Here is a 67,500-nt window from a genome sequence, read left to right on the forward strand (position 1 = left end):
ATGATATAATGTTAAAATAGACTGTTACAGCTTTTGATTTCTTAGCTCTTCAATAAGGATTGTCAATAAAGGGATGGTGATGAGTTCAAATATATGACGATACACATCCATGATTTTGATGAACAAGTTTTTCAAGCTGGGCAGTGGTGAGGACTGACATCACTACATTTGTACCATAATGTTTCCGTGGTTGGCATGGGATAACAATTGACTTGTCTTTGCATGTGTTTGTGACTGGTGCCATATCTGTGACGGCATGCGCTTTTGATGCGCAAAATACACAAAATATGTTTAATGATCGGCAATAGTGAGGACTGACATCACTATATTAGTACAATCATGTTTCCGTTGATTGACTTGTCCTTACATGTGTTTGTGACGGGTGCCATCGGTGACAATCCAGCGACTGATATCATCAACATCGATCCACGCAATTGGGATACGATGACATGCATCAACCAAGTCAGCGAGCCCGACCACCCGATCCCGTTAGTCGCAAAATTATGTGTAGTAATGTAATGTACAAGAAACCGTTTTCAATATCCAGTTAAATTGATTGGAATATACTAGCGCCGGTGTAAATTGTATTCACGCCCCAAAACCTTATTTTTAAACACGTATTATAGGTCATATACAAGCATGGTACCATGAACTAAATTACTACTATATCCCCCAGTGGGGGGAATTAGCTGGGATCACAGCAAATATTGTGACACTACCAGAGTACGTCCCATTTACAGGCCCTGTTCTGGCATTTATGCAAGACCATTGCAGATGGTGACAGCTGATGATTGATGTCCATCAGATGACAAGCAGGCGCCGCATCAATAATTCCCCAAAAATAGAGAAATACAAACATTAACACAAACAACTCTACCCATCTTTTAATTATAAGAGTTTCAAAACAACAAACTCCTGCGTTTAAGCTTATCACGCTTCTGAGATTGTATTGTATTAAAACATGTATCGTCCTTTTTTCGAGCTATAATTTTGGTGTTTATTTTCCATTATATCTACAATGCATTTAAAAGCAATCATCCGAATTATTCCAGCATTTTTTTGCAGCTTTGTGTGGTTAGGTATACTTTCGCCTACAGGGAAGTCTTATAATTACACCGTTTGGTTGGTATTGGATCAGTCCCAACAGCAGACAGGTATATTGGTCGCGGTGTATACAGTGCTAGCAATGGGTACTGTGATAGAAACTATAAAGAATGAAATAGTTTGTCACATATTGTTGAGTAGAGGATAGGTATTGATACAACTGATCTGAAACAATAAATAGATTTACATAACAAACTGCACTCCTGAGTAGATTCCGATTGTTGTTTAGTAACAGAGACCACTGATCATACCGAACAGAAAGATTAACAAACAGATCAATTATTTAACACTCAATTAATTCGAGATTACATTAAAGGGAAATAAGTGTTAAGTCAATGGTTAAACCCAGGTTGTACCACCATGTATCAACTGGATTTCGATTGATTTATCTGTAATGTGAAATTTATTGGAGCTTGATGGGATATGGGGCAATATTGTAGCAAGAAGTAAGACATTTCACATTTTATTTACTGATCGGACAGCAATAAATTGTTCTTTAATTGTTGTGTGATCTTTCTTTGTTATGGATGGATACTGCGTTATGGATCCACTCGTAGCAACTCTATTTTTACCGCCTGCCTGGGTGAGTCGACAATGTAACAAAAGGGGTGAACTTGAAATTACATAAATCACTGGCGCATAAAGGTGTTTTGATAAAACTGTCGGCGAAATGCACTGATGACGCCCTGTGTATGGTATATTTTATCTTGAAGATAGATAATTACAATTACATACAATAACAAGGACAATGTTGAGTGTAAGTAACTCAAGTAATAATAGTCCATTCTAATCGCCATAAGCAACATCTCTCAAGATTTACCTATTTCATTTAGTGTTGTAACCAAATAATTGGCAACCGAGTGTCCGATAGAGCTATTTGTGCATGGAGGGATATGTGATGTCAATAAACTTGGTAACATGGTTTAGTTTGACGTCTTGGCGCGTGTCTGAATTCCAACAGTTGAAAGTTTAAATATCTTAAACCTGGCTTATCAGCAAATCTCGCTGCACTGCGAGGGACAGATACCAAAGAAAACCATGCCACCGCAGCCAGAAATACAAAACCTACTAAAGGACGCCTTGGTCATCACGTGCGTCAGGGGACCGGCGCAATGTGATTGGTCGTTTACATTTGTACAAGGCGGGGCAATAGGCATCGTTAATCCGTCTTTTTTCCGCTTAAAAACCTAGACGTTTCTCCGTACACTTTCTGTACTTTCTGTTCACCAATTAATCAATTTTAATGAATGTTAAGTCGTTTTTCCGTCCATTGCCCATATCCGAAAAAACGACGTTTTCGTGTTTGCAGTGTTAATTCCTTATGTCGTCATCTTGGTTTTACTGTACGTAAATTATTCCATCCCATACGCATAAGCATTGTGAATGGACGCCATGGACGTTGCAGTGCGAGTCATACTGAAAGCGCAAACCGTGTAGGAATTGGTCCTATAAAATTCATCAAAACATAGACTGCAGGTTGCATAAATGGATTAACGTGTTTATTCGGGGGGGAAAGTCAATCATGTATTGTTCTGAATGTCAAGTTCCAATGTTTATATCTCCATTCAAACAAGAAATACCCTCAGTCAATAGTAAGCTTTAGGTTCCGAGAAAATGTAAACAATGGCATAATTGAAAACAAGTGAAGTGAGCCACATGTCGCAAGCCTGGGATGCCCAGTTATCATGCTTCGGCATACATATATTAGTATTGTCCAAAAGGGTGATGTTAACAAAAATGAAAAACCCATTAATGACCTTAGTTACAAACAAAAGTTGAAAACAAAATGGGACTAAAACTATATTTGTCTACTATTTAAGGAGGCAGGTCACATTTCTAGAAACACATGTTTAACCACATCCAGACAGAACCCGAGCTATTAATGTTAAACCATATCCACAACTGTCAAGATAAATAGACAAAACCCGAGCTATTAATGTTCGACCATATCCACAATCGCCCTGATACACACAGACAGAACCCGAGCTATAAATGTTTTACCACATCAACAATCGCCCTGCTACACACAGACAGAACTCGAGCTATAATTGTTTTACCATATCCACAATCGCCCTGCTACACACAGACAGAACTCGAACTATAATTGTTTTACCATATCCACAATCGCCCTGCTACACACAGACAGAACTCGAGCTATAATTGTTTTACCATATCCACAATCGCCCTGATACACACAGACAGAACCCGAGCTATAAATGTTTTACCACATCAACAATCGCCCTGCTACACACAGACATAATCCGAGTTATAATTGTTTAATCATATCCACAATCGCCCTGCTACACACAGACAGAACCCGAGCAATAATTGTTTTACCATATCCACAATCGCCCTGCTACACACAGACAGAACCCGAGCTATAATTGTTTGACCATATCCACAATCGCCCTGCTACACACAGACAGAACCCGAGCTATAATTGTTTTACCATATCCACAATCGCCCTGCTACACACAGACAGAGCCCGAGCTATAGATGTTTGACAATTTCCACAATCGCCCTGCTACACACAGACAGAACTCGAGCTATAATTGTTTTACCATATCCACAATCGCGGAGGCGCAGCGGAGGCGCAGAGGGGAAGCAGCGGAGGTGCAACGGGGAAGCAGCGGAGGCGCAGAGGGGAAGCAGCGGAGGTGCAACGGGGAAGCAGCAGGGGCAGAGGGGAAGCAGCGGAGGCGCAGAGGGGAAGCAGCGGAGGTGCAACGGGGAGGCGCAGAGAGGAACGCAGAGGGGCAACGGGGAAGCAGCAGAGGTACAGCGGGGAAGCAGCGGAGGTGCAACGGGGAAGCAGCGAAGGGACAACGGGGAAGCAGCGGAGGTGCAACGGGGAAGCAGCGGATGCGCAGAGAGACAGCAGCGGAGGCGCAGAGGGGAATCAGCGGAGGTGCAACGGGGAAGCAGCGGAGGCGCAGAGAGGAAGCAGCGGAGGCGCAGAGGGGAAGCAGCGGAGGTGCAACGGGGAAGCAGCGGAGGCGCAGAGAGGAAGCAGCGGAGGGGCAGAGGGGAAGCAGCGGAGGCGCAGAGGGGAAGCAGCGGAGGTGCAACGGGGAAGCAGCGGAGGCGCAGAGGGGAAGCAGCGGAGGTGCAACGGGGAAGCAGCAGGGGCAGAGGGGAAGCAGCGGAGGCGCAGAGGGGAAGCAGCGGAGGTGCAACGGGGAGGCGCAGAGAGGAAGCAGCGGAGGCGCAGAGGGGAAGCAGCGGAGGTGCAACGGGGAAGCAGCGGAGAATAAGAAACTGAAAGCAGAAACATTGGGACAGATGACACGCATTCAGCCATGGGATCCTCTTTCCGACAGTGAATGGATACCTGGATCCCAAGAATAATGCAGTGTATTCATTAGCAAATGTGACGATGAATATTTGTAATAATTTGACAAGTCACACCTACCTCTTTACCTGTTAGCCATGAAAAGAAAGTCGAATAATTCCTCTAAAACCTCTACACGAGGAACATGATAACCTCTCTTTACTTTAACACGCCATTGAAGAGAATGAGAGCGCAACTCTCCAAACAATGTTTGTGTTGGCAGGTAATAAATCCGTCTTTACCTTGAGCCTGTGTTTCCCATAGAATCGTTATCGCGTTTTCGCAATCTCGCGATCTGAACCTTGGAAAACAAGTTAAATCTAGCTGGTGGTGTAACAAAATGCATATTGCCAATTCATATCTAAAAGGAAACACACAATAAATTGAAACCTTGATCAACAAGCGGTGATCGTACTCGTGGCAAAGTGAATAGTAAAATCTCCCAACAATATGAGCCTTGATCCACATGAAGTGATCATACAATCTCAGAAGCTATATAACATGACATTAATAGAATAGCAGTTACACTATGCAGTCCCACCACAAGCCAATACGCCTACTGCGAGGGTGGGAGTGGTAACGTGGTGAGCTCGGCAAGCGAACCCGATGCCTATTCCCGCTCCCATTACAAAATACAACTTTAATCTAACTGGAGGTGTAACAAAAAGCATATTGCAAATTCATATCTATAAGGAAAAGACCACACAAGATGAAGTAAAATCTGGGAAATTTTAATGTGCGCCTGAGCACAAAGACAATAAATTGAAACGTTGATCAACATGCGGTGATCGTACAAGTGGCAAAGTGAATAGTTAAATCCCAAAGTCCCAATACCAAGTAAATAATAATATAAATGATTTACCACAGTGAGTAAACAATGAATAAGGAGGAACGTGGCATTGACAAGGAATGTGAATGAAAAGTCTAACTTCTTGGGAGTAATTTCCCCAAAGTTGTCAATGCGTCCAGTTTTGTAGTATGTCTAATGTTCAAATAGGCATTACTTTTACAGAAGCCTATTTCTTGAATGATCTCCCCAGGAAGTGCAATCTCAAAGGCCCAGCATGCTCCACCCCTGCAGAAAGAGTGGCCAGTCACAACTAGTTGGTTGCAAGAACGCCTGAGTGCAAGGTGTACTATGGACACAAATCTGTCATAATCAAGGGCTTGGTAGTTATTGTCTAATGGAAAAGGTTGAGCTCTCTCTCTACCCGCCTGATACTCTAGCACAGACTGGATAGCATGACCTTGATCCAGTGGCTGGCCAGGAATGTTAGGCAGAATTATATCCAAACCTTTCTCACGAAAATGTAGCGTTTCAGTGTGCCTCAGCTTGACATAATAACCAACCTCTACTGCACTTCCATCTTGAATACGAATAGGCTTCTCTGCCACAAACGCACCTTTTTACACCAAAAAGTGCCTGCCCTCAATATACCAAAGAAACCTAACACACAGGCAGCCCACACACAGGCACCAAAAGGACAACCTAAATCCAAGTTGTCATGTATTGCTAACAGCATTGTTGGCGTAACAGGGTTTGCAGCCGTCTGAGCATCGCCTATTTCCCGTTTTGCACCACGAAGAACATGTTGAACTTGCCAATTATCTTTGATGGGATCTGGATATCCTCCTTCTTTATGGATATTTGAAATGATACTCAAGTACTGACGTGTAGTGCCAAATTTTAATTTTTTCACATCACGCAAGTACGCAATATAGAGCAATACGTCCTGTTGTGTCACTGGTACTGTATCAATAGTGATCAGATCACAAAAGTCAGTGTAACACTTGAGTTGACTGCGATACATTGACTTGGTCGACTGCCCACCCTTGCATCTTGAGTCTCTGTACCGAGCTTCTTAGCCTCCTCTGTAACTCGCCATGCTCGTCCCCATCTGATGTTAATAAAATCACAACTCATGTGTGTAGACAGATTTTCAAATGAAAAAGGTAACAACTGGAGGCTAGGCAACAATGAAAACACATTTGACAGCTTTCCTTTCTCATGAATTCTTGAAATGGTGTCGGAAATGACGTTTTGATGTCCGTGAATATATTCAGCTCGTAGAACAAAGTAATATGACGCCTGTAACCAGAACTTTATCTCAAATACTTCATTAAAAAGGGGGACTTGGACGTCTGCTTATTGATAATTGATCTTGCAGTTTGGTATCAGTCTTAACAATAACCACTTTATCAACGAAGTGGTGACACCATCTCATAACTGCTAATATGATCATCATGGCTTCTTTACAGTTAATGTGCTGATCACAAACATATGGCAATATCTGTGGCCCAATTGGCATACATAAAGCACCTCCACCCTTTAGACATGCATCAGTATGTAAAGTCTAGAGTCCAGAAAATGTGTCGTGCCATTGAAAGTCTGTAGCCACAGAAAGATAGCCACCAATTCACATCTTCATGGAAGTCAGCGTTCAATTGCAATTTATCTTTCTGGGACTGCAGAGTATTCTTTAGATCAATAATTCTTCTAAAAAATGTTCTTCCTCCTTTTTTAACCATGCTTGCCCAATTGAGCTTTCCAATTAAACTTTCCAACTGCTTTATTGTTGATCGTTTCCAATGTTATTGAATTCCAACAGCTCTTGTTTAACAACTGTCACTTAGTCTGAAGGTAGAGAAAGCACACCATTTGTTGTATCAATCACAATTCCTAAGAAAACAATATTCTGGCTAGGACCATCCACCTTGTTCCAGATTATATTAAATCCCAGAAACTGAAGCACGTCCAGCAATTTCGCCTGTCCTTTTGCTGAGTCACAAATATTCAAGAACTCATCTAATTATGCAATGTCAGTTGGAATTATAGTGCTGTTTCATAATGCGACAAACAGCACTATTTAAAGTCTGAAAAATACGAGGACTCTTGAAAGAACCAAAGGGCACTTGGCGTCATACATATAAGTGTAGTCCGAGTCTCCTTCGAAGAGCCATGAAAGATCTGTATACTTGTGGCTACTAGGATGAATTCGCACAGATCTCTATGCATTTTTCAGGTCAACCTTTGCTTATTTCTTTTGACAACCAGTCAGAGAATACAGCAAGTGAAACCAATGAGTATGATCATGATGATATGCACAATGATGAACTCAATGACAACTCACAAGATGGCAGTGTTGAAATAATTGAGCTTGATGAAGCCAATGAGTATAATCAGGATGATGTGGTTGACATTGATGAACTTGACGAGAACTCACAAGATGGAAATGTTGAGATAATTACAACTGATGAAAGTGTGATCCTCTTTAGCCCTGTATCATCAAATGTATGTGAACTGCTGTGCAAGAAGCTTGATATTCAACATCTATGTGTATCAAAAGCCCAAGATCATGAGTTTGGTATGGAAATTGGTGAACCGTGCAGAACAATACCTAATGAAGGTGATGGCAATTGCTTCTTTTGAAGTTTGACCCATGCAATCTCTGGCAAAGAAAACAGGGAAAGCAGACAGGCTGTTGTGTAACACCTAAGAGAACATGCTGAAAGCTTCCATGCATTCTTAAGACCAGGTTATGACTCCACTGAACAATACATCTCTGAATCACGAATGTTGCATGTTGGAACATGGGCAACAGAACTAGAAATTCTTACTACTGAAAGTGGAACGCTTATTGACCAGATTTTTCCGACATACTTTGGTTACCAAGAAGCCATTGAAATCTGATTAGGAATTATTTTGTGAAAATATCCAAAATAATTCCTCACATGGCAAATAAACATCCGCAAAGCCTGGGTTGGGGGTGTGGTGTGTGCCATTGACCTGGATGGAACCCCTGTAGACACCGGCACGGTGAACATTGGTCAGATTGTATTTCATGTATATATACTACTCAAAAGATGTTGAAGAACATTGAATTCTTTCATATGACTACAGTTGATCTGTCAACGAGATTAACTAGTTTTTTTTCAAGAAGTTGGTGTTCGTTGACTTCTTTTGAGTCATTGGTTCATATTGTCCATTGTTCTGTGCATTGTACATTCTATTGTGATAGATAGAGAATACTTCACTCATTCTCGTTAGATACCATTTTTTACGAAACTCGTGAACTTTCTAAGGTATCTGACCGAGCAAACATAGAAAGTCCACTCGTTTCGTAAAAAATGGTGTCTAACGAGAATGAGTTAGGTATTTGATTTATTACCCACGTTAAATAAATATTTTTGTGTAAATACATAACAACTTTCGTTCGTTGACAGACCAACGAAGGGCTTAGAACGAAGGGCAAGGTCACCACCGGAATAAGAAAAGACAACCGTGATCTACTCAGTGTTTTACGCTAGAGATGGGGAATGTTATTGTTCACATTTGGGATTTTTTGGGCCACATAATAAGAAGACAGGCATACTTCTACGGAGTTTTCGTATGATTTGTATCGGAAATGTTCACTTTGAGTTATCTGGTAGTGCAGTCGTGAACAAACAACTCCCGAAACAGTGCTACAAAATACCCCTCGATTGCACAACCGGAAAATCGGGCGGGTGCGTCACGCTAATGGGGACCCTCGATGCGTGTGACTATCTTGTTTGTTTTAATTAAGTGTTTGTAAATATCTCTGGCTCTCATGAGAATGTTTCAGTTCTGCCTTGTAGTTGCAAAATGAATGACGTCTCGCGAATTTTTATGAACTAAAAAAGTAGTCCCGGTGTGACAGAGGTCACGGTTATCCAATCAAAACGAATAAAACAAGGTCAACCTTGTACGACACGCGTGTGACGTACGGATTTAGTATCTTACCACCTGTATCTTCTCCACGTGGGTAATAAACAACATGGACCCATTTGCTACTATAACTTTGTTTGAGTATGATTAAACAAAATCGTCAAATGACTTCACTCTCTAAACAATCCAATGGCAGCAAATGGGCCATGGTATTTGTCAATAAAGATAGAATACATTAAATAATCAAGGATGGACATGGCATGTATGTTCATTAATCATTTGATACTAACTTTGCAAACTATGAAAAAAACAATGAAGATCTGGGTTGGAATAGGTCTTCAGCAACCCATGCTTGGAGTAAAGGCAACTATGCTTGTCGTAAGAGGCGACTAACGAGATCGGGTGGTCAGGCTCACTGACTTGCTTGATGCATGTCATCGTATCTCAGTTGCGTGGATCGATGCTCATGTATCAATCACTGGATTGTCTTGTCCAGAATCGATTATTCACAGACCACCGTCATATAGCTTGAATACTGCTGGTTACGGTGTTAAACAAGAAGCAATAAAATGTATATGCATTTTTATCCTTGCCTCTACAAGAGTGCTTTATTAAAAGTAATTACAGAATTCCGCCATGTGTCCTCCTGCTAGAATGTTGCTATACGCGGCGTAAAACCATACTCATTCACTCACTCATACATATATTATTATTAATATTATGCTATATTTGTGCATTCCCTTTTTTGTAGTTGTAAATTACAATTATGAAACTGATTGTTCTGAATGATACAAGCAAATGTGCTGTGTCCACAACACTTATGTTGAAATATATATTTACCTCAGCTAATACCATACATGTTGGTTACTATATGAAGACTTACTCATATTCAAGAGATCTCAGATCTGGTTCGATGCAGAAAAGAACATGCTGGTATGTAATGTGAACTAATGCTCGTGAATGCACTCTTTATGACGTTATAGATCCGTGACTTAAGATGCACCATCTGTCTTGTGCAGGATTAACGTGTAAAGTTTGAAAATCATGCGCCGCATAACGTGATAAGAATAAAATCACTCGGTGGATACACTTGGCTAATTGTTAGTTTTTTCATCAATTGGTACACATTGGAAACATCTCTTCTTAACGTACATACTTCTCTATATGTTTCTATGGTCCGCGTTTCTTTTGGCAGTGAGTATAGCTGATAGTTGTCATATTTATTATTCACTGACTTTGAACATGCACAATAGCACACATACTTATTTCTTTTAGTATTTAGATGTTCATTCCAACTGTGACCATCATGTGGTTTTGGTATCACCCAAGTTTACACTCCAAATATGACTGCAATGAACTAATAAAAAAATCAATGGATACTGTAACATACATTGAGTACTGGTGTATCTGTTGTGCAGAAATCTATATTCCATTCTTTTGGTGAAGCGTTTTTAGAAAATAATTAGGAGTGGCCATAATGTTTATGACCATATGTGCAAATCAATTGAGTCATGAATTATCCAGTACACGTTATGTGAGCTAGTAACCCTGATTGCTGAATTGTTTGTGTTACATGAAAGATGTGTCTATTTCAATGTACAACTTATTGATTCTACCTGTGTAATGCTGCTCATAATAATGTGTCCATGATGTATGATGTTCAAAAGAAATTCAGAATACCTTTCATACTAAAATATAATGAAGTTAAGAAGAAGGGGTTGATCTTGGCACGAGTGCCTGTTGTATTATTGTACAAACATGTGGATGTGAAGAAAACATTACTGATTTCATCACTTGTATTGGTATCTGATTAATCATAATTTACTGAGATTGGTTCTGCTTTAACAAGTTCAGTGAACTGTGAACTTAATACCCTGTGATGACAACTTTTCTGTAATGAACAGTTAAGAAGTAATAAATATGGAATACCCACACATAATGGGTAACCATGTATTTGAAAACTCAAATACAGACACATGACAGTTGAAGAGGTCGCATTTGACTAGTCCCTTAGACTGTGAGAGTTTGATAGATCAAGAGTCACATATGGACTACAAGTACCTTGTCATCTGTTATCAAATATATGTTCTGTCAACCAGAAGTAATATCTTTCTGATACAGCAAGTTAACGTAGCAACTGAACAGTCACTATTGGCTTGAGAGTAGCAGAGTGGCGTGACCTTTTAAGATGTGGGAAATTACCTCAAAATATGGAAGGGTAGATTGTAGTATTGATCTACAGCCTCTAGGAAGGTTCCAAATTGGGGCACAACATGCAACGTATTATTATATAAGTGATATAAAGCATTGCAAAAAATCTAATATGTATTGTGTATATCACTGTATGTTAAGCGTACAGATGTGTTCACATAGTGTTGTTTTGGTAACACTAGTTTTAACCTGTCATCATGGTCATGGCTACATGATACATGTTCAATGCATTGATATTTTACTTCCTTCAAACTTCAGTTCTTAGGGCACAATACATTTGATATCTTATTCTTGTCATGACCTTCGAACCTCAGGGTATAATCTGTAAGATCACAACAAAATAGCCAAAGGTAGATTCCAGTATGGATCGACACCCTCTTGCTAGGTTCGAACTTGGGGAAACAATCTGGGAAATCCCCACCAAATATCTAGGGTTGATTCTAATATGTATGAACTTGCTCTAACTGGGTTCAAATCTGAGGTAAGCATATTGGAAATCACCACAAACCCAAGGGTACATCATCGTATGGATCTATATCCTCTACCTTGGTTCCAACCTGGGCTAACAATCTATGAAATTACCACAAAATACCCAAGGGCTGATTCTAATATGTATGTACACCCTCTTGCAGGGTTCGAACCTGGGCTAACAATCTACGAAATCACCACAAAATACCCATGGGTTGATTCTAATATATATGTACACCCTCTAGCAGGGTTCGAACCTGGGGTAACAATCTATGAGTGGTGAGTGAATTTGGTTTTACGCCGCTTTTAGCAATATTCCAGCAATATCACGGCGGGTGACACCAGAAATGGGCTTTACACATTGTACCCATGTTGGGAATCGAACCCGGGTCTTCGGTGTGACGAGCGAACGCTTTAACCACTAGGCTACCCGACCGCCCCAACAATCTATGAAATCACCACAAAATACCCATGGGTTGATTCTAGTATGTATGTACACCTTCAAGCTGGGTTCGAACCTGGGGCAACAATTTTGTGAAATCATCAAAAAATATCAAAGGGTTGATTGCAGTATGTATGTACACCCTCTAGCTAGGTTCAAACCTTGGGTAAAAATCTGTGAAATCACCAGAAAATATCCAAGAGTTGATTGTAACATGGATCCACTTACTGTAGCTAGCTTCAAACCTGGGGTAACACTTTAAGAAATCATTACAAAATACCCAAGGGAAGTTGCAAGAATGGATACATTTCTAGCTAGATTCGAACTATTTATATATGATTTAAACAATATTCATAAGTCCCTGATGGGATTTGTATATCTTCTGTATATCAGTTTATCGTATGTTAAGTGTACAAATGTGTTCATATAGTGTTGTTTTGGCAATTAACTTTTTCATCTTTCATATTTGACATGTTCAATGTTTTCGGGTTTTTTTACTTCGCACATTGTCTTCCTGAAGACAGTTCAATTGTTATTTCATGAATGGGGATATCTCACCTATATTTATTTATTTACATACCTTTATATACCTGGGCTATTGCTAAATGTGAAATTAGAGAATATTCAAAGTGTATGAGGTATATTGATGGATGTTCATGATGTTTTGAAAGCAAACCATTTCCTTCGCCAAATTTTCAACCTTTTGTTATCTTATTACTTTTGTTGTTCTTACATGTAAATATATATGCTCTCTGCCTCATAGCAATCATTCACCCGATGAAGGAGTAAGCATATACTCTGAAACGTTGTGTTCCTCGTTATAAAAAAGATGACATCCATAAATTCTGTTCTAGAAACTTTTGTAGCATGTTGATAAAGTAAGACATATTAGAAGTGCAATAAAACAAATTCACAACATGAACAGTGCTAATTTGTTTGAATTATGTAATGATTGCTTGAGCATGTATTGTAATCCTGTTGTCATAAAACAGCAATTCTTGACGATATAGGAAATCATCAACATTTAAAAAGGTCTGTTGGTCCGTGATGAATTTGAGCCAATCACTGATACCGTGACATTTTTAACATTGCTCCCTAAAAGACTTGGTTGACTTTAGACATGGTTCACAAATGCACATACATGCACACACTACATGCAGTAAGATAATCTGTATATTATTTTTGGAGGTACACTGGCTATCTTTTTCTGCAATGAGTCTTACTTCAGAATCTATTCAATAACAACATTCAACTTTCCACTTTCAATTATGTATCATTTTGCTAGAAATATGAAGACACATTTACCTCCCTGGGGTTATAGGTTTGAATATATAAAATGGATCCGCCTAGATGACTACATTTATTTCAAAACTTTCAGGTTATATTTAAATATTACACAGTCATATGAACTACCTTTGAATGCGTTAGTTTCACTAATATGAATTCCCCGTAGTCTGGAGAGCTGTGGGGCTGCCATTAGTAACTAGAATAGTCAACATACATGTGTAAAATGTGGTCAATATCGAACCAATGCTTCCCCAGTTTACCTAGAATCAGCGTTTCACACTAGAACAGATCGCGGAAACACACCCTTGATCAATGGCAATACCACGAAAATAGGTGACGAGACGGAAGGATACGCATCATATACATACATTGAGTGAGTGAGTGAGTTTGATTTTACGCCGCTTTTAGACATATTCCAGCAATATCACGGCGGGTGACACCAGAAATGGGCTTTACACGTTGTACCCATGTCGGGAATCGAACCCGGGTCTTCGGTGACGTGCGAACGCTTTAACCACTAGGCTACCCGACCGCCCCTAATATACAAACAACTACTTGACCAAGCAGTTACAAATTTCAACCAACAAAACTATGATGCCCCTCCTATTATTCTAATCCTGAAGACACTCGACTAATCGATATGTGATATCTTGGGCCGCGATTGACACGAAAGTCCGTTTCTACAGGAGACCTCTCTCTGGGCGGCTGTTCCTAACGTTCTTTCCTTGCCTCTATGGTCGACCTAGAGACGTAGGGTATCTGACGAGCAAGTGAACTTGGCTAAAACGTGCGTCAGGCGTTCGTGGAGGCGTCCAACAAATAATTGTTATTGCATTTTCTTCTGTACCGATTTGTTTACAGTACTGAAACCCTACAAGAATCATCCGATCGAGTGTGTCTATCAATGTCGTTACAATCAACTCCTCTATAACTTGTTTGATAGGCATTACTTAGAAGTTGGCGGATGACAAGATAGACACAATTTTATGGATAACAACTTCTTTAATACTGTAAAAAGCGACGTTTCGGTATAGATCCTTATACCGTTGTCAAGCAAGACTGAATGAGGGACATAGTGCAGAATATAGTTCAGTTTGGGTTCCATAGCAACCTAACGAAGATAAATTAAATAGCGGATACTTTTGACATGGGCCAAAGAACAAAATATATGCACCGATCAGTAATGATAAGTAATGCCTACTTTCAATGTTTTCTAAGCAGACGCAGGCCCCAGGAAGATATGAATTATTTAAACGAAATTTCTGAAAAAATCGATTAGAAGTAAAATCAGATTTGATAGCTACCAATAGGGATTGTTAAATCTTTAGTCAGATCTGTGTTTGGTGTAGGATGCATGAAACCATATGTACACAAAATTGGACGCATTTCAAGAGATGGGTTAAGGGGAGTGCCGAATTAGGTACAAAGCACAGTGATAACTTTTAATGCATTAAGTGCCTGCCAAACGACATGACCCATGTAATTGGATGATCTGGTGAGGAACAATAGCTTACAAAATGTTATACATGGATCATGTTTGATTTCTCTCTCCGTAGTTGAAGTTAGTCGAAGTGATGTGGCTACAATTAGGCATGGCTATCCACAAGCCTAGTCTACATACTTTCACGAAGTCTGGTCGAAATCGAAACAATGAAAGCGGAGTTACAGCTGTTTAGAGGTCTGGTTTATGAAAGTTTCTGGTTAAGTAGTGCGGGAAAAGAAAGTGTTACCTCTTCAAAAGAACATGTAAATAACATGAATATTCATTCCAATAAAAACATTTCATAAAACTCTGTTCTTGATGAACGATTCAGTTTGTTGCCCATCTGTTGAGCCACTTGGTCCTTCCACTGGGGCATCTGATGTGTCAGCAAACCTTCCTGAAGTCTGCAACAAAAACAGAGAAGCATATTTTGGGGCTTAGATTCAGAGCTACGAGCCAACATAAAGTCCCTGGTATTGGGACCGGATGCATCGGTCTAATGCTAGTCATTTATTTGTTAGTTTTTGCTGCAGTGAGCAATATTCCACCAAAAGTCTTAATCGAACAAGACCCATACAAACCAGTTACTGAACGAACTTGGAACGTCCCAAGCCTTGGATACGATGACACATAACAGAGCCTGAGTAAAGTATCCAATCCGTTACTTTTTGTGTTTGATTGAGGTCTTCCGTAGACTATATATGGAATGACATAGCCAGGCCCTTGATTGACAAATTTAGTCATAAGCAAAATGTGTCTTTCAATGATATTTGATAACAAGATACATGCTTTAAGGTGCCTAAACAATTAAGAAATGAAGACGTCATGACGAAGAAATTCACGGTTAGAAAATCGAAACCATCTTGTTATCCAGCTTGGTATTTTGAATTTCTTTGAACAGACTAGATAAGATGCTGAATATGGTTTTACAGTTGTTTCCTTGGCTATCATCTCTGAATGATCAGATTAGGTGAATTGTACATTTAAGTTAGAGTAGTTGGTACCCATTTCACAAAGTTATAATTCTGCAATAAGCTGCAACCTTGGGTTCTGGTTCATGGTACTGACCATCACATGTTCTTCTTCCTGTTCACTCCTCCAGCAGAAGAATTTTCTGATGTAGAGAGGGTTAACTCCATCCTTGTTTCCACCTGCAGTATTCAGACGAAAGTTTGTTTCATAGCAATGTTTTGATTCATTTTGTCCCTCTAATGTGTAGGGTGTTCAATTGAATATGTTCTACGAACGTACATAAAAAGAAACATATCAGTATAGGACAAGAATCATATTCAGCCTGAAAGGATGAGGATATTATATTATGTGATTATATTTACCTGTGGCCAGACTGAGAACAACGCCCACCACCTGCACGATGAGGAATCCAAACACGTGGTACAGCATGTAGGAGAGACTGTAGAAGGCGTCAAGACCTGACCTGGCAGGAAATCATATTTAGTTACAGGACTGGCAGAAAGAAAACATTGAATAAGTCATGATTAGGGGTGAATTTCATGAGGTGTTTCCTCGCAGGGTGGAGATGTATTTGACTTCATCCTTCTTATTACCATAACAAACCTAATTTCTCTTTTCAAATCGAATATCAACAATTCAAGATTCTCTTTTATGTAAGTCATAAGCAGCTGACGTATACAGTTTGAAAGGTATTAAACATCATATACGTTGTTCTTCAACAAAGCAAAGCGTCGCGAATGTTACCCAGTATATTGGCGTAGATCATCACTGGTTGAGTTCGTTGTCGTCATGGTGTATGGCAGAGAGAGGTTGACACTCGGGCAGAAATCAGTCGGGGCAGGCGGGAGAGGGGGCGTCTTCCTCACCCCTGGGGAAAGTCTAGCACCTACCACCAGCCACGTCAGGAAGCTGATCCCAACCAGCAGTGCAACAATAGCGCTCTAGGGAGAGAGGATGGGTGCTGTATATAGTAATACAAGCTAACCGATTCAAACAGCTTATCTCTACACTGTGGAACCAGAACATATCATACTTTGCCATGCCTACATATTTGTTACATTCAATTTCACAAAAGGGTAAAGAAACAACATTAATACGACGTTTGCACATCTGCTACAGACCTCGGATACCACCTTTTCGGTAAAAATGCACCTTGGTGGTCAAAACAAATATGAACTATCATTTTCATGTGTTAAACCCATGTACACTGGTTGCACGGTGCTAAATCAGTACATCGCACGTATCTCTTTCGAAGATTATCTCATGAGCCTTTACCCAAATACGATACCACTGTGTCAGAATCTGAGGACAACTTTCTTATTATCTTATCAGCGTCGATGCTTATACATTCTCGGTACAGTTGAGAAAACCCTTCAGACAAGCATATCTGATATTTGTATCTCAAAAAGAATATATTCGAGCACTTCAAATAGTTTCTGATCGTCATGACATCAACTCCCAAAAGGGTTTACTTGGAGGGCTGATTTTGCACTGGAGGTTGTCTTTTGCTGAGATCGAAATTTCCTAATCGAGGCAGTAGAAAATGAAATGTTTGGGTGGTCAAAGCTCACTGTTCACTTGACGCAACCTTCTATGAAGGTATTGCCACGCAGCGACGAATCGTATATCGGAGTAATTAGGATGGGATGGTTTTTTAGATGCTGAGTCATTAGCTGTCACCTCAAAACTCCACATACAACACAATAACGTTTTTCTCCCAAGCGTGTAACAATGGGACAGGCCCATTCTGAAAACTTAACTGGTTCAATGATGCCCCATGATACTTGATGAAGGACCAACCCTTTAACACATACTCATATAGACATGACAAGTCTCTACCCTGCGTGTTTCCGTGCGAAGCTCATCAGCTGTAACACGAATGCAGAAATGCAGAAGGTAAACACTGTCACGTTTCTCATCAGACAAGTGAAACTCTGTTGCTGCTACAGGCAGTTGACTCATTTGTGTGAGTAGCTGAAGACTTGTGAACAATCGAATAGTCATAAGCGCATAGCATGACGCATTAGCGCTGAACTGTGGGTGATGCCATATCAGGTTTAGTTTTCTCACACTGAAGAGGGAAATCAAGGGTTTATGATCCACAAATAACACTCAGTCAAGCTGAGAGTAATGCTTCTATCAAGCAGTCAAGGTTCTGGAAGCGTAGCTAATAGGTCTTTCTGATCCATCGAGCATTTTGTGCGCCAAAACAAAATCAAGTCCATGTGGTGAAGTGTCGCACTGCAGCAACAGTAGCATTATTTGGTCAAAGTGATATAGAAATTTAGCAGAATGCAACAAGTCTTTAGATGAGTCAAAAGCCTGTTTCTGAGTCTTAGTCCAAGTTCAAGGAATACCCTTCTGTAGTAAGGCATACAGTGGAGACAGTGTATTTGGCAATGATGGATGATAATAATTGTGTAACCCCAGGTAAGAAGGTCTGTAGTACAGTAGCGTCTTGTATTGATGACAGTGTCTTGTCCATAGGTCTGAGACCTTATTTGTCTAACTTATTTCCAAGCTATTGAGAAGAGTCTGTGATGAAGACACAATTTTCTTTTCGGAATTTAAATCCGGCTTCAGAAATGTTTTGGAGGACACTGTCAAGAACTCTCAAGTGATGCTGATCATCAGAACCTGTCATCCTGATAGGCAGCAGACCGATCAAGTCCTTGTGAAACATTCTCTATTATCCGTTGAAATATGGTTGTGGCTGAAGCAACACCAAATAGAAGACGAGTGTAGCAGAACAAGCCTTTGAGAGTGTTAATAACAACGTACTGCCTTGATTCTTAATCAAGAACAACTTGTTGATAAGCATGAGTCTTGTCAAGCTTTGTGTATTTCTGTCCTTCTGCCAACTTTGAACACAAATCTTGAAGTGTTTGAATTGGGTTATTCTCTACCTGAGAATAATGGTTACTGTACTGTTACTTTGTGAGCTCTGTAACCTTTCAAGTGTGTACTTACTTCATCCAGGTTGGTGAGTAGGGTTGATTAATGCTGCAGCAGAACCAGTGTCAGATTCCAATGCCGAAGCAAAGTAACAATATATTGGCTGTAGTAATGCACGAAATAACTGGTACGTGACAAGACCACAAGCGGTCAACAAAATACTTGTGTTAACTCCTTCATCGTCCATGTTGTTAGCATATATACGTAATGTTCTAACAACTCACACAACTCTTCCCAACTTACGTTGTTCTGGTCAAATTCCGGTAAAACACCAACTGTAGTTTTCTGTGAGCACCAACTAGCAAACAGTTCACTTGAGCTATAAACATCATTTAGATTCATCAGTCAATTTATCCGCATAACAATGCAAGACGGCAAGTTCTTATTTGAATACATGCGCGAATACTGAATCACAACAACTCTCAACCGCGTCAAAGTTCAATGCGAGTTACCTCAAGTTCCAACTACTTGTCAGCCTTTCACAACATCTTGAATCCCATCCTCGTCGCCAAAATGTTGTACTTCCAGCGTAATGCTGCATGCTTATGTTCAGTCTTTAGTTGCGTTTCAACACTCCACATACACCGCAACACACGTGTTTCTCCCAAGTGTGTATTACCCAGAATGCTAATACCAGAAACCACCGGTTTACAGCAGCTAATACAAAATGTAGTACCGCCCAGTCAAATGGAGCACTGCTTAAAGTGGATACGACAGTTTTTTTCCCTCTCTGCTAATAGCCCAGCAAGGAGACGTATTCTACTCGCGGCTGGACCCGTGAAGATTCTTGCCGTAAAAGGTGACTATGCAAGTCCTAAAAGGCGACAAACGGATCGGGTGGTCAGGCTCGCTGACTTGGTTGATGCTTGTCATCGATCCAAAATGGGTGGATCGATGCTCATGATATCAATCACTGGAATGTCTGGTCCAGACTCGATTATTTACAGACCGTCGTCATATAGCTGGAATATTGCTGAGTGTGGCGTTAAACAACAAACCAACCAACCAACCAAACCAACCAACTACTCGCGGCTGTTCATACAAGAGTTATCGGAATACCAGACCACCCAACAGTAGAGGACAACAAAGAGCATTGTGTCCAGACCTTGACCTTAATCAAGACAACTCCTCAATATCCAACATTGCCAATTCCCAGGATTGTAGAGTAAAAGTGAAACAGTAGTCTGTAATGAATGATACACCATGGTGAGAATGACCTGTGAGTAACAAGGCATCAACATTAGATGTGGTAGGATTTGCAAATGTACATGCAAATATATCGTGTCATCTGCGAAGATAACACCTCTTAAGAACCGGGTTAGAATTTGTCTTCAGCAACCCATGCTTCCCGCCAGAGGCAACTATGCTTGTCGTAAGAGGCAACAAATCGGTATTTCTCAACAGTGGCGCTGCAAAATATAACTATACTGATAATTCCAGTTCCGGTGAATCAGCAATGCATACATACTCTTGTATTGACAAACGGGAACATGGCACCGAGGTAGAATAGGCCGAACATTGGCCCAGCCGTGATTGAGTTGGCGCTGTAATAGATCTGAAACAAAGTTCCTTCTTGACTTTATTCAAAGTAAAAATAAAAAATGTAAATATGTAAATGATTAAATCAAATGTAACTCAACACGCTCAGACAGATAATGGCCCTGAAACCTTTTCATCTAGAGTAGGAAGATGAAACAAGTGACGGACTAATTATCAATACACTATTTAACGATATTACTTCAATACGTTCAGAGACAAATATTTCGCTTTATCCTGTTGTCACCTGAAGTAGGGGGATGGATTTCAAGGATGACACACATATCGCCACGCCAAAAATCACAACACCCCACGCCACCACTGAAAAGAAAACCAGAAAAAGGAACGAACATAACATTTTGGTATGGTGTCTGTTTTCCATCTTTGTGGACAACATTCAAGCACAAATACACAACATTTCTTAATGCAAAAAAGTATATCAAAACATACCACCAACAAATGAAAACAAAAGGGAACTAATCATTTAACTGTAGTTCCCGTTAAAGTTTACATTTACAATACCGTGACGTTGCATCTGAACGTAACATCAAATCAGAAATAAATCTCACATCATGCATGAACAGCACGTGGTGCACGTGCAAACAAGCCAAAGTATGTGCGCCGAAAAATGCAGTTGAGCTAAGCACAAGCTTAAAATGCCTTCGAGACAGTTTCTCAAATGAAAAGACAAAATGGCCAGTTGTGGGTCAATGGAGGTTGGGAACGTCAGTATCCCAAGTTTCCTAAACGTGTGGAACGTGTGTTTTGACGTGAACGGTTGACTTCTTTTTACTTAAGAAGCACGAAAAACTCACTTCTCGTTTATGACACTGATTCATAAATTCATGCTTATGTTCTAATGGAAAAGTAATTGTGCTTCATAGAAAGTGGTATGAACAATATATAATATAAATATATTTGGTCATTCGTCTTATCAATGCTTCATCTTAACAAATGCATTAACAAAACCCATACTAGGTTACATGAGACAGAGCGACACGCGCTAAAACAGGGGTGGTATAAATAAAGCGACAAACCCTTCCCACATCCAATAGTTATTTCAGTACAGCAATGCTGCCTCAGACCCGTGAAGATCCGGGGTAGAATAGATCTTCAGCATCCCATACTTGCCGTAAAAGGCCAATATGCTTGTCGTAAGAGGCGACTTACGGGATAAGGTGGTCAGGCTCCCTGACTTAGTTGATGCACGTCATCGATCCCAGTTGCGTGGATTGATGCTCATGATATTAATCACAAGATAGTCTGGTGGTCCAATTCGATTATTTACAGACCGTCATATTGCTGGAATATTGCTGAGTGCTGTGTTACACAACAAACAAACAACGCGGCCTCAAAAAGTCTGTTACAATACACGCAACTTGACGTCACGTCCTTTCATTCTCACAGAGGTTAGACTCTGATAACTAACGATGTCGTTCAGGATGCGTATGTCATTCAAGTTGCCATCACCGACGCTGAGCGGTGAGGCACCCCGTACCATTTCACTTGCGACCCCAAACTGGCGACGTTGAGTAACGCAAACGACGCTGAAACGTTATCCTGGACGCCGATAGATGCTTGCACAACCACGAGATCTGTCCAGATCAAACATAGACTCGTCTGTGAACAGTATACTGTCCCAGTCTTGTGTTCTGTACCCCCGATGCTGTCTACAACAAGCCAAGTGTGCCTGTCAGTGAATTGGAAACAACATTGTGCGTATCGCTGGTCGCCAGGACCGGATGCTGTGATCCCTCAACCGGTTGTGTGCGGTTCTGACACTAATTGGTCTCAACCCCGCAATTGTCGGAGTAGAATTGTATTGATTCCGTGGATGTACAAACCGAATATGGTTGTCTTGTTGACGTGGTGCCATCTATGGGAGACGGGACCTCGGCAAGTCATGAGTGTTGCCCTGCTGGAGGTAACGTCTCCAAAGTGATGATATTGTGTTTCGATGAACATTAAAATGTCTGGCAACTTCGTTTTGCGCCATTCTATTTTGACGCATAACTTCGCCGCCTATGACATTGATTTTCAGCAAGCTGTGGCATTGCGTAAATCTTATTTACCGTTAAACAAAACTGTTTTTGTGAGCACCTATAGCTATGAATCATTGTGTGCTGTTAACATTTAAACAACTCGTGTGTGAGTATCATGTTTCCAACAAACACACAAATATCCAAATTGTACGCCGTGCATGAATACATGTATGAACGCGCAAATTGTGTATCACGACCTTGGAATCGAGTAGATATCTTCATGCGAATGTGTCGAAAGATACGTTAATGAATTTCAGAATATATCTATTCTCACTGAATTTTGTATCAAACACAGTTTTTTTCGTAAACATCGTCGGAATCGTACAAAGGACTATTACGGTCATTATTTTGTCACTATTTTGTTGTGATTTGGAAAGGGATCTGTCGCTTTCATTGTTATAAACAAACTGTTCAAGGCAAAACATGTCTGGTAATTGCCATCCAAGAACCCGTACATGTATCTTAATCAATAGAACATAACTTTCATCACTGACAGTGTGTATTTCAATGCAAAATATAATTCAGAAACATTCACTCGTTTTACTCTGTTATACCTGATACTTTGGCAACAGCCATTTGTTTAAACTCCGACATTGTAGAAACACGGGGTTTTACGAAGTCCTCCCATGTTATGTGCGCGAGGGCGGATAGTCCTGATGATAATGAGCTGAAACAAATAACACTATTTAACTTAATTAATTCCAGGTCAAGTTAACGTGTATTTGGTTGTACAGTTAACGTTTGCACATTCCGACAGCCATAGATATCGCTGATAGACAGATACAGGTTACATGGATGTGGTTACTTATTTACAGGTTACAGGATAAGCTCACCTTTCTGCGAATAACTGGTACCATCACTCTGTCATCAACACATACCAATGATGTAATAGTGAGTGAGTGAGTGAGTGAGTTGGGTTTAACGCCGCTTTTAACAGTATTCCAGTTATATCGCGGCGTGTCAGCTTAATGTGGGAGGAAAGCCCGAAGTGATGCAGGTCTCAGACTTTTACCACTTCAGTGAAACCCACGAGCACGGGTATGGTGCTGACAAACCTAGAAACATAATTGGGATTCGAACCCACAATCATAGGCTTCTGTATGATGTAGTAGGAATCGTACAATGGACTCAACTGGAGACAATATAGTCGTACATTTTGGCTTCTCAATGTCCATTTGTTTTCAAATTGTGAAAAATGATAAGCATGGTGGTAAAATAAATTCGATTTAGATTATCCATTTGTGAATACGACTTCATATGATCCCACAAAGTATATAACCAAACTGACCTGAGAGACGCACTGTAGAGTGCTGCAAGAAACAGCCCTGGCATTCCTGGCACGTTTCGGAAAATGGCGATTGTCATGAAGGGTAATACCTGGGGAAAACAGAGTGAAAGGAGGAGCAAGAGGTTAGTGAAATGTGTTTTACTCAGCACTTACAGCAGTTTCAGATATATTATTACAGTTTCAGTGGAAATTACGTAAATAATATTGCCCGTATAAACATTGGCAACAATTGTCTAGTCTAAACAGTAACTTAGATCTTTAATAGTTGCGAGATGAACTACACGGACGCATTTTAAAATCTGTTCTTCTTTATTCAACATTTATAAACAGGTTTTTAGTATTTACAGTGCATGTATGAATGATCATGAATCAAACGCGGTTGTAATTGTACTTTCATGTTAACCCCTAAGGGTACTTAACCTTTTACCTGATCACTTTTGTAGATCTGATTTGATACCACAGGGTCGCATCTCTTGTAGTCATAATAACCATATGCCACAAGACCACCAATGACGCAAAGGATTCCAAATACAGGACTGCAGAGCACGCCAAATATCATCGCTCTTTAACAGAGACATCGAGTTGTTATGTCACGTTCATCAAAGTGAAAGAAGGTAGGTAAAAATCAGCCACCTCATAACACGAAGCTCTCAAAGTAATAAACATGCCTAATATAACTTGATGCATGTGTGTGTGTGTGTGTGTGTGTGTGTGTGTGTGTGTGTGTGTGTGTGTGTGTGTGTGTGTGTGTGTGTGTGTGTGTGTGTGTGTGTGTGTGTGTGTTCATGTGTGTGTGTTCAATTACAATACAACTATGCAAGCAAAAGAAATTGAAAAATTTAATGATGTGTTCATACCTTCTTGCGTCAGTGAGGGATTTCGTGGCGGCAATACGCTGTAGATAGGCAGGTCGGAAAAGAATACCAAGTGTATTAAATATTCTGGCAAAGCCCACGGTCCACACAGTATGACGGATTGTCGGGTCAAAGTCATATCTGAAAACAGAAGCAAAATGTGTGGGCATTTCATGATGGCCATGAACAGATGGCGCATCGTTCACCCGTAAGTGCTATAGCTATTGATCACAATCCCATCCGATATGTTGGCTAACTCAGTATTTCTCAGTATTGTCCCACTGTTCTTTGTGTTTACTGACATTGGGAGAGTACCCGGGTTTGAAACCAGGAATACAGCCCTTCCAACGATCTGGGTAATGCAGAAGGCTGCAGCGTTGGGGACTCTTCACATTCTCCGAAAAGTTGGGTGGGTTTGACTAGGCAGCGCTTCCTGGGAGAAGTCCAATTCGCTATCTGGGCTGCGGGTGGAGGGGGCAAGGGTCCTGAGCTGATGATGAGCCTGACCAGCCTGACTGTGCCAGGGTCACCCAAAACCCTCTTTGCTGCATTTTCTATTTTAATCTGTAAATACTACTACTACTACTGATAATAATAATAATAATAAGAAGAAGAAGAAGAAGAAGAAGAAGAAGAAGAAGAAGAAGAATACGGCGACAAAATCCGTGAAAATGCTAAGTAAAGTAGCCAGACAAATGGACCAATATATAATTGTTAAGATTAGTTACATGGTGACATGACTCAAACCGTTAAAATTCTATACCTCCTGCAGACCTTCCTTACATGTTCACGTCCTTTTATAGGTTAACAATTAACTTGCCTTGACCATGTGTTTGTGATGGGTGCCACCGATGGGGCAGGATGCACTCACCCTTCGTTTATGATCGAGATAGCGAAAACCTGGCGTCATCACTATTTGATAGTGATTCATAAATACACGTTCATGATATGGTCAGACTCGTATACTCTTATGAATATATGATAATTTATTATCCTCCAACCACTGCGGTACTATAAAGGGTAATCTCTATCTGTCCATAACCCTGCTGCCGATCCACCCTAACATCCAGCCCTGTCCTCGTAACCCATAAATCAGTACGTACAGAACACAATTGTAAAATCAGTAGATGACCACACAAGATCAATGATAAATCATAAAGTCATGTTCAAACTCACCACTTTAGGTTTACAATAAAAAAAATATCAAAAATGTGTCAGCAATAATAAATAACAGGCTCTAGAAACAATGAAAGTACACCCACGAATATTCAGACTTTCGAACATCTTTAAACTGGTCTGTCTTCGTTCTTGAATGTTGGATAGTGTTCGAAGCTGGCAGGAACACGGCCTGTTTAGAAAGGTATCGAATCAACACTTGGCTACGAGATAAAACGACAACTATGTCGGAAAAGGTCTCAAATCAACGTTCTTACTAAAGTACAGGCAGACTTAAAGAAACCGTATCATCCCGAAACCTCTCGAACGATCAAGCCTGTCATGTTCAGAATAAGCGAGGGGGAGGTAACTCTTAATTCCACTCGCCGCCAACAGTCGCCATTTTACTAGCACTTCAATGACTTGCTGAAACTGAATAAATTTACAGCGGTTGCTCTAATAGAAGGCTTATCTCCCTCTAACAACAACCCGGCAACACTCCAATAACCCTTTTTCGCTTATGACAAAACCAGTACTCACTTTAAAGTAAGTCTTCCTCCAGACTTTATCCTGCTCCATATCTCCTGCACTCCTCCTACGTCAATGGTGCCCTGTTTCATTTCATTTAAGATTTGAATACAATTCAAATCAATCTGTATCTTTATCATCCTGAATACAATTCAAATCAATCTGTATCTGTATCATCCTGAATACAATTCAAATCAATCTGTATCTTTATCATCCTGAATACAATTCAAATCAATCTGTATCTGTATCATCCTGAATACAATTCAAATCAATCTGTATCTGTATCATCCTGAATACAATTCAAATCAATCTGTATCTGTATCATCCTGAATACAATTCAAATCAATCTGTATCTGTATCATCCTGAATACAATTCAAATCAATCTGTATCTGTATCATCCTGAATACAATTCAAATCAATCTGTATCTGTATCATCCTGAATACAATTCAAATCAATCTGTATCTTCATCATCCTGAATACAATTCAAATCAATCTGTATCTGTATCATCCTGAATACAATTCAAATCAATCTGTATCTGTATCATCCTGAATACAATTCAAATCAATCTGTATCTTAATCATCCTGAATACAATTCAAATCAATCTGTATCTGTATCATCCTGAATACAATTCAAATCAATCTGTATCTTAATCATCCTGAATACAATTCAAATCAATCTGTATCTGTATCATCCTGAATATAATTCAAATCAATCTGTATCTTTATCATCCTGAATATAATTCAAATCAATCTGTATCTGTATCATCCTGAATACAATTCAAATCAATCTGTATCTGTATCATCCTGAATATAATTCAAATCAATCTGTATCTGTATAATCCTGAATACAATTCAAATCAATCTGTATCTGTATCATCCTGAATACAATTCAAATCAATCTGTATCTTTATCATCCTGAATACAATTCAAATCAATCTGTATCTTTATCATCCTGAATATAATTCAAATCAATCTGTATCTGTATCATCCTGAATACAATTCAAATCAATCTGTATCTGTATCATCCTGAATACAATTCAAATCAATCTGTATCTTAATCATCCTGAATACAATTCAAATCAATCTGTATCTGTATCATCCTGAATACAATTCAAATCAATCTGTATCTTAATCATCCTGAATACAATTCAAATCAATCTGTATCTGTATCATCCTGAATATAATTCAAATCAATCTGTATCTTTATCATCCTGAATATAATTCAAATCAATCTGTATCTGTATCATCCTGAATACAATTCAAATCAATCTGTATCATCCTGAATACAATTCAAATCAATCTGTATCTGTATCATCCTGAATACAATTCAAATCAATCTGTATCATCCTGAATACAATTCAAATCAATCTGTATCTGTATCATCCTGAATACAATTCAAATCAATCTGTATCATCCTGAATATAATTCAAATCAATCTGTATCTGTATCATCCTGAATACAATTCAAATCAATCTGTATCATCCTGAATACAATTCAAATCAATCTGTATCTTTATCATCCTGAATATAATTCAAATCAATCTTTATCTGTATCATCCTGAATACAATTCAAATCAATCTGTATCTGTATCATCCTGAATACAATTCAAATCAATCTATATCTGTATCATCCTGAATACAATTCAAATCAATCTGTATCTGTATCATCCTGAATACAATTCAAATCAATCTGTATCTTAATCATCCTGAATATAATTCAAATCAATCTGTATCTGTATCATCCTGAATATAATTCAAATCAATCTGTATCTTAATCATCCTGAATACAATTCAAATCAATCTGTATCTGTATCATCCTGAATATAATTCAAATAAATCTGTATCTTAATCATCCTGAATACAATTCAAATCAATCTGTATCTGTATCATCCTGAATACAATTCAAATCAATCTGTATCATCCTGAATATAATTCAAATCAATCTGTATCTGTATCATCCTGAATACAATTCAAATCAATCTGTATCATCCTGAATACAATTCAAATCAATCTGTATCTTTATCATCCTGAATATAATTCAAATCAATCTATATCTGTATCATCCTGAATACAATTCAAATCAATCTGTATCTGTATCATCCTGAATACAATTCAAATCAATCTATATCTGTATCATCCTGAATACAATTCAAATCAATCTGTATCTGTATCATCCTGAATACAATTCAAATCAATCTGTATCTTAATCATCCTGAATATAATTCAAATCAATCTGTATCTGTATCATCCTGAATATAATTCAAATCAATCTGTATCTTAATCATCCTGAATACAATTCAAATCAATCTGTATCTGTATCATCCTGAATATAATTCAAATAAATCTGTATCTTAATCATCCTGAATACAATTCAAATCAATCTGTATCTGTATCATCCTGAATACAATTCAAATCAATCTGTATCTGTATCATCCTGAATACAATTCAAATCAATCTGTATCTGTATCATCCTGAATACAATTCAAATCAATCTGTATCTGTATCATCCTGAATACAATTCAAATCAATCTGTATCTTTATCATCCTGAATACAATTCAAATCAATCTATATCTGTATCATCCTGAATATAATTCAAATCAATCTGTATCTGTATCATCCTGAATACAATTCAAATCAATCTGTATCTTTATCATCCTGAATACAATTCAAATCAATCTGTATCTTTATCATCCTGAATACAATTCAAATCAATCTGTATCTTTATCATCCTGAATACAATTCAAATCAATCTGTATCTTTATCATCCTGAATACAATTCAAATCAATCTATATCTGTATCATCCTGAATATAATTCAAATCAATCTGTATCTGTATCATCCTGAATACAATTCAAATCAATCTGTATCTTTATCATCCTGAATACAATTCAAATCAATCTGTATCATCCTGAATACAATTCAAATCAATCTGTATCTGTATCATCCTGAATATAATTCAAATCAATCTGTATCTGTATGATCCTAAATACAATTCAAATCAATCTGTATCTGTATCATCCTGAATACAATTCAAATCAATCTGTATCTGTATCATCCTGAATACAATTCAAATCAATCTGTATCTTTTATCATCCTGGATACAATTCAAATCAGTCTGTATCTGTATCATCCTGAATACAATTCAAATCAATCTGTATCTGTATCATCCTGAATACAATTCAAATCAATCTGTAACTGTATCATCCTGAATACAATTCAAATCAATCTGTATCTGTATCATCCTGAATACAATTCAAATCAATCTGTATCTGTATCATCCTGAATACAATTCAAATCAATTTATATCTGTATCACCCTGAATACAATTCAAATCAATCTATATCTGTATCATCCTGAATATAATTCAAATCAATCTGTATCAGTATCATCCTGAATACAATTCAAATCAGTGTATATCTGTATCACCCTGAATACAATTCAAATCAATCTATATCTTTATCATCCTGAATACAATTCAAATCAATCAATATCTGTATCATCCTGAATACAATTCAAATCAATCTATATCTGTATCAGCCTATTACAATTCAAATCAATCAATATCTGTATCATCCTGAATACAATTTAAATCAATCTGTATCTGTATCACCCTGAATACAATTCAAATCAATCTGTATCTGTATCATCCTGAATACAATTCAAATCAATCTGTATCTGTATCATCCTGAATACAATTTAAATCAATCTGTATCTGTATCAGCCTGAATACAATTCAAATCAATCTGTATCTGTATCATCCTGAATACAATTCAAATCAATCTGTATCTGTATCATCCTGAATACAATTCAAATCAATCTGTATCTTTATCATCCTGAATACAATTCAAATCAATCTGTATCTGTATCATCCCGAATACAATTCAAATCAATCTGTATCTTTATCATCCTGAATACAATTCAAATCAATCTGTATCTGTATCATCCTGAATACAATTCAAATCAATCTGTATCATCCTGAGTACAATTCAAATCAATCTGTATCATCCCGAATACAATTCAAATCAATCTGTATCTGTATCACCCTTAATATAATTCAAATCAATCTATATTTGTATCACCCTGAATACAATTCAAATCAATCTGTATCTGTATCATCCTGAATACAATTCAAATCAATCTGTATCTGTATCATCCTGAATACAATTCAAATCAATCTGTATCTGTATCATCCCGAATACAATTCAAATCAATCTGTATCATCCCGAATACAATTCAAATCAATCTCTATCATCCTGAATACAATTCAAATCAATCTGTATCTCTATCATCCTGAATTCAATTCAAATCAATCTGTATCTGTATCATCCTGAATACAATTCAAATCAATCTGTATCTGTATCATCCTGAATACAATTCAAATCAATCTATATCTGTATCACCCTGAATACAATTCAAATCAATCTATATCTGTATCATCCTGAATACAATTCAAATCAATCTGTATCTGTATCATCCTGAAGACAATTCAAATCAATCTGTATCTGTATCATCCTGAATACAATTCAAATCAATCTGTATCTTTATCATCCTGAATATAATTCAAATCAATCTGTATCTGTATCATCCCGAATACAATTCAAATCAATCTGTATCATCCTGAATACAATTCAAATCAATCTCTATCATCCTGAATACAATTCAAATCAATCTGTATCTGTATCATCCTGAATACAATTCAAATCAATCTGTATCTGTATCATCCTGAATACAATTCAAATCAATCTGTATCATCCTGAATACAATTCAAATCAATCTGTATCTTTATCATCCTGAATATAATTCAAATCAATCTATATCTGTATCATCCTGAATACAATTCAAATCAATCTGTATCTGTATCATCCTGAATACAATTCAAATCAATCTATATCTGTATCATCCTGAATACAATTCAAATCAATCTGTATCTGTATCATCCTGAATACAATTCAAATCAATCTGTATCTTAATCATCCTGAATATAATTCAAATCAATCTGTATCTGTATCATCCTGAATATAATTCAAATCAATCTGTATCTTAATCATCCTGAATACAATTCAAATCAATCTGTATCTGTATCATCCTGAATATAATTCAAATAAATCTGTATCTTAATCATCCTGAATACAATTCAAATCAATCTGTATCTTAATCATCCTGAATACAATTCAAATCAATCTGTATCTTAATCATCCTGAATACAATTCAAATCAATCTGTATCTGTATCATCCTGAATACAATTCAAATCAATCTGTATCTGTATCATCCTGAATACAATTCAAATCAATCTGTATCTTTATCATCCTGAATACAATTCAAATCAATCTATATCTGTATCATCCTGAATACAATTCAAATCAATCTGTATCTGTATCATCCTGAATACAATTCAAATCAATCTGTATCATCCTGAGTACAATTCAAATCAATCTGTATCATCCTGAATACAATTCAAATCAATCTGTATCTGTATCACCCTTAATATAATTCAAATCAATCTATATTTGTATCACCCTGAATACAATTCAAATCAATCTGTATCTGTATCATCCTGAATACAATTCAAATCAATCTATATCTTAATCATCCGAAATACAATTCAAATCAATCTGTATCTGTATCATCCTGAATACAATTCAAATCAATCTGTATCTTTATCATCCTGAATACAATTCAAATCAATCTGTATCTGTATCATCCTGAATACAATTCAAATCAATCTGTATCATCCCGAATACAATTCAAATCAATCTCTATCATCCTGAATACAATTCAAATCAATCTGTATCTCTATCATCCTGAATTCAATTCAAATCAATCTGTATCTGTATCATCCTGAATACAATTCAAATCAATCTGTATCTGTATCATCCTGAATACAATTCAAATCAATCTATATCTGTATCACCCTGAATACAATTCAAATCAATCTATATCTGTATCATCCTGAATACAATTCAAATCAATCTGTATCTGTATCATCCTGAAGACAATTCAAATCAATCTGTATCTGTATCATCCTGAATACAATTCAAATCAATCTGTATCTTTATCATCCTGAATATAATTCAAATCAATCTGTATCTGTATCATCCCGAATACAATTCAAATCAATCTGTATCATCCTGAATACAATTCAAATCAATCTGTATCATCCTGAATACAATTCAAATCAATCTGTATCTGTATCATCCTGAATACAATTCAAATCAATCTGTATCTGTATCATCCTGAATACAATTCAAATCAATCTGTATCATCCTGAATACAATTCAAATCAATCTGTATCTTTATCATCCTGAATATAATTCAAATCAATCTATATCTGTATCATCCTGAATACAATTCAAATCAATCTGTATCTGTATCATCCTGAATACAATTCAAATCAATCTATATCTGTATCATCCTGAATACAATTCAAATCAATCTGTATCTGTATCATCCTGAATACAATTCAAATCAATCTGTATCTTAATCATCCTGAATATAATTCAAATCAATCTGTATCTGTATCATCCTGAATACAATTCAAATCAATCTATATCTGTATCAGCCTATTACAATTCAAATCAATCAATATCTGTATCATCCTGAATACAATTTAAATCAATCTGTATCTGTATCACCCTGAATACAATTCAAATCAATCTGTATCTGTATCATCCTGAATACAATTCAAATCAATCTGTATCTGTATCATCCTGAATACAATTTAAATCAATCTGTATCTGTATCACCCTGAATACAATTCAAATCAATCTGTATCTGTATCATCCTGAATACAATTCAAATCAATCTGTATCTGTATCATCCTGAATACAATTCAAATCAATCTGTATCTTTATCATCCTGAATACAATTCAAATCAATCTGTATCTGTATCATCCCGAATACAATTCAAATCAATCTGTATCTTTATCATCCTGAATACAATTCAAATCAATCTGTATCTGTATCATCCTGAATACAATTCAAATCAATCTGTATCATCCTGAGTACAATTCAAATCAATCTGTATCATCCTGAATACAATTCAAATCAATCTGTATCTGTATCACCCTTAATATAATTCAAATCAATCTATATTTGTATCACCCTGAATACAATTCAAATCAATCTGTATCTGTATCATCCTGAATACAATTCAAATCAATCTGTATCTTTATCATCCTGAATACAATTCAAATCAATCTGTATCTGTATCATCCCGAATACAATTCAAATCAATCTGTATCATCCCGAATACAATTCAAATCAATCTCTATCATCCTGAATACAATTCAAATCAATCTGTATCTCTATCATCCTGAATTCAATTCAAATCAATCTGTATCTGTATCATCCTGAATACAATTCAAATCAATCTGTATCTGTATCATCCTGAATACAATTCAAATCAATCTATATCTGTATCACCCTGAATACAATTCAAATCAATCTATATCTGTATCATCCTGAATACAATTCAAATCAATCTGTATCTGTATCATCCTGAATACAATTCAAATCAATCTGTATCTGTATCATCCTGAATACAATTCAAATCAATCTGTATCTTTATCATCCTGAATATAATTCAAATCAATCTGTATCTGTATCATCCCGAATACAATTCAAATCAATCTGTATCATCCCGAATACAATTCAAATCAATCTGTATCATCCTGAATACAATTCAAATCAATCTGTATCTGTATCATCCTGAATACAATTCAAATCAATCTGTATCTGTATCATCCTGAAGACAATTCAAATCAATCTGTATCTGTATCATCCTGAATACAATTCAAATCAATCTATATCTGTATCACCCTGAATACAATTCAAATCAATCTGTATCTGTATCATCCTGAATACAATTCAAATCAATCTGTATCTGTATCATCCTGAATACAATTCAAATCAATCTATATCTGTATCACCCTGAATACAATTCAAATCAATCTATATCTGTATCATCCTGAATATAATTCAAATCAATCTGTATCAGTATCATCCTGAATACAATTCAAATCAGTGTATATCTGTATCACCCTGAATACAATTCAAATCAATCTATATCTTTATCATCCTGAATACAATTCAAATCAATCTGTATCTGTATCATCCTGAATACAATTCAAATCAATCTATATCTGTATCAGCCTATTACAATTCAAATCAATCAATATCTGTATCATCCTGAATACAATTTAAATCAATCTGTATCTGTATCACCCTGAATACAATTCAAATCAATCTGTATCTGTATCATCCTGAATACAATTCAAATCAATCTGTATCTGTATCATCCTGAATACAATTCAAATCAATCTGTATCTTTATCATCCTGAATACAATTCAAATCAATCTGTATCTGTATCATCCCGAATACAATTCAAATCAATCTGTATCTTTATCATCCTGAATACAATTCAAATCAATCTGTATCTGTATCATCCTGAATACAATTCAAATCAATCTGTATCATCCTGAGTACAATTCAAATCAATCTGTATCATCCTGAATACAATTCAAATCAATCTGTATCTGTATCATCCTGAATACAATTCAAATCAATCTGTATCTGTATCATCCTGAATACAATTCAAATCAATCTGTATCTGTATCATCCTGAATATAATTCAAATCAATCTGTATCTGTATCATCCCGAATACAATTCAAATCAATCTGTATCATCCCGAATACAATTCAAATCAATCTGTAACATCCGGAATACAATTCAAATCAATAAGGACATATTCCAGTTTGTTTGTTTGCTGTTTAACGCTGCACTCAGCAATATTCCAGCTATATGACGGCAGTCTGTAAATAATCGAGTCTGGACCAGACAATCTTAGTGATTGACATCATGAGCATCGATCCACACAATTGGAATACGATGACATGCATCAACCAAGTCAGCGAGCCTGACCACCCAATACCGTTAGTCGCCTCTCATGACAAGCATAGTCGCCTTTTTACGGCAAGCATGGGTTGCTGAAGACCTATTTTAACCCAGATCTTCATGGTCCAAATATTCCAGTAAAGCAATATCATAAGTGGGGGCTAATGGGTGGGTGGACCTTAGGTGTCACGTGCCCATGCAGTGAACACGAAGCTATCCTACCACCCTAAACAACACCACAGTCGAATGTTTGGTATTTTAGGGACTTATTTGTCATTTTCCTAACAAAAAAACTTCGGTGACGACTACGTCCGTATTTCGTGACGTCATGTGACGTTATCCGTTATAAGATTTAAGAAATACTTGATGTTACAATATGCTATTTGTGAAAGTTCTTCTTATATGTGAAGCAATATTTCTCACCTTTATTATGACTGCTAGTATCCCAGTAAGCATTAGGATGTACTGGAGAACATCTGTCCATATCACCGCTTTCAAGCCACCCTGGGAACGTAATAATTATATTATTATAGATAACCATGTAGGTGAAATGTGAAATTCGGTTTTTATACTGGACCTGACGTCTATCACATCAGAAATTATTAAAACGTTTCAGCAGATATTGCAGGCATCTTGTACATTTATTGAAATGATATCAATGTCATATTTAGATGTTTGCAAAAGATACTTTCATTTCGGGATATATGAAACTAGCGAATATATGATTCTAAGAAACTCCACTTATGCCATGTCACTGCAATTATCTTTTAGAATAAGAAAATATACGAGAAAAAGATACAACCAAAGTGTGACCCGATGGAAAGGATCGTTGCTCAAGATATCCAGTTCATGAATGCCCAGGCCTGACTTTATTGTTTAAAGGCTGATGTGACATTGCTTGAAAATTGAGTGTTAGATTTAAAACCTTTTAACAAATGAAAATACTATATTTCGAAGTAACATTTCATCAACTTAATCAAAATATATTTATCAACTAATAAACTATGATTGTCAGTCAAACCAAGTTGTTTTTCAGTCAGAGCTCCATGACATACAATGGCTACCTCCAAAAGAAGATGCCAAACAAAAACGCATTTTCGGAAACAAATACTTTCTGTTTCAAAACACTCACAGCTCCCAAAATTCAACCTATGAAATTACACTTCATGATTAGTGACCGTGGCCAAAGAATAACTCACAATAGAAGTGTAGAGAACAGCTGCCGCTGACGTCACTAAGATTGACCCCACCGTCGAGAACCCTGTCACTGAAAAATATATAAAAGATGTTAACTGTCGTGTGTCGTCACAATCGTCGGAATCCGGGTAAGAATATAGGTCCCCAACAACCCATGCCTGTCGTAAAAGGTGACTGATTAAAACGGCCCGGGTGGTCAGACTTGGTTGATTGGATGACATTGTCTATCAAAGGAATTGTTAGATGATCATGATGTCAATCACTGGATTGTCTAATACAGACCTCTGTCAGATATATGGAAAAACTAAAAAAACAACTTGAGTCTTCAGCCATCATTCGGCGGTTGTTGCCTTTTAGGTGAGAACTGGGGGTCGGGGTTGTGAAAATAGTTCGTATCGTCAGTAAACAATTTTAGCTGAAGCACGAAAGATATTTCCTTGAAAAAGGAAATATACTGCTTAATTTCCCATCGGGTTAGAATAGCCACATTTTGAAAGACGTCACACTAGAAACGGTGTCATAGCTGAAGATTAATGACGTCATCTTACACTATGCATTTCTCTTTCTTCTTTCGATCCTAGGTGGAAACAAAGGTTTCCAGCTTCTTTAAAAACTGTTCACCCGAACACACCCAGGATCACCACGGTCACCTCTCAGTAATTTGCGTCATGCATGCTTTTTTTGCCGTTGACCCACACGCGCTGAACACATGGCTACCCCAGAGAATCATTCTGTTTCTAATCGCCATCTTGTGGTGACGTGTTTATGTAACAAGGGGATTCATATAATTTTTTAATTTTTTGTTCATTTTGCATCTTTAACTGGGTAGTTTTCGTTTCTAGAAGTCCTACTCCTACAATACTGCCTACCCGGATTACCATCTTCAGAGGATTAATATCCCTCTCCTCGGCGGGGATTTTCCTCTCCTCATCGGCAGAGACAAGCCTCATCGTTTGGCGACTACCATTGTCTACAATACATCGTTCAGGTTTCCCGTCTCCACCTCCAGTTCGACGCACAGATGTCCTGGTAATATAACATCACAGGGGCCCTCTCAGATTCTTCCCACTTCGTGGAATTCTAATGATTTAACATCCATCTCGGTGCAGCAACTTCATACACTTTTACAAGCTATGACGTCAGCATGCCTCCCCTCAGTCACGTCCTCCTACGGATACAGCAACTTCCAAGCTGGCATCTATGCCACCTGTGACATCGACAGTCTACTTCTACTTCTCTCATGGATCCATTGCCAGAGGAAGAGTTATTTGACCGTCGTGCGTCTCCTGCTTTGTCCACAGGTAGTTTTCACACAGCAGATCCAGTTACCGTTCTCATTTGGATTGTGGATATACTTAAACTTTCCCAGAGTACTTTGGCCGAAGATACTTTATCATCTTTTGTTTACCCTTCAGCCACCTCGCAGCCCAATATTACAATTCCTCCATAGCCGGTGCTAGCTGATCGATTACAGTCTCCACACTTTGTCTCATCTGATGCAGGTATGCATGACCCATCAACTGTGCCTCCCGAACTGGACGGGGATATGGTGACATTGGCTCCAAGCGTCCGTTTTCATGCTCTTCTGTGGACGATAGAGATCTAGTTCACCTAGACACTATGGTGAAGAAACTTACTTGGAAAGAGAGCAAGCAGCCAGCTTTCATTTCAACTCCAGACCTGCAAGAAGATTTGAGTAATAGGTCTTAGCTCTTTTCATGGCTGGGAACGAGATCACCATGGACAATATGGTGGCAAACCAAGTGGACGGACCCTACCATATCTTCTCCAGACGTAAAAGTAGTGCCGAAACTCCCAGATCGGGAGATATGGCTTCCATATTACTTCCCTCCTCTTGCGAACGACTGGACCCTTCTGCTTTCTATCGTTCCAGTGATACCATCCCCCATCGGCGGATGATTGTGACGATTAGACGACCCATTTGTACAAAGCCTTCTACAAATCCTCGTCCCAAAGAAAGAACATGAAAATCTTCAAGAAATTATACCTTGAGGTACCTCCGGTACATCCTAACCTCATGCACTTTCTACTTCATCAACTCTGTTAGATTATCAACGCCAAAAAATCTCAAGGCCTTCAAGTTTATTGGGGCCCTCTTTGACACTGGCCAAGGAAAGATTTTCGTGCCCCAGCATCGTTGGATGAAGATACAACACCTTGTGTCATTGGCGCTCAAACAGTCTCTTTATCTTTAACAATGCCATCAAATCCTCGATCCCCTGAGGTCAGCACAGGCTCTCACGAGGAGGGGACAACTCCACATATGACCAATTCAGTGCTTTCTTAAGCCCTATCTCCACAACGATGATTGTCAGGTTTGAATGTCCCTGAACCACTTACACTTTTGAACTACTCACACCGACATATCCAATGGTAGCTGATTCTATCGACGTCTGCAAAGAAGTCTTTTCGTGGTCGTTTATCACAGTGCTACATCTTTTAATTGATGCCTCAACCATGGGTTTGGGGAGCTCATTGTCAGGAACTACAAGTGACAGGGCATCCATCTTCTCAACAACCTAGAGTTCAAAGTAGTGGCAATAGTCCTCTGCTCCTCCAATACGATGAACCAGTTGGACAACCTATCCGTTGGTTGGTACATAAAGAAGATGGGCTCCACCAAGTCAATGTCACTTTAAAAAATAACACGAGCGATTTTTTTTCAACTGATCGACTCACTCAACATTCAGGTTCGGGCGAGACACCTCCCCGGCATATCTGACCTGACAAACCACCTACCATGAAATGGCACCTGCATCCAACGATATCCAGTTGAGTTTCGAGATATTTATAACCTGCTTCAACTCTCACATATCCTGGTTCGTATTTCCCATCCCATATACTCTGGCCTGCGACCACGACGCATTAGCAATCTTATCCACATGCTAATGCGTTTCCCCCAACTGGTCTTCTCCCTAAGGTTCTGCAAAAGATTACGTCCACCAGACACCTCACACAGCTTTGGGTCACACCCTATTGGCCAAGACGGAGTTAGACATCATTCACCTCTAAGAGATTGCATCATCCACATCTAAGGGTCGATTTTCATCCTCAACCTCACTCTCAACTGCTTCACCCAAAGCCCTCAATATGTGCGTCTGGCGCATTTACAGAATTTACTTGTCGCCAAGGGTTACTCTTGAAGGTAGGCAAAACCATTTCTGAGGTTCATACATATTCAACGCCACAAAAGTGGACGGGTTATGAAGCTTACTGGGTTTTTTCCACACCTGCCACTGCATCTCCACAACAAATTGCTGAATATCTTCACCATCTTCACTTGACATAAATGAATGAGATGTTTTACGGTTCTGTGATTTGCGAATGTTTCTTCAGCGTCCGAAAACTCATAACACGGGAATATATCTATTAACACACTAGACAGTGTTATTTAATACGGCGTTGAATCATACCAGTTTCCTCGTGTATATCCTACGATAGTTGTCTTTATAGACAAGAGAGTTGCTTCCATCTTCGAATCGTGGAATAATTTTTTAAATGTTTACTATAAATTGAATATTTATAATACTTATCCTATCTGACACGCGCATCCGTCAATCCCTGAATCCATCCCTGAATCGGATGAAATATTTTAAAGAAGCTTGAAACCTTTGTTTCGGCACTCCAGGATTGAAAGAGGAAACAGAAAAACATAGTGCGAGGTGGGATAAGCATTATTGATATACAATTTATTGAAAATTTACAATTGCACTCACATGTTTGTCATACTGCTTTCACGAATTCATATAAGAATTCATGTATTACCACCGCTCTCGCTTGAGAGAAATAAAAATTCTGACTCTCGCTTCATAAGATCAGTATGGCACACATGCTCGTATAATAGTTTCTATTAAAACGCTGTTAGAGGTGCCTGCCTAAATACGTACAAAATGGACAAACTCACGACACCACTGAATGTATGCTTTCCATCATAGATGGAGGTTGGCTATTAACAGGCACGGTTATGAACCTTAAAGGGCAAGTTCACACGGAAATTAACCTATTTTTCTTGTACTTTTTCCACATTAAAAGTGTTAACCTAGAAGTGTCATAGACAAAAATATAAAAATATCACAATTAATTAACATATTTTTCGCATTAAAACGATTTATATTTTTCACATTTACCAAGTGTTCTATTTCCACAACAAAAACACCATGGCTTATGCCCCTTGCAATATGACGTCATTGGTGCCAATTGATAAACATTATGACGTCATCATGCTTTGTTAGAGCCGCTTCACGTGGTGTAGGTCTAGGTGTGTGATTCTAGCGTCTCAGATGCCAGCCAGCATAGTGTTATGCTGAGTCACCACTGCGCCGGAGTGTGTCGTAGGCCATGTTGTTTTACCGCAAACTGGTACTTGATATCTTTTGCGTTGAGAATAGACAGGGACCCAGTTGAATTGGCACCAATTACGTCATAATCTAAGGGGGATAACTCAGGCCTGTTTAGCTCGAAAAACGAAGGCCTCATAACGGCATATCATTTTCACACTATTGTGAGCTTCCTACTTTCACTGTGAAAAAAATGAGTGTATATTTTCAAACACAGATACTAATTAATTCTAAAATTGCGTTTTGTTTAGAAAAAGAAAGAAAGTGATTTTTGCGTGTACACTTCCCCTTTAAATGTACCAATGTGGTAGTTATGTGAAACATGAGTGGTACATGTTGAATGCAGGTGTGATACAAGGGGAGTACAAACAATATACAGTGTACGAACGTGGTATGAAGAGATGTATTTTGTGTTGGTGCCAGTACTATTATGGGATGTCGTTTAAATGTATTTTGAGTGCTGTGTAAGCGAGAAATACAAGTGTGGTGTTTAGGCTAGAATGTTTCAACTATGCACACCTTCGTTGTTTGGTAAATACACAACAAAAGATGTCTTAATCAATGTTGTCCGTTCGTCTTACCGGCCTGCAATGCCATTCCCTGGCCAAACAAGATTATGCTCATGTAGAACATCTGAAAATAAGCAATAAGGAATAAGATTAAATGTGTAAGGAGAAAACAAAACTCGGTTAGTAAACCCTGATCTAGGGGGACTAGGTAAGTAAAACCGAGAGTAGGGAGTGTTTCTATAACTTATAAACCTAACAATTTAAAACGACGGAATATGTTATTGCTTTAATAGCGCTAAACCTGTGTGTCCCTGGACGGCAGAATTGCACATGCCTGTATACGCATGGTCGACCGTCATCTGTCTTGCTTTTTGAGAGTAAATTCGAATGTTATGAAACAACTCGATGATGACACAAAAAGTTTGCTTAACTGAAAAGTAAAACATAACAAACAATAAGAAATGGTATTTTTTACCTCTCCACATTTAAAAACCAATATCATTTCTTCAATATGCTACATGTGTGAGGCAAACATATTGCGAAGCCTGCACTTCTCTTTATTGGGTGTTCATGAGTCTTGCCAGTTGAGAGCGTGGAAGAAGTGTCACTCATATTGACGGTGGCATTCTGAACAAGCAATATTCATAAAAATGTATTTATTTTGCTGAAGGTAAAAAACACCATCAATTAAAAAGGAAAGAAAGTATGATAGTCCTGTGGGAGCAAATACGTTATTGCTTTTCACACAAACTAAATGGCACAAAATAATCACACTAGTCAACAATCCCCAAACCAACACAAAATGGTATTGTTAAAATATTTAAGAAGGAACCGCGGAGGATTACAGTATTCACTAAGATGAAACCCGTTACTTTTCAAATTAGAGGTAAATGACTGGAGCCAAGGTAAGATTAGTATCACTATTTGGCAAATGAGAAAGCGAATTTCATCCAACAGAAGTCATTGATTAACTATACAGAATGACGTGTTGGTGAATGAACCTGCAGATAGATACACCTTTTAGAAAACCTTCAAATCGATTTCCTCACAGGAAACAATTAATCAGTATCACCTATGCTCTGGATCGTAAAGGATAAACATTCATGTACTGTCAACGATATACGTGACAGAGAATTCTTCGAGGTGGTATGATTTAGATTGTTCATAATCTACAAAGTTCCTGTTATTCACATAACGTAAATCTTAATTCCTAATTCCCTCTCTTATTGGTCAATATCTGTATGCAAACAAAGTAATTAATTGACCGGTAATCAGATGTTTGATGTGGGAAGTAACACACATTTACATCACATCTGTACACTTGAGGGTAATAAAAGTGACACAAAAGTTTTGATCTCCGTACAGAACAGAAAGGGCGCGTAATATCAGGGAAGGACATCATATCAAATGGCACTGTCTCTGCAGTTTTATCAGGAGGAAAGGTCTTCAAATGAACTTATATGAGTCGCCATGCATACTTCAAAGGTTTAAGAAACGTCTTGGCTGCTCGAATGGAAGCATTGATTTTGTTCGGCAGGACATTGAAATCGAGGTAAGACAGACGTCAAAATGCACACCTTGCAACACAAGACTGCATCTGAAGTTTACAGGACCGGAGGTTAGACCTCTTCACAGATAGGTCGACGTTTATCGACGTCGGACAGAACGATAGAGTCCAAGTTTTAATCTTGACAGCACTGACGGCTGTCAAGATGTTTATCGACGGAACATGCGTTGTCCAACGTTCTGCATTCGGTTTCGGGAGCGTAATTGTATCATCAGAGCACATTATAGGCCCTCTCTTGGTGTTATCGGCGGCAGTGTGACAGGTGTACGGTACCGTGACGAAGTTAACGTTCCTTCAGACCCATGGACATCATAGAAATTTACAGCAAGACAATGCACGCCGTCACGACTTCCCTGGGCAACAGAACATTCCTACACCTCATTGGTCTGATGCTTCGCCAGATCTGTCGCCCATCGAACATATGTGGGATGAAATGAAACGTTGTTTTCGCCGTTTTTCAAACCAACTGGTGTGACAGGCCTTGGTCCTGATCTTGAATAACATCCCACAGGCCTTCCTTAATCTTTGCCGTAACAATAATGGTGGTCATACACAATACAGACTTATGAACTGGCAATAGCCCACACGCCACTTTTACCCTGAGATGTGCTGACGACTGTTGAAACTGTGATGACGAAATCATGTTTAATGGACATGAGTCAATTGTTAAGATGCAAAATCGTCCATTGTTATTATTTAATATGCTCGTCATTGATACACAGGAAATTGTGCGTTTGTGTATATGCTCTGCAAGACTGACACTCAAGTATGACTGATATTAGACATTATTGGAGGACCATGAACGTAGTTGCAAACTATTTGAGTGTTTGTGAACAATATACAGACTATTGGTGGATTTCATAATGAATGTAAATAACTAACATTCATCTGATTTGGTTTTACAAGTAGGATATCTTATAGGTTTCTTACACAACATATGAATCACTTGTATTTGTACTTCAGATAAAACATGTTTGAATTCCAAGTATTACTTTGAAGTAAGTCGAATTATTTTCATCTGGCACTCTATTCATTTCTTTATGATATAAAGCAGGGTTTCCAGACTTTGCAAAGAAAATCGGCAATACGACTTACGACATCATGCAACCAAACTGTCCTTAAATGATACTATGTATGGACATATTATGTGTTAATTACTCTCCCTGACTACACGAAATTGATTATACTCAGGGGTCGAACTGTTGGTGGCAAGAGGGGTCTTACATTCTGTACACAAGACGCCACCGTCACCATGAGGGTGAGAAGTCTGGACTTGAAGCGACCCTCGATATACTGGAAATGAGAAGAACCAAGGAAATAATAATATAATTTTAATTTCCTTCGAAGCACTGAAAAGAATAAGACTTACAGTCTAAAATATTTCTAACTGATTTGAACTTCAATGTTTTAAAAACTAAGATTGAGTTCCAGTGACAATTGACCCCCCCCCCCCCCCCCCCCCACACACACACACACACCCACCCACACCCCCACCCCCCAAATCTCCCATGTTACCAGTGTTCACTACGAGGAAGTATATCACAATGAACACCTTTGAATAAAAATTTGATTGAGGAGTTATATAAGAAGAATTATCAAAAGGATTAAAAATTGTTGATATAAAAACACATAAAAAATGGAACGATATCATATAAATAAATCAATAAATTAATCATTTCCATCTAGCCTTAAGAGATATGGTAAAGAATTCATAAATTCAAACTTAACACAAAGCACATTTACAGATACTTATGATGTGTGGAAACAATTTTGGAAAATATATTAGCTATACAAAACCAGTCATCAAAATTTCTAAATTCCATCATGTTTCAATGAAAACAGCAAAAGAGAAAATATTAAATTTAATATTGTACAAGTGCTATCTAAAACAAATATATGAGAAATGATAATCCTTGATCCATGATCATATATATATATATATATATATATATATAACACATATATATATATATAACCATGCAATGTTTAGTAGGTTACCTGCGCTAGCGGGACAAAAACTAAAGTAGATGCAATATGACTTTTTTTTTGTAAATCTTTGTTTGTTTGTTTGTTGTTTAACGCCGCACTCAGCAATATTCCAGCTTTATGGCGGCGTTTATTTTAATGAGGGAGAGAATTTATGTACAGTTAACAAACTTATTGAAACGGGAATAAGTTCATTTTAGCAACATGTACTACTCATTTTACCATTACTCATTTATTTTTCGACACATGGTTTACTCATTGTTTACTCTATCTAGTTCATTGAATTTATAAAGACGTGTCATTTTAAAAAAAATCATATCTAGACAGAATATACCGTTTGTGCATTCAATAATATTCTCTGCAAAAGCAGTTTCAGTTGTGCAGTTCCGACAATAATAAGTCGTACTGGACGTTCCAGTGTTTGTTTGGGCTCACCTGTTCGTTAACACCTGGTATCATCACTGTGTTATAGTTATTCATACACATATGATCATAATGTGTTAGGAATCATAACATCGAATCTTGTTTTAGCAGAGATTTCGTGTGATAATGGAAAGGGTTTTGTTGCTTGTATTTATGAATTACTACAATCAGTCATGACAACAGGCTTTCACGAAAACATGAACGTATCCTGCCTCACCAGTGGCAGCCGTCACAAACACATGCAAAGTCAAGTAAACAAGAGAACATATAGTACAAGTCAAAAGGAGGAATAGCACGTGCACTGAACATCATGTGTGTCTCTGATGCGTCAAATTTGGAAGTGTGTGATACAGTCTGAATCGTACAATTGGATCAGCTTTTGGCAGAGATTCAAACAAAACACAAGTAATCTGGAACAAATAACGGTCAAATGCCAGTACAAATAGAAATGATGAATAAACAATTCTAATTTCAGACAAACTCTGAGACAGGCAACTAACACCAATAAGCTGTTGCTGTCACAATATGGGGGTGGGGGTGGGGGGTTGGGTGTATGAAATGGAAATATAACCTCCCCTTTGCCAGACAAATGAATGCACTACACACAAAGCTACTCCCTGTCGACTGACTGTTTATGGTCATTGAGAATGTGAAATACAACACTACCTGAAATGGGCTTGATAAGTTCAGTCTCTTCAGAAGGGTCAGCAGGAGGCACATGTCTATAAGTTTTCCCACTGATTGCGCTATTTCTTTGAGAGCCCACATGATGCCATTACTATACGCCTCTCCTGATGCTCCAAGCATGGTAATGATGGACGTGAACGAAGCCAGCATCGACAACGCTATGGGGAAGAAGGGCATAGCACGTCCAGCCAGGAAGTACTCCTCCAGTCTATCATGTCTGCCGACTATGGCGTGGTATATGCCAATAAACACTGAGACGGCTACCATGACACCAAACACTGTGTAATCCCATTTTCCAAACGTGTGAGACTCCATTGGCGCTGTGAACAAATCAATTGTATAAAACTGTTATATTCGGACTTTACATTTCAACATATCAATACTCATACCTGTTTCGCAGCTCAGTCATCAATGATGACACGTCAACAAATACATGGACGTACACGTGCTCTTACAAATACTTAACATCTCAAGCACCTGCTTTAACATCTATGCAAAATTGTGGGTGAGACATTTAGGCAAGAAGTAGGCATCCTCATGGGCACCAGTTATGTGCCCCTTCTTGCTGAGATGTTTCTTTATGCATAAGAAACGAATTTGCTGCACGGACTCTGCTTTCTGCTCAAAAGGCTATTTAGGCTAGGAGTTTCATATATAGCTTCAGATATATCGATGATCTGATATTACTCAATAACATATTCCCTTCTACTGATTTATAGAAACCGTATTAGAAGAGAACGTGTTTTCAGGGACCGAAGTCGGGCAATAGATGTTTTAGATGATATTGATTTGAATTCGCGATATCAGTTCCCGAGACATGCATTCATTGAACTGGTTAAACAGCCATCTCGACCGACTTAACGTTCGCGTTCTCTATCTACAGAGGTACAAGTGCTGTGTACCTTGAGATACTTTGCTAAAGAGGGTCTTTACATAGAGATCATCTATATTTACGGAGTTTCCAGACTACTTGCCGATACCACGTCCGCCATTCACCGTACCGTCCGACTGATACATTTTCCAACACTGGCCAATCACAGACAACTTATGGAAGATTTCCACCAAATATGTTGTTTCCCAAAGTTTTTGGATGTATTGATTGCACCCTCATCCCTATACAGAGACCTAAAGTGGACGAGGTCGCCTATCACGAAAAGGATACCACACTGTCAATGTTCAGGCAGTGTGCTACGCTAAACTTCGGTAACTATAAATAGTACGTCCTTGACCCCTTTACCGGAAATGTAATACATAGACTTGCCAATACTTTATGAAGTATAATTGGCAGCGGTCTATAATATAATTTAATTGCAAAATAAAGTCCATACCTCATGAACTTTGGTATTAAATGTATAACGTTCTTCCCTGTGTGCATGTCAATACAGAAAAGAGTAATGTATAAAATAATTTTACATTTGTTTTTTTAATAATAATAATAATTCATTAACATGAATAATATGTTCCTTTTAAAAATATAATAATGAAAGGGTAATTCTTGTCTCGATAAACCTTATTATGAGCAAACAGTATCTGGAGATAAATCTTATATTTTTGTTTTCCCGTTTCACCAATGTTGTTGTGAACAACAACTGTTCATTGATAGAGAGCTGTCGAGGAAGATAAACCAGATGGATGGCTGCTTAGTGATTCAGGGTAATGAAAAAACATGAAGATATTCAACCTGAGTTCTCTTGTCTATATATCGATAATGACTTGTCTATATGCAAAATGGCTATCCATAAATCATAGATTCCTTACATGTAATCTCGCTCTTAAATCTTTCCAAGCAATCATTTTGCTTTATTTATTTGATCAAATTGAATTATGTGTATACCATATGTGAGCGGTGACTGCAAGAGAAAATAGGAAAATATTACATTATGTATGAAAGAGTTACTAACATTCCTCTGTATATGTTAACAATGACATGTATGAAGTAAAATATTTCTTGTGCTTCTGAAAAGGTTTGTTATATGCAAATTAAACATGCTATGAACATTAATAATACATTATGCTGTTACAGATATCTATGTAAACCGCATCTGCTGACCCCAGTACTGAACCCAGCCAAAACCAGTGAGGAGAGGTATAAAAGGGCCCACACTGAAACCCGCAACATCAAAGAGAGTGCCTTTGGAGAATGTAAATCCAAATTTAGGTAAATATATGCATCCTAGTTTGGGGTTCCTGTATCAAAGTTTTCTCGAACGACTCATGTTAATTTAAAGTAATTACTAATGTAGCCAGTGATGTCAGATTCTGAGACAAAACTTATTTTCCAGGTGCTTGCACAAATCCTCTGGGTGCCTGTTATTTGAACCTGAAAAGTGCATAGCTGTCATCACTGCATGTATGCAGCTACACGATCTAGCAGTAAGCCTAAGACTTTCAATTCCGCTATAGCCTATACTATGGCCTGCGAGGATATTAGAAGGAAAAGGGGCAATACAAAAACCAGCTACAGCAGCTGAGGTATCTAGAAATATTGCTCAGGATTGGTTAATGAAACAAGCAATATGGCAAATATACCTGCGAGTTTATGGGATCAGTAGCTAAACTGTTAACAAAACATGCGGTTACAATCAGGCGTGATGAAAAAGAGGCTCGGCGTAGACAAGCTATTGTTGAAAGATTTAACGGAACATTAGCAGAATACTTGTTTGGATATCAATGTGCTCAGGAGATTGTGATGACTGATAAAAGATCAACAGAATGGGTGGCACGAGTTTCAGCTGTTGTAGAAGCGCTAAATAATGAAGTAACAAGATTAATTGGTTAGAAACCATCCGATGCCATTAAAATGAAATCTGTGACTCCTGAATCTTTAGCGCCACGGAGAGGTCAAGGACATTAACTTCCAGATAGACTAAGTGTAAGATATTATACCAGCCCTGTGAAGGAGGTCAACGTCGTGCGAGTGATCCAGTTTGGCCTCATAAGAAATATATCCTTAGTCGATTGGTTATGAAAGAGAGTGAACCTTTTTTGTATTATCTTAAAGATAGGCCAGGCAATTTGTACGAGAGCTGCTTATAGTTCCCAGTGATACAGTATTACCTCCGTAAGTAGCCATAGGTAAAGGTGGTATAGGTGGTTTTACCATCCTTATCAATTCAGCGTATTGTATCTAATGAGGATAATGATGTCTTACACATTCGAAACCAATATATCATGTGCTTATCAATTCTTATAGTATTCATCTCATGTTTGAATGTTCTACCGTTGAATAATGCCTCTTTATACTGTTTATGTTTTACATGCTTTTTACAACATACTTCTTGAAACTTTTAGCTTTTTTTATATCCTCATTCTTTCTAGTATACATTTTCGGTCTTAATCCAACTAACTAAGCAATAGGAGTTCCAGCACATTCATCCTTCATCTTACCTAATACCTTCTTATTTACTGTGCTGTGCAATTGATTATCTTTTGGGTAATCATTCCTGCCATATATTTTTTACCCATCATCAGTTTGTATTGCCATTAACAAAGAACCTGTATCAGTATATAACACCTCACATCTTGCTTCTTAAGTCCATTGTTATAAAAATCTCACAATAAGTGTTTTGACAAGAACAACAATACTCAGACCAACATATACTGATCTGTTGAATTTTAAGTCAACGAAGGACTTTCTTTATATTCACAGAAAGAATTTGATACAAGTGGAATTAATACCCTGTGGATTCTGAAGAAGGATTTGCTACGAAGTTCCATTCTGTCAAAACATTTGATTTTCCAACCTTGTACACCACTATCCCACATGACAAACGTAAGGAAAAACTGCATTCCTCGATCCATGGGGCTTTTGTTACAAAACTTGGTGAACACAGATACAGTTACAAGTCTATATTCAGAGGTTCATGACAATATGTGGAAAATGAAAGCAAATACCATCTGAAGTTTACTGAGAAAACAGTATGTGAAATGCTGAACTTCCTCATTGATAATATGTACGTAAACTTTTGGGGTAAGACATTAAGGCAAGAAGTAGGCATCCCCATGGGCACCAAATGTGCTCCCCTTCTTGCGGCTCTGTTTTTTTATGCATATGAATCGGAAATTCTGTTCGGATTGGCAAAGTAAAAACAAGGGAATTTGGCCAAGAAGTTTAACGTAAGCTTCAGGTATATGGACGATTTTATCGTCGTTCAACAATCAAATAACCAATTCCATTCCTGAACTAAAAATAAAGGAGACAAGTGAGACCGCCTGTCTGTTTCATATTTAGATCTGACCCGTAAGAAGCGACTAACGGGATTGGGTGGTCAGACTCACTGACTTGGTTGATGCATTTCATCGTATCTCAATTGCATGGATCGATGCTCATGATGACAACCTCTGGTATGTCCCCTTAATCAGAATCTGCGGGATTATTATTCACATCAACATTGTATTCCAACTCTAAACCGCCTGTGGGTAAAGGTTGGCCCACAGCGCATTAAAATATTTGTACATGTATATCCAAAATTGCCATGGCTCCGTGTCCAGTTCTAGAAAAGCAAATTACTACACTTTTGCAATACCAGAACATTATCTAAAGTGTAAATGTACATACGTTTAGAACAGCTCTTTCTCGAAAGCTTTGAAGCTCATATGATCTATATATATATATATATATAGATAGATAGATAGATAGATAGATAGATAGATAGATAGATAGATATATGCAAGAGAACATAAAACTGATTGTACTGAAGATGAATATCACTTTTTATGTGTATGTCCCGTGTATAATGGTTTAAGAGCAAAATATATGAATAACTATTTCTACCACAACCCAAATGGTAACACATTTTGTAAATAATGACATGTTATTGTACAGAAACTATGAGAAATGTATCAATGTTCATGTAACATGCTATGAAACAAAGAAAATGTGTGAATTTGTAAAACACCCCAGACAATGTCTAATAGGCCTTGGCCTCATCAGTACCATGAATAAAGATTGATTGATTGCTGATGATACTGATATGCCGCCTCACCTGTGTCATCGACTACTTTAGCTACAGATTGCCGTGTTCTCCTGGGATACGTAGCTCACTACAGGGTACAGAAACCATAGCAACGAGAGCGCCTAGCGATGATGCCAGACACTCACTGTGTCGGTCAACATTGGTCGTAATTTGGGCAAAATAGGTAAATATGAAATGAAATGATCAAACAATATATTTGCTATGCTAGCGGCAGCTCTTACTTACTCGAAATCGTTTACATATGGATACATATTTTCCATTTTCTCATGAGATCCACAACATACATCAACAAATGAGAACGAAAGTGCAAAGTTAGTATCAAATCCCACTATATGCAAGTCTGAATTGTTATGAATTATAATGCTAAACAACTGTATTTCAGGCTCCCAAAAGTATGTTGCAAGGGCGAATGTCCAAACCCTTTTCCAATCTAAATTTAACTTATACTGGTGTTGCGTCTTGACGCTCGCCAAGAGAAAGAGACACGTTTCAAGAACATTTTAACAAAGATGAATATGTTGTAAATACATGGAATACGTTGTTAACAACAATCTTTTGCCGATTTAATGCGTATGCATCAAGCCATTGTGGACCTACTTTATATAACTATTGAGCTAATAAGGTATCGCATGGATTCAAGATTAATTACCCTCGTCAGTTTAAGGTAATGACCAAGCCATCGACTGGCTCTTGGACCATAAGTAGCTGCGAGATACGGAATACACCATACCGTATACCCTTCTCGTCCAGAGCCCAGTATCATCTGTTCTCTATCTCACTACAGCACTACACATCCATTCGTTAGTGAGTGAGTGAGTTGGGTTTAAGGCCGCTTTTAACAGTATTCCAGTTATATCGCGGCGTGTCAGCTTAATGTGGGAGGAAAGCCCGAAGTGATGCAAGTCTCAGACGTTTACCACTTCGGTGAAACCCACGAGCACGGGTATGGTGCTGACAAACCTAGAAACATAATCGGGGCGAACCGGGATTCGAACCCACAATCATAGGTTTCTGGCGTGTCCAAGGGACGCAACTCTGCACAGCGAATCGCGGCGCCTTAGACGACTGGGCCACCTGTGCCCCCACCATTCGTTAGAAACCAGAGCCAACGTGAGCCATAACATTTGTAATACACATTAGTCCTCGCATTTGCTACAATAATATTTGACATCCGACTTGATAATTGTTTGATTGTGACATTTGAAGCCTGGTAAAACCTTATGATTTTTATGATATTGAAGTCAAACAAAATGGCCGGAATGTCTGATTCTTATTCAACAGTTTCTGATGCTTTAACACAGAGAGTGGTTTCCCATTCAAACGTTTAGTGGTACTTACTTACACAAGAGAACTTACATGTACCAAGAGTCCTGTTAGGTGGTATTTCTCTTAAAAAAGGAAGGACAAATGAGCCACGTCTACATTGCACACAAACCGGCTTTGTAAATGGAATGCATTATCATAACGCGACAGCTCGTATTTCCAACATTCTGCCATTGATATTAGATCAAATTAATATTAGATTTACAAATCATTGATGAAGACTGTACTCTCGATTAACGTATGATAATCTATTGCAAGTCTTTAACTATTTGATACGTTATATATAGTGTCAGAAATGAGTAACGTTTTGTGTTTTTTGTTCAATGACGTTACAATTTGCAATTTTATTTGCGTAGGCTGACAGATGGTCGATGATTAACCGCCGTTGTGAATTTGTCGTCTGGACATCACGATCAGGAAGATTTCCACAGCGACCGTTGAGTAAATGTTTATCGCTTGACTAACACCGTTAGATTTTCAAGCTACTTACATGTATGTGCCCTATGGTGGGGAATAGTGATAATGATGTGTTCTTGTTTATTTTGTATCCTTTATAACATTTGTAAAAAAATAATACGCTAGCAGCAAGATATCAATGGACTCTTGTGTTAATTCAACAAGTATAAATTATATATGCTCCCTCGATGACGTAGCGAGGCCAGGGGAAAAGGGGAAAGATATAATTATTGAAAACCATTTAACGTAACGATTTTGTCACTTTTATTTTTAATAATTTAATTTCATTTTCTGCTTTCCCCTTTATGACAAATAATTCCATTAGTTTCATTTCACCATGATCGTTATCTATTTCAAACGTTTCCTTTTGTAAAGGAAAATTTACTTGAAATAAACTAAAATATCACGCATGTCTTTAAATATACATGTATACCAAGGTGTAAATGCAATTCGAAAGTCGCATTTAAAATAATATGAAAGAAAATGGTTTATTTAACAATAATTTAGTTGAGGTAATTCACATTTTCGAAATTTTCTCTTTCACTTAATCTAGATATTATTTATAATTGTACAGTAAATACAATAATATATCCTTCTTTCACCTGCGAAGTTTAGCCTATCGTTTCCTTGTGTTAAATACAGACTTTTGCACACTTCTTGAGCTTTCAAATTTAAGTTTTAAAATTGTCCAATTATATCACGTTTACAATTTAAGTTTAAACCATTAACAACACATCATTAGACACGAAGTATAAATAAGCGGTCTGTGTGGTTGCCCAACGAACCGATGCTTGTATGATTTGGCGCCCGAGTTGCGAGTGATCGAAAAAAAAGGTCTATTGAATAGATGTGATGCCAATGCAAATGTGTCAACGATTTTGGTTAAATCTACGTGTGTTTACTCTTGGGTGAAAGTACGTAGTATATTCTTCTTAATTGATAAGAACTATACTGAGTCAAATTAAAAACTTCACATTTTTAATAGTAATCCCATATATGATATACAACGGACAAATGTATCAGAGAAGGTAATTTTTAATCATTAATGTCCAAAGAAGGATTTTAATTAACGGTGGTAACCATAATTTGTTCCAAGCACCTACAGTATTCGGTAATAACATCAACAGTTTAAATCAGTAGGCCCAAGCACGAGAATCTGATGGCACACAAGTTCAGTAGCGTGTATGGCCACCATGTGCGTTGACAACTGCCACACAACGCCTACGCATGGACCTTGTGATGCTTGTGAACACATGATTGGGAAGACGACGCCATTGTTGCTGCAAAATGGTGCCAAGATCTTGCAAATTCTGTGGTTGGTTCTGGAGAGTGCGCAGGCTTCTGCCAAGAGCATCCCAGACGTGTTCGATGGGATATGGGTCGGGAGACCTTGACGGCCAGTCCATGACGTTGACTCCCGCATTCTGAAGAAAATTCCTTTTGTCAAAATTGCTCTGTGGGGTCTGGCATTGTCGTGTTGGAAGATCAAACCTGGTCCATATGCTGCCATAAAAGGCAGAAGTTCTGGTGCCAGTAGCTGGTCGCGGTAATCAGCAGCGTTGAGGTTGCCACGGATGACAAGAAGCCTGGAACGTGCAGTGCCACAGAAAACACCCAACACCATGACACTTCCGCCTCGAAATCTTTCAACTTCATGTACACAACACTGGGCGTAACGTTCATGACGGCGCCTCCACAACCTCGCCCTCCCATCAGCAAATCGAAGATTAAATCGGGATTCATCACTGAAGACGACTTTATTCCAATTCCTCTGAGTCCATCGTAAGTGTCGCTGTGCCCACAATTGACGTTGACGTCTGTGTAATTGAGTCAGAATCGGCCCGCAGTATGGCCGTCGTGCTTGAAGGTGAGCAGTTCTCAGACGGTTTCGAACAGTTTGTGCACTCAGTCTACCCCTAAACAGTTCATTTCTGGTTGATGTAGCCGTCAAAAATCGGTTACGGAGGTGACGTAAGACAATCTGACGATCCTCTGCATGTGACGTCACACGTCGTCGACCTGGCCGAGGGCGATCAGCGTAGGTACCCGTTTGCTGTAAACGCGTCTGTAAACCATAAACAGTCCGTCGACTACAACCCATCGTCCTTGCGACTTCAGCTACGGACGTTCCCGTCTGCAACATGCCGATGGCACGTTCACGTTGCACATTTGAAAGGCGTGGCATGACAAATGGCCGTAAAGACTTTTGTTTTCTTGTGTTTATCTTTTTTGTGTTAATGACTGCTAACAAGTATGGCTGAAAACACGTGCGTTATTATGGCAACGTGACCAGTTGCACGTGAAAAAACACTTTTGCCACCATAGTGCTGTGCACATTATTTTGATCGATTCACCTGCACACTGAAGACAATACGTGGCCATTACTGTTTAAATACACAATAAGGGCCCACAATGATAACCGGTCAAAATGTTAAAATTTTAGGATTTGAAGGTTTTTAATTTGGTTCAGTATATTAATGATATCTTATATGGTGGAAATGTCAATTTGAGGTTTGTTTGAGCTGTTAAGCCATCTTATATATTTTGTCCTTTAAAATGTCCGATGTCAATCACCCCGAAGTTGATTTTATAAGCAATGACACTGACACTGAAACATATATGGACGTAACCGGGATTCCTTCAAGATATATAACACAAACTGTCGTTCGTACTGTAACATAATCTTTGAAACATCCCGCGCATGAACTAATGACGACCACTTTCGTCAATTTTGTTTTGAAGTAAAAAACACTGATGGTGTTTTAACGGGAATTTTTTACCGGTAAATTAAACTCTGAAATTTTCAATGAATGTATACTTTGACATATTTGTCATAAGCATATCATCGTTAGGAAATGTACTTTCAAATGATATGATATTATTGGAGCTCTAGATTTCAAAGAAGGGTGTTTCGAAACTACAATATCCATTTAAATATAGGTTACTTTGGAAAGATTCTACAACGAATCCCAAAGGGACTAACTGATAATGAAACAAAATTCACTTACATCTTGTATTTTTATTTCTTGTCAACATAAAGGTGCAATTTCCGTTTCCTTTCAATAATTTGTATATTTAGATTGAAATTGCGTTTTGTTTTCAATTTAAGTATACTTTGATGAGGTTTAAGCGAACGTACTTACAGTACAAATGTGTATTATTTTTGTTTTGTTTTGTCATCAGTTATTGAGCTATTGTTGACTTTTGAATTAATCGTGTATAGATCAGTCGAACCCGTGACTATCGGTGGGGCAGAACATGCTTACCCTTTTTGCAAATACCTAGAGTCATCACTGATTTTCCGTGATCCATTCATATAATTTTCACCGCCATTTTGCCTTAGTTACCCAATGGATTCTGTTTCGTCGGATAATCAACGCTGACGTGTCATTTAGTAAAGCTTTCCGACCCGTGAAGATCCGGGGTAGAATAGGTCTTCAGCAACCCATGCTTGCCGTAAAAGGCGACAATGCTTGTCGTAAGAGGCGACTAACGGGATCGGGTGGTCAGGCTCGCTGACTTGGTTGATGCATGTCATTGATCCCAATTGCGTGGATCGATGCTCATGATATTAATAACTGGATTATCTGTCCATACTCGATTATTTCCAGACCGCCGTCTTATAGCTGGAATATTTCAGGGTGCGGCGTTAAACAACAAACTTACCTAACCTAGTAAAGCTTTCCAAATCAGAGGCCTTAGTAAAGGCTTTCAAAAAGTTGACGGTATACCTGTCGAGGACTCTTCTAATTTTGACGCATCAGTGACCAAAATGACGTGGGATACAATTCATTGTTTTGAATTATGTTTGGGGATGTGGACATAAAACCAGACCATGGTTGTTTGGTGTAATGTCGGCCGTTAGGCATAACCTCATAGTCTGCTCAATGGTTGTCATCATTAACCCCCCGAATGTATTGTTATTAATCACTTTTTTTCTCTTTTTGATTTCAACAATTAATTTCAAACATATACTCTCAAAAAGGGCTCAAAATTTGCCATCTATGATGAACTGCGTTGACGGAGTTGGTTGCTGAAAGTATTGTATTTAATGCATGCACAAATTGTTGGGGGTTTTGACTCTACAATACACTACTGCCTAAAAGTTCATTCCCCTAACACGCGTTGAGAACGCGTGTAACACGCATGTGACACGGGTGCTCAACGGGTTGCACACGCGATTCACACCCGTTGCACACCCGTGTCCAACGGGTGTGAATCGCGTGGGCAACCCGTTGCACACGCGTGTGCCACGCGTGTAACACGGGACCGGGTTCCAGTTGAAGTTGACAAATTTATCAAATGAATAGTGAAATAAAACAAAACAGTGAGATGTGAAATTTGAGTTAATGAGCGGCCATTGAGCTGTGTTCACCAGACCGTAAATACAAGGTCGGCCCATGTTCGGTTGCTAGACTTTTATGGCATGAACCATTCCACTAGGGTCCAGTCTAGCCATTGTGGCTAGCCGACAGTAGAACAGTAGTGAATTTAGATGCGAGTTTATTGCTAAGAAACCCCCGTGTTGACACGATTGTCGCGGGTTGGTAAATGTTCGCCATTAATAAAATAATTGTTTGTGGATTGCGAACATTTTCATTTGCCCACACGAGTCATTCCATTTGATTGCAAATATATCGTTTTTCGTTCGCCAAATTTATGCTTTAGACAGTTCAATTATGACATAGCCGTCACCACTACTAATGTCTTATTATTTCACGTAGGAATATGTCCCATTTCCCCACACCCAACTTTCTGTGTTGTATTTTGAAAAATAAATAAAAGAAGGTTTTGTGTGGGACACTTTTATACTAATTATAAGAGGATGTTGTAAATGAATATGAACAGCCATGCTGTCTGACAGTTGATAAAATTTGAGATCTTCACAATCACCGGGTGTGACCATGTAGACAGAATCTCGTTAGGGTTTGTGATTTTTACATTTGCCCAATTACCATAGTGAGTATTGCTGGGGATACCAAACGTAACAGTTTATTATTAGAGGTTGTGAGTACCTATACCACGTAGATAGGATATCTTTAGGATTTTAATCCTTCTTTGAGGGGCATTTAGAAGTTGGAGTACTACGTTAGGATAAGATTTATGGGTGACTTTAATCCTTTCTTTCTCTGTGGGTAATCCTTTCACGTTCATTTGAGGAAGTCACTCAACCAGGTCATGACAGGTCGTGAGTTTACTTACTAACTACTGTGAGCGTTTTTGGCATGACATCTTTTCTTGTATAAACATAGAAACGATGCTCACTCACTCACTGTTAATCTTCTGCAGTTTGCTGGCAAAGTGGGGATAAACCTCAGTGTCAAAGACGATCAAACTTAGTTCGAATCCTTGTTTATTTGTGACATCTCCCAAATGGGGACATTTTCATAAACTTGGCAAGTGATGATGAATTTTAATATTAATATTATTATAGTTTATGAAATTGTTAATAAAACTTTAATAAAATTGTGCTTCACTCTCACGAAAAATATATTGCCTGTGAGTAAATTTATTTGTCACGTTACATCGGCATTTTTCAGTGATATTGGGACTACATGAAACATGGCTGGTTTTACATTTCTGATACAGGTGCTTGACTGACTGAGTAGTTCATGATCAATAAGATATGTTTAAATCAGTCAAGTTTGCAACAATAGATGAATAAGTTGATACATTTGGACCGCAGTTACCGATTAACAACTTAAGACATAGAGACAGGGAGGAGATATATAACCAAACCTATGATCCTGTTGAGACAGTTGACAGTTAGAACGTTGGATTAAACGACAGTAACTAATTTGAACATTCCCCAGTTATATCATAAAATACATCATAACTCATAACAGTCCGAGAGACAGCTTCCAGACATATACTAGTATTGAAGGGACAATCGCTTTTGACAGTTTAAAAATAAACTCACCTTAAGGTGCTTGGCAAATCAAAACTGACCTCCCTGAATATGTTTTTTAGGTTTGACAGCAACTATGCTTGTGGATTTCAGAGATAGACATGATTGGTTAGCTAGATGTTATTACAATAAGCGAAAATGTCTTAAAAGTCCACAGTTGGTTTAATAGTACAAAAAGTGTGTTATAGATCTATCAACGTTTTCTTTTATTGAACATAATATTTGCGCTATATTGCTGTAAGCTGTAAATAATCTAGCCTCCCCATGTACGTAACTTACATATATTTATGTATGGCCAGAACAGCAAATAGAGTTCTGGTAGATAGGTACCTCGGAGATATAACGTGCGCTTTCCGACTTAAGCCTATCTCGCACACGGGGAAGCACTTGTACTATTAGGGTAAAAAAGGGTAATGATTAAATAAAGAAGTGCAATCTATTTTCTATATATATTTGTAGATATGAAGCATTCTAGTTAATTGTGGATGCACCGGGCAGACAGAATTGTGTTTATTTCCAGGCCATCCTGATCGTCGTTTACTACTATAAGGTGTATGGTTGGAGGCAAGATCAAAGGCGCCGCACAGCATTTATTAGATAACAGACGGGGTCGTCCGTTTCGCTTTGAACAACCACCCCACCTGTCTGTAGGAGTTATATAATCGGTGCGCAAATAATTGTGTCAAGTCCACTGCCGGGCTGATGCGGTGTCAGTGTCAGCGATGAACATGAATGCTCAAATTATAGACTTGTAGCACTCACAAGTTGCTTAGCCAAATTATTTGAAAAGTGTATATTCAATTCTCTGATAACAGGAAATATAACCTTAGGAAAAGATTCAACATACAAACAATCAAATGTAGAACACAGTCCTATGCTTATTATCATTTCTTCTGGATATGATCAACCTGCGGAACCCTCTATCCGATGAAGTAACTAATGCTCGCTCATTAAAAGAAATCAAATCCTTAATTAATCGTTCTGATGCAATTATTAATAATTTTGACTTCAAATATTTTCATAGATGATGCCAAATTGTCCACTGTCGCCTTAGGCTCGGCTGCAGTGACTTAAACGCTGATAAGTTTAGACGACATGTATCAGACATACCAGACTGCACTTGTGGATATCACCTTGAAGATGCAATTCACTTTTTCTATAACTGTTAAAAAATACGATAATATCAGAAACACTGTGTATTTCTACACACATGGGTATGGTCTAAAAATTATATTACATGGCAGTAGTTAAGCAGTTCTACAAACATGACTCTTCTTAAATCAGTTCATGACATCATTGTCAAAAGCAAAAGGTTTGAGTAGCTTAAGTTTATGCATGTAGTAAAGGAAAACTGCATTACCTTATTTCAAAGACACCACTTGCTTGCTTTCATTTGTGCATTTTGTATGTTTATGTTCATCACTCTCTTATATATATCCAGCGGTTGTTAAGTTGTTACCTGGAGAGGTACATAAGCATGTTTTGCTTGTTTACCGATACAGATTTCTTTTGAAATAAAAATACGTTTAAGCCAACACAGCTAACGGTAAAACACATGATTGTAAACTATTCAAAAAGGGGCACTAATCTCTGGCTTCTTCTCGGGTGTCGGACTCAAACTCATTTATTCTTAGAATAACATGACATACAATTATCTACAATTTTTATTATGTACAATTTAATAAAAATAGGATACGTGGATACTAATACAATTTACCAATTGTATTGTACACATTGTTAAGGAATTTAGATAGGCCTTTAAGATTTCTTACACTGTTAGTGGTCATAATTTTCTTAAATGTTTGGAAACTTAAGATATTGCTTATTTAAGAGTTCATATCGCCGTTGGTGAAAAGCTTCACATCCGATGTAATGCAATTCATCTCCCACGGCGATAGAATCACAGAGTGGACACTGGTTGTCTTCCCTGGGAATGTTCAGCCATCGACCAGTTTCAACTGGTACTCCTTGGTTAGAAAGTTCTGACTTTTAGTATTGGGAGAAATATTGATTTTGAGAGCAGTAGATATTTCGCAAATGAAGGTTGATTCTTCCACGACCTTTGGATTTCCGCTTGGGCTTACTAGCTGCCGTGAGTCAATTTGCTCGTTAACGCAACCGAGCGTGACAAGAGACTGGGCTACCAGTCTGCAAGGACAGCTAAATAAACTTACGCATTTTTGAAAACTGATTGGTTACCCGTGATCTATGAAGATTTCAACAAAGGGCGCATGGTAATTAATTTCTTCAGCCTAAACAAACAGACAAATAACGGCGATAGCTCATCGGATGTCGTCATTTGGAAATACCCCTGATTGTTACAGTTTGATAATAAAAAAGTATCCCTGAGTGAAAGCATTTGCGGATTTCGGATTGCGTGGATGATACAATTACTACTCCCTTGTTGTCATCCACATTTTCTGGTATAACCCTACACTTGTGTATTTGTCGTAATTCACTTGCTGCTCAGTTAATGAATTTATAACATGTATACTTAGTTGTAGCACAACTCAGATTACCCGATAAAGGTTCAAATTTGGTCTTTCTTGTACCTGGGGTAATTATTTAATCTAAATCCAGGTTTGAAGTGAGGTGGAATGTGAGTTATGCACGTCGCAGCCCAGCAAGTGATGTATGATCAGTTGCTTTACTTTTTTTGTAAATCAACTGATCATTCCCAGACATCAAAGGATCAACAGGAAATAAGTTGATTGATTAATTACTGTTATCTTGCACAGTGGATACGTCAAAAGTAAGTGTTTACATGTGAAGGTAGGGTTACTAAACCTAGGGAATACTCATATCATGGCGTGAAGTACAGATGTAAAAACAACATACAGTCAAGTCTCGTTAATCCGACACTCGTTAATCCGACGCTCGGCTTTATCCGACACAAATGATGGGAACCGATTGATTCAGCGCTATTTAGTCCCGTTAATCCGACAGTCTCGCACTCCGACTCCGACACACCTAATTTGCAACGAATTACTGAAATCACTCATTAATCAGTCTCGTTAATCCGACACAGTGGTCAGCGTACTCCGTGGTCATCTGCCCGCGAGTACACAACACCGTGTTTTGACACGCACCGGCCGCAGAGATTAACTTTAACAATTAACACTAGATGCCAGGATCATAAAGAATTTCAAGCTTTATTATAAGAAACAAATGAAATTACACCTCGACAATGTTGATGCTGAAGGACCATCGAATGTACTTTGTTCAAAGGGTAACCGATAATACACTGACTAGTTGTTCATTGTTATCTAACTCAAGGTATGTTTTTAAGAACCGTGGACATTATAAAAATAGTTGTCACGTGGGCTTTCTCAGCTAACTTGGCACCTATGTGAAACAATTGAAACAAAATAAGTGATCAGTTAAGAAACAAACACGGGTTATACTATTCGATACATTTAAATAACGTTTAAAAACGATATATTTAAATATTTTAATATATTTCATATATATTCAAAATATTGTTTCCAAATAATTATTATTAAAGTATTTGATTCTCACATAGACATTTTACATCGAATAAGTATTTTTGTACAGCTGCAGACGCAATGGATATTGTTCCTGTATGTTGATATTCCCGGATACATTATAACTTTGGTAGGTTGTTATAATGATATTTGCATATTGTTTTCATTCATTTGCTGCAGCTTTGAACAGAATCATTCTTGTTCCTTTCCGTTTGGTTGGGAAGTTTTTCGATGCGCGATAGACGGTGTTTTCACAAGTATTTTCTTTTGTAAGCGTGTATATGTTACAGTCAATGTGTAAAATATGATTCACTCAGGCAATTTATTAAATATCTAAATATTTCAGTCATTTTACAAATTGACTGAATAATCCATTCATTTATTTAACCGACTGACTAAAAATGATAAAGACGACCAAGAGAGCTTAAACACATCACAATATATTAATTATGCTAAGAAAAGAAGCCAAACAATACAGAACTGTACTTGGTGATGGTATTAAACATATTTGGAATTCGTTATCATATTAATAAAGATGGACATATTTTTCAGTTAATTTGTGAAATAAACTGAATATTTAGGCGTTTTAATACATTTCCTTAGTGAAATCTGTTTACATTTTGAATGTAAACATATACACACGGTAAAATAAGCAATGTTCAGTGAAATATTTACTCTGTGTTGCAAGTCAAAATAGTGTACACGAAGATTGCACAATTACCAAGCAAGTGACTTATCAAAACTGCATCACCATTACCGATGCTCCCCACAAATATACCTACATTTCAAAAACTGTATTTCATTTTTGTTGATCAGTGTGACCATACGTCCTTCTACTTTCAATTAAAATGCGCTTACGAATGGCGAGCACAGGTCGCGAACAAGTCTAGATTTCTGCTATATCATCCGGGTACTCACTGGGAAAATACAGTAATGCACAGGTAACAACTACTCCCGCGGAATTGCTTTAGATCAGTGTCCTTTGTACGTTGAAATACTATATATTGTGAAAGACAAAATGATGTATCAAGGATCAAGTAGAAGATACATTGACCGTTGCGCTGGGAGTTTATTCAACAGACCGTGAAAATAACACTGCTGTATCTTATTATTTATTTTAGATGATGCAGGCAAAGCTCACTTCTCCTGGCGGCCATTATCAAACGGCCAGCTAAAACACAACCCCGCGCTTACGTCTACAGGTCTCTTCCTGTAGTACGGTAATTAGTATTCTCTCCCTCAAGTGTATCCTCAATGATATAACCCACCCTCATTAATTACATGCTGCTCTTTTCCAGCCTCACGGCTATGGAGCTGTGATAAAGAGTCCAAGTCATCATAAAGTAATCAGGGTCCAATAAAAACAATGCGCCGCCAAACCTCATACATATTATCACTGAAAGTCGTACTACAGACGGTTAATGTCAAATCACAATAAAAGCATTTCAATTGCAATAACATGTTCCAGGACCATGTATTCTCTTAATTAACACCATCGGATTTAGAAGCAATGGTCGTATAAAACAAAACAGATCTATTTAATCGCAACAGTATTCATGTTATTCCCACAAAATCACATAAAGAAAGGAGACATTAGGAAATACATGTGTATCATCATTTTTCGTCAGGATAACAAAATTTTCTCTCCTTGTTACCACCTCCAGGTTCAGCTTAAGACGGGTCCTCCTTTGGTCAAAAGTTTGTTCCCCCTCTAATGAGTGTGTCACGCGTTGCACACGAGTGGCGGACGGGGTGCACACCCGTGTGCAACGCGTTGCACACGGGTCTCACACGCGTGACCAACCCGATGCACACTGGTTGCGTAACGCGTTGCCCATGCGTGTAAGGGGAATGAACTTCTAGGCAGTAGTGTACTTCGTAGTTTGGTTCAGAATCAATCTAATTAAAAGCAGACCTTAGTTCTCGCTACCGCTAAACAAAGATCTGAAGACATCCCATTTGGGGTCACGTCAGAACGACCTTTCATCCGACCAATCAGAGTGTCGCTTACCAGATTATGAAAGTGACAGTCGGAATGTGATTTCTAATCATGCAACCTCGAAAACTTTAACACAGAGTATTCCGAACGATAGTTACGGGTTTAACGACCGAATCCATACAATCTAGACTATCTTTTAGCCATTCCAGAATGTTCTTTTGTTCAGGTTTCAAATTTGTATGGAGAATTTGTCAAATATGTTTCGAAGCGTAGTCACCAATTAGAATTTAGTGACGTAAAGCTGGAGAAAGCTGCCTTCTGATTGGTCATTCCATTGGTCGGTCAAAGTTCGCGCAAGGTCGGTCTGACGTGACCTGTAATGGGATGTCCTCAGATCTTTGTTTAGCGGTAGCGAGAACTGACATCTCATTTTAATGAGATTGGCTCAGAATCTTTCAGCCATCCCCCGAATATCATGGATGTGATGAAATCCAGCATAGTGCATCCTGGGTTAATTATGTTTACTTGGTATAGTAGAAGTTGGGTGAGGTTATAATGACAGAGACATGTCCAAGATATACTGAAACGCATTGAAAACGTTACCAGAGGTAAAAGGTGAAACTGACGCTAAACCAAATTTTATATGGTGTTAGTTATGTACTACAATAATACTCAGATAACTTTGTTCCACATTAGTTATGACAAGTATCATAGGAAAGTACTCACTTTTAATGTTAAGGAAATGGAACACACAAGGTTGGTTGGTTGGTTGTTTAACGCCGCACTCAGCAATATTCAAGCTATATGACGGCGGGCTGCAAATAATCGAGTCTGGACCAGACAATCCAGTGATTGAAATCATGAGCATCGATCCACGCAATTGGGATCGATGACATGCATCAACTAAGTCAGCGAGCCTGACCACCCGATCCCGTAAGTCGCCTTTTACGACAAGCATAGTCACCTTTTACGGCAAGCATGGGTTGCTGAAGATCTATTCTACCCCTGAATTTTCACGGGTCGAACACAAAAGGGGTCCAAAGACAACGTCAGTACTGGGTATGACCGACCCTGATTGCAATGCATGCCACACAACTTTTTATTGACACTGTCAGTCTCTGGATAACAGCTTGTGGTATCCTAAGACACACATTGCAAGACAAGTGCGAGCTCTCTAACGTTGGCGATTTGAGGTCGACATACGATGCGCTGTCCCACAAGTGCTCGAAGGGCGACTGATCGGGAGATAATGCAGGCCATGGCATAACAGGTACGTTATTTTGTGACAGCAAGTCCTTAGAAGCACGTGCTGTATGTGTTCTGGCGTTGTCCTGTTGGAAAATGCGCAGTCCTTGTTGACAGGGGAGAACGTGACGTCTTAAAATGGCGTCCCTGTAGTAGTGAGTGAGTGAGTTAATATTGAACGACACATCAGCAGTATCTCAGCTATATAGTGAACAAATTGAAAGATAAATACATGTCACAAAGGACAGTAATTCATAAGCATGATATCACATATTGAAATCTAAAAACTAACCATTTCGACCACTAAAACTTCTTACCAACATATGCACATCGACCTTACATTTTATACTATTAAAATACGAGCTAACCAAAGCCAGACCACGTTACTTCTAAATGTAAGATTATTCAGTTTGAAAGATATCTATGGCAAAGTATGCCAAAATATAACCTACGACAGGTATGGGGCTATCTTAGATTTACGACAGTATTACGATATCTTAGAGCTACGATAGTTTCGAAAATAGGCTACGACAGCCTACGATAATTTTAAGGTTCCGATCGTTTCGATAATCTAGGCCCAGATGAAGATGTCATTCATACATGCTTTTATAACCAAACATAATCTACATACACACCAATCTATGCACCAGAACGTTATTACTATCAAACAACAACCATGAGCACTAATATAAGGGTGTCGTGATTGTGGCAAAGGAAAACTCATAATAGCAGTGTAGGGAACAGCAGCGTAGACACACTCTAAGTGTTTTACAAAACTTTCCATCCTAACAGGATGCATTTGAACCAAATACACAATCAGACATTTTATTTCTGCAGGCTTTGAAGTGACCAGGTATTCTCTGATATCGAAATGGACAAAATGGCTGTAGCTACTGCGCTGCCATCAAGTATCTCCAACAGAAAGGTCTACCTACAACAGCTATCCATGCGGGCTTGATGTCAATTGTATCGGGCGATGCTCCTTCCTTTTAAAAGGTGTGTAGCGGATCTTAAGACGGGAACATGGAGTCTCGAATTGGATCCAAGATCAGGAAGACCTTCAGCTATCATCAATAAGTTAACTATGGATAATTACATGATATGATTATGGATCATCGACGTCTCAAAACTCGTCACATAGCCAGAACAGTAGGTTTTGACAACATTCGTAGGAATGACCTAGGCAGAACAAACGTTTGAGCACGTTGGGTTCCAAGGATTCTGACTCCTTTAACATCATGCTTTAATGTCACATGCATGTCCAAATCTGAAGTTGTTTACATCCATCAAAACTGATCTCTAAGCTTTGATAATTAAGGTGGTTCCTCTTTTATTTTGGGCTCAGTCACACATTCGGAGTTTTCTATTGCCGACTTTGATAGGACAATTTCCGTCCTTGATAGGACAATTTGTCAAAATTCTGATCAAGATCCTTGCATTCGTGGCGGGAAATTCACAAACAATCAGATATTGTTCTGGAAGCGTACCGATTAAGCCGTGTCCAGCCGAATTCGTCCCGATTCTCCCCTTCTCAATCCGAGATCAGACAGTGACCGGACAGTGAACCGACAAAGACGGAATCAGGACGCGATCAGGACGCAGTCAGGACTCAATTGACAATTGACAAGAAACGGCAATGAACAATTCATGCCCGTTCATCACGACAGCGTCCCGATCCTAAGGACACCGTCCAGAAAACACAGGACATTGTTACGATTTTGATTCGATATAGCAGAATCTGTCATGACACAGTCACTATTGTAATGCGACGAGACAAAATCCCGAATGTTATGGGACGCACCATACTTGGCCGACCACTCTGGACCTTTCTAGATATGTAGGACTCTGTTACGAACATATACAACTGCGTTCAGACAATGATAGGACATTCCAGATCATTGAGGAAAGTAATTCGACTTTTTCACTTTTCGTGTCGTAGCGCTGTCTTATCTCAAACGGGAGCCATAATCGGCACTGTGTGAACCTGGCCTTAGGTTGCTTCGAACAGAAAACTCTCTGATATACTATTATTGTTTTCATAAAGCAGCCAAAGAATCAATTTGATTCTCATGTCATACCATAATTTAACCAGAAGAAAGCCTCTAAGAAAATACCTGTTCCGAAAAAGACAAATACTTCTGAACTTTATGATTTTAGACCGGTTGCTTTAACCTCCATAGCTATAAAGCGACGTAAGCCA

At 38.1% G+C, this 67,500-nt stretch overlaps 2 protein-coding genes across 2 annotated transcripts; one reads left to right on the forward strand and one right to left on the reverse strand.

Annotated features, from left to right (window-relative positions):
- Positions 1-3,600: 3,600 nt before the first annotated feature.
- On the forward strand, positions 3,601-4,452 carry LOC125381955 (uncharacterized transmembrane protein DDB_G0289901-like). Its single transcript, XM_048399337.1, has one exon. The coding sequence runs from the start codon at positions 3,601-3,603 to the stop codon at positions 4,450-4,452; it is 852 nt and encodes a 283-aa protein (XP_048255294.1).
- A 9,209-nt stretch (positions 4,453-13,661) lies between these two features.
- On the reverse strand, positions 13,662-46,283 carry LOC124142256 (sodium-coupled monocarboxylate transporter 2-like). Its single transcript, XM_048399338.1, has 16 exons — positions 45,948-46,283; positions 44,097-44,165; positions 41,378-41,429; positions 36,441-36,508; positions 35,665-35,745; positions 26,356-26,426; positions 24,664-24,801; positions 24,234-24,369; positions 23,807-23,895; positions 23,073-23,185; positions 20,724-20,797; positions 20,409-20,495; positions 16,730-16,926; positions 16,348-16,448; positions 16,082-16,164; positions 13,662-15,417 (listed from the first exon to the last, which is right to left on the reverse strand). The coding sequence occupies exons 1-16, from the start codon at positions 46,281-46,283 to the stop codon at positions 15,313-15,315; spliced, it is 1,800 nt and encodes a 599-aa protein (XP_048255295.1). The 3' UTR covers positions 13,662-15,312.
- Between the last annotated feature and the right edge of the window lie 21,217 nt (positions 46,284-67,500).

Source organism: Haliotis rufescens, unplaced genomic scaffold (assembly GCF_023055435.1).
Source record: "Haliotis rufescens isolate VD_foot unplaced genomic scaffold, xgHalRufe1.0.p SCAF_2, whole genome shotgun sequence".
Taxonomy (NCBI): domain Eukaryota; kingdom Metazoa; phylum Mollusca; class Gastropoda; order Lepetellida; family Haliotidae; genus Haliotis; species Haliotis rufescens.

Coding starts and splice junctions, on each gene's coding strand:
- LOC125381955 (XM_048399337.1), top strand. CDS start 3,601: ATGTTTGACAATTTCCACAATCGCCCTGCTACACACAGACAGAACTCG.
- LOC124142256 (XM_048399338.1), bottom strand. CDS start 46,283: ATGGAGTCTCACACGTTTGGAAAATGGGATTACACAGTGTTTGGTGTC. Junction 36,509..41,377: donor GGGAATGGCATTGCAGGCCG/GTAAGACGAACG, acceptor TATATTTTTCAG/TGACAGGGTTCTCGACGGTG. Junction 35,746..36,440: donor CTGTTCTCTACACTTCTATT/GTGAGTTATTCT, acceptor TTACGTTCCCAG/GGTGGCTTGAAAGCGGTGAT.